The sequence below is a fragment of the Xiphias gladius genome, chromosome 8, assembly GCF_016859285.1.
Source record: "Xiphias gladius isolate SHS-SW01 ecotype Sanya breed wild chromosome 8, ASM1685928v1, whole genome shotgun sequence".
Classification (NCBI taxonomy): Eukaryota; Metazoa; Chordata; class Actinopteri; order Istiophoriformes; family Xiphiidae; genus Xiphias; species Xiphias gladius.
In genome coordinates, this window is record NC_053407.1 from 12,456,291 (window position 1) to 12,528,379 (window position 72,089).

A 72,089-nucleotide genomic window follows, 5' to 3' on the forward strand; every position below is an offset into this window, starting at 1 on the left:
ACATAGAGAAATATGTGGCTGTATGTGTGAGAGAGACCGGAGGAAGAGAGAGGGATGGATTCCTGATTAAAATGCTGTATTATTGGATGATGACACTACCGGGATTTTTTTTTAAATAAGTGGGCAAATGATTCATCATTGATCCCTATTTTATCCTCCAAAACACTACCTTCCGCGAGAAGATAGAGTATCCATTAAAAATCCATTAGATTTTATTTGAAAGCCTTAGAACTGTTAATGCATAAATGGTCCCAGGCTTTGATACAGCCCAGGCGGACTGGGAGGGGCTGGGTAGAGGCTAAGGGAAAGGGTTGGGTGAAGGCTCGGGGACTGCATCACACCCTCCCACCGTGCGTTACCTTATTGTCAAACAAGAGGTGCGTCCAGATCCTCTTTGAATGTGTAGCTGAAACTCCTCAAACATGGAATTCAATCATTCCGACCACTTCTGCTATTTGTACCAACACATTCATCAGACAACACATCTGAAGGACAACCAAATGTCAGCACAACCGAAGTGCACACTTGCCCACTTCGGTCTCCATAGCAACTGCCTCCATCACTCTGCACCATGCTGCGTGTCCATTGCTCTGACCTACACGCCTGCTCAAGCCCCCGCACTATCTTCAAGACCTTGCGCACAGTTCATCAAAACCTCGGCGGGAACAAATCCGATTCCTTCTGTCTGGTGGCTCCCTTATCCAGCTGTTACACATAACAAGAATGCGGGGCAGAGATTGCCGGGTGGCCGTCAGAGTAGTAAATGTCAAGCTGTGAAAGGAAGGCCAAAGAAATGTCAGAATCTGTTTTGCTGCATTTGCAGAGCTGATATTTGGAAGGGCATTGTTCAATTGCTCTGCTTAACAGATCCAGCAGCTGTCAAGCTGATAGTAAAATGTGACATAGCACGGATGTCTAATAAAGGAACATGATTTTACCATCCTGACATACAGTGTTGGATTGACCAAGGGCAAAAAACAGAAAAAGGATATAGCTTCAACAGCAAGATAAGCCTACTTTTTCAGAAACATTAGACCTGAAAGATATTGCATACCAACGACACAAGGAGGCTTTATCCCAGCACAAACATTCCATTAGGCTCGGATGTATGGTAGTGCAAGAATAACAGCCTTTCTAAGAGCATTATCATGTGGCTGTCACTAGATCTCAGCATTTTAACGCTGTTTTCCTGTCACTCTGCTGTTGGAGCTTCTTGTTGTAGAAGAGCAGAGCTGTCATCTCATGTATAAGTGCTAAAAGCACAAAATCTGCTCATTCAGTATATACACACACATTTGTGTTCACTTCCTGCTATTTTACCTTGTGTTCTTTTTATGCGCTTTGATGGAAGCTTGCACACTGGTTTCACCCTTTTTAATGCAGCTGTGTCAATTTCTGCATCTGACTTGATCTGATCTTGACTCAGCGGCTGACGATGCAGCAGCTGGATTATGAGCGCAGCTCACCAGGCAATACCACATTTAAATTCAATAAGGAGGAGATAACTGGGGATGAAGAAAGGGATCAGCCTGGTTGAGGCTGAAAAAAAATGATGTCAGATGATGGAATATGGCCTCCAATGTGTGTGTGTTATAATAACCAAGGGATAACTGGGTGAATGATTTGCTAATATTTAAAAAGCGAATATCCGCTAAAAAGTGAAAAAAAAAGGTAGTGTTAATGTTTAAGTAGTGTTTATAGTGACATTTCATGCTCAACAATTCCCAATGAGAAAGACACGATTGAAGGAGCAAAATCTGCATGTGCACAACAGTGAGTCTTTTCCACATTGTCGTATGGTGATTTTTACTCAAGCTTAAATGTTAGAGGGCACTTTTTTTGTCCTCTCCTCAGTTTTTATTTGAGTGTACCTTGCATCACCGTGGTAACTAGCAGTGTGGAAGGTGTATTTGTGTGTCTGCAGAACAGTAGGCATACTGTGGAAAACAGCTGGGCTGTGCCAATTGCCTGTGCGCCCCCCACTCGTCCCTGTGTACCCTGCCTGTGTGTCTCCTTCCTAAACGCAAAATGCACACATCTCTAACTGATACCACAGCAACCACAGAACAAAATGTCCTTGGCTCTACAGTCATTGAAAAGAGGTTATTAAGTGTGTGAAGAGTTGCAGTAAAAGCAGAATAGTAGAGAAAAAGGCCATCACTGGAGTTACTGTCATAGTTGTAACATAATCAAATTGGATATTAATATTGCTCCTGTACTTCACTTCATGCTGCCTGTAGTATTCACAACTCACCTTTGGTAATTTATATTCGGAATTAAAAATGTAGAAAACCCATCTTCAGATAAAATCAGTTAATGCTGCATAAAGAAAAGCCATGAATTCCGACGTGTGTTTAGAGCAGCGTCTTTGTCAAATGGCAAAGAGCACCCATATTCCCATTTTCAGGCACTTTCCCCATAGCAGTATGTGGTGTGTAAAATGGAAATCTAAGCTGGAGAAAAAAAAAAGTCTGTAATTACAGCCCCCTTATTTCAGTACCTTCTTCCAAATCCTCTAAAAGAAACAGTACCCGACTTTGCTTACGCATATCTGTGATAAGCTCTGCCTGACTGGTGCTGATACATATGTCAACAGCTGTTATGCTCAGGCTTACAGCAAAGATACACATCTGCCAGCAGAGGCTGACCTGTATACTCAGCACAGCAAATTATCCTAATTGGCTTCTTTGAAAAAAAAATAAAAATAAAAAAAAAATAATTAAAATGATTATGATTATGTAATCTCTTTATATTTTAATTAAATAGAAACACACACAGACACACATCTGTGGTTTCCCTGGTAGCTGTGCTACCTCATGTAGGTGGGAAGAAGCATGTTTTAATGAGGCACAAAGACATCTGAAGGTTAAACAGTGTGTTTTATTGGCATCTTAAGACACCAAAACCTAAATGATTGTATTAATTATGTATACACTTGAAAGATTTGTTTTTTTTAGGGATGTCACAGCATCTGTTTTAAATAAGTTAAAACATATTAACATGAACAATTAATTAGGTTCTTGAATTTTGTTTGACGTTTCATAACAGCAGGAAGTGGTATGTGGGTTTACCCTTTTTGACACCGCATTACCAATGATGCTCAGTAATAAATATCTCTGACAAATGTACATAGGGGGTTTTTCAGTCCCACGTACTATTGCAAGTGTATTAATGACACAGAATAGATACACTGGTACTGAAAAATAGAACTTGAACCGGAATAACCACTTTATATATATATACACAAAACTAGTGTGATAGAACAACCATCCCTACTACAGTATGTGGGATGCACCCTGCTATGCCACTTCTGTCTTGGTAATATTTGGCACCACTGCTAGAATCCTGTACCACTAAAGCGGAAGCCCATTTGAACTCCTCCATAACAAAGCCTGTTAATTATCTGTCAGAAGCACGCCACAAACCTAAGTTTACACTATGTACAAGGGTACTTTTTAAGCCTTAATCAAGGCACCAACAGGAATCAGCTTTTTAGGAGATCTCTGCTTGTGAAAGCACGAGACAGGCTCTGTCATGCAGGTGTTCCTTGCTTTGTCTTTCTAATCACTTTCATAGAGCTACCTCTTCAATTTTCAGGCTAGGGCCATACGTTGCGGTTGTTCTAGGTTGGCGCGGAATTTATCAAGAAACCGTGAGGCTAATTCATCATCTACTAGCCGTCCGTCACTGGACAGTGTAACTGTCATCAGTTGCTGGGTGTGCAGGGTCTGGTTGTCCTCGCCCAGTCGCAGCTCAGCCCTGGACGTCCCGATGGCGAGGATACATGCCTGAGGAGGGTTGATCACAGCGCTGAAGCCACTAATACCGAACATCCCTAGGTTAGATATACTGCCACAGGAAGAAATGGAAGGGGGGGGAGACAATACACATTTTACATCATTAGTCAAGCTCAGCAGGGGAGAAAATGCATAAAAATTAACTAAGTGGACATAATGGTGGTTCTAAAACCAGCTCCTTGATGCAAAAAAGAACATTACCACTTAAGAGCGAGTGAATAATGTGTATACATATAATTGGCTTTGAATATCTTATTTTATAAAATAGAACGCTGATCGGTAAAGATTAATACAGCAGCACCAGCCTCCAAATCTCTCCCTAAAAGCTGTTTATGGTGAGTAAGACTGACCTGAGGGCAGTTTGCTGTTTGCCTTAATGAGAATTCTAGCTCAGGGGGAATGGAAAAATGAATAGAGGAAGGGCGTACACACATATCCTCGGGAGGAAAAAGAGGGCTGCATCTCCATAGGAATTCATCGCTCCTGCCTTACACAGAAACCCCATTTATGTCTCAATGACACCATTATTTTCTAATGAGCTGAAAAGCCGCAATTGATGGCACAGTAACTACTGGTCCTTGTCGAAGAGATCACTTTCAGTTCAGGACCACATGAAATGTAGAATATGCATAGTATATTGACTCTTTGTGAAACTGGATTTAAGCCATAATAGTGGAAATTTATCATGGATATCTTTTCACTGAGCTAGAAATGAAATTGTGAGTTTAGGTGTTCGAGATGAAAGGACCCACACATAAAAAAAATCTGTTTATTGAAATGAGAAAATTGACAGAGAACAACATTAAGCTTTATAATGTCATGACTTTCCATACGCCTCTTCTGTACCTAGGAGATGATGTGTGTCTTAGGTTTACCTGAATGAGCCTCCCTGGTATTCCTCAGGCAGGAGTTTCCCATCTCGAGCCTTCTGGGCCAATGCCTGCGAAGACATTACTCATCACTCACGCATGATATCACCAGAGCTCCTGATTTGTACATGTGAAAAAAGGCATATGCACATACAGTACTGGCTAACTGCTGTTCAATACCACACACTGAAGCTTATCAGGGACTGGCATCTTAGGATTTATCCTCTCTGTAGTACGGACGTCTGCAAAAAAATTTTGTGAAAGGCTGTTTTCAAAATGTTCAAGGAAGTGGTTAAATGTCCAGTAGCAACCACTGAGATAAATGGAATGCTTAAAGACTGTGCGATGCTAAAATAAAGTAAGGGAAATGACAGCACCCAAAAGGAAGATGATTGCCCGACGAGGAAAACTAACACATTACTGCAGCTAGGTTCTGTCAATACATGTTCTATCAGAGCATGAATGAGAGTGACACCCTTGGAGAAAACAGAGGATATTTGTCAGATGAGAACAAAGTGTGATGATTGGACGGTTCCTAGTGTATGTGTGCATGCACCTCATTTACTAAGAAAGACTCCAACAGATCAAGTACTATCTTTATAAACTGCTGAAAATAGAGGCTCTGCATTATACTATAGACTTTACTGAAAGAATGAGCGCGCTACTGATGAAAATGTGTCGTTAAACTTATCTATTTCCAAACTATTGCTCTCCATTGGGTTGAAACTGCTTGATGGCCCCAACGTCAGCAGGAACTTTATCCTTAAAGGAAGTGTACTTAAAGTTTAATGCAGGGACGCAACCAAGACAGAACGTTGAGAGTAAGTCGCAGGATCTTTCAGACACAGTGGGATATGGTGGGCACATTTGAGATGAGTGTTCTAAGCATAAAAACAGTCTGATGTTCCACTCCATCATCAATAGCCAGGAAGCGACCTCTCCCCGTTTCATTCAAACCACATGTTGATTTTAATTGGAGACCAATAAGGACTTGCAAATGTAGACTGAACTCAAGAGAGCAGCATAACTAAACTGAAAAGCAGGGGATGGCAAAGTACATTTTGAAAGCTTAAGTGGATTGATATGTCCGTAGTGTTAGTGCCCCTGCCTTATAGCAGCTGTTATGTGTGTGCTCTTGTGATTTACCATTTCATACCACTGATTTGATCTGTAAGTACAAACAGACATTACATTATTTGACTTGAAGTTATCAAAATTGTTTAATAAAGAAATCGGCCATAGAGACTAAAATTGAACAACAACAATAATAACAATAAAAATAACAATAATAATAATATTATTATTGTTTTAAACAAATATAGCAATTCCATCAAATATCTGATATAATAACACAGGGTTAACCAGAGGCCAGATTGATTAATAAAAAAAAAAAAGAGGTATATTACAATATGGTTATCAAATATGCTGTACTGTATTCTACTGCAAAAAATCATATAACACTATAATCGCTCACACTCTATACGCCATTCTGTAACCGTCGCTTTGTGTTATTATAACGCTGCCAATGTAGACTAACTGACACGAGTAGTCTATACAACCACATGTTGAGCTCAACTCTAAAGCATCATATTAACAGCTAGTTTTGCAAACACTTACAGTATAGTATAGCATTGATGTACTAAGATACCTGTCTAGACAAACAGACAACACCTCTCAGGCGGAAGCTATCACATCTATTTCAAGATCTGATTGCATGAATTACACCATTACAGCGTAGTCATAAATGCTAGAACTTGAGTAATGGTATGTTTAAAAACTAATTTCATACCCACTCACCCACCCCCTCAACCCAACCCGCAACAGCTCTCACTGAGAGTCACAGACATAGTATGTGTATTCCTCAAAAACTACCACACATATCCTCACGCCTGCCAAGTCTAAAGTGGTACTGCTGCTACTACATACACTCGTGTGCTCATTCTACTTCAGCCACTTCCAGGATGATTATCATTGCAGCTACAACTGCTACTATCACTGCTACCATTACTACGGCGGAAACTGAAATGTGATGTCAACAACAATGCTTTATGATTTCATGGAAACATTCAAAAGCCTTTCATGCTTTGTTGCTGACAGTTGTTCAATCAAAATGATATCTTTTCAAAGAGATAACATGCATAAATATGGGCCCTGAACATTTTCAGGAATATTAGACCGGGTCACTGCTGGTGAGCTAGATTACGTTTATCACCCTCATTTTCAGAAATGTATCTATTTGATCTGTGTATGTCTCCTTCATAAGAAAGAGAGTTAAACTTGAATCATCAAGAGTGTTTCTCTACATGCGTATCAGACCATAGTCTTGACTCAACTCCGTTATCTATTCTCACGTACAAACCAACAGAAAACGTCCATGTCTTCAACTGATGTTTTTTACTGTACGCCCCCACAACTTGAAGTTATGATCTCCCAAAAGCTAAGAAGCATGAGGAAAATTCCCTTGCAAGAAGGCTTTAGGAGTTTTATAATGCTTCCTTGTATTTTATTCCTCTTAACTCTGCAATTGTTACCTTAGCATTAGCTGAAATCTCCTGGACTCCTTTGTTTGCAGCATCCTTGATGATGGGGGTAATGAGGCCTTTGTCAGTTGCAACTGCAATTGAAATGTGGATTGAATTGAGTGCACGGGGTCCATCACCAGACCAGGTCACATTTACTTCTGGCATCTCCTGAAATAAAAAGTCAGAGGTCAGCCCAGGTTCTGACAGGGAAAAATAGATAAACAAAGACACATGAAAACCCTATCGTTTTGGTTACACGGTATTTCCATGAAGTTCATAAGAGTGGAAAAACAAATCAAAGTCTGATACAATACCAAAAATATGAAATTTCTATAACATAACCTGCAGCGTGTATAGGAATCAATGATAACAATCAAAAAAGCATTATATTACGGTAAATGTGGGAAAATCATTCATCAATCTGGTGGTGAATGTACACACTTGCTATCGACCAGCTAACCCAAAAATACACATTTACTGTTTCTACAGTTAGGTCCATAAGTATCTGGACAGGGACACAATTTTTGTATTTTGCCTCTGTAAACCACCACAATGGATTTTAAACAAAGCCATTAAGATGTCACTGAAGCAGAGACTTTAAGCTTTATTCAAGGGGTTTAACAAAAATATCGCATTAACCGTTTGGGAATAACAGCCATGTTTACACATAGTCCCTAATTTTAAGAGGAATATTCCATTTCTTTGCCTTGAGAAGCTCTTGGTTTGCTTTCACAGTATGTTTTGTCTTTGTCCATCTGTACTGTGAAACACCATCCTATCAGATTTGCAGCATTTTAGCAGATACTATAGCCCTATACACTTCAGAATTCATCCTGCCACTTTTATCAGCAGTCATATCACCAATAAACACCAGTTACCCAGTTCCATTGGCAGCCGTACATGCCCATGCCATAAAACTACCTCCACCATGTTTGACAGACGGTTTGGTCTGGATCATGAGCCATTCCTTTCCTTCTCCATACCCTTCTCGTTCCATCATTCTGGTACAAGTTAATCTTGGTTTAATCTGTATAAAGAATCTTGCGCGAATCTCTGGCATTTCTGCTCTTGAGTGTTACCAGTAGTTTTCACCGCTTTAAATGATACGCCTACCTCCTCAAGAGAGTTCTTGACCTGGCCAGATGTTGTGAAGGGGTTTTTCTTCACCAAGGAAATAATTCTGTGATCATCCACTTTGGTGGTCTTCCAGGCCTTTTGGTTTTGCTGAGCTCGGCAGTGCATTCTTTCTTTTTAAGAATGTACCAAATTGTTAATTTGGCCACTCCTAAAGTTATTTCCATCTGTCTGATTTTTTATCTGATTCATTTGTCAGGAAATACCAAGGGAACAGGCCACGTCTGGCAATGACACGGATCAATTGTCAATTGTCCAATTACTTTTGATCCTCTGAAAATGAGGGACTATGTCTAAAAATGGCTGTAATTCCTAAATGGTTAATGCACTATTTTTGTAAACTTTGTTTATTTTGTTTTTTGCAAAAAATTTCATCTGCCCAAAAAAAGTACAGCGGAACACATGGTACCCTACACCAGTTTGTTAGAAAGGTGACACAAAGTTGGCCTTAGATGCCACTTCCTTATGTACTTAGGTCAACTCAGGAGAAAGTACAGTTGCTTTTGCCAATTTTCTGATGTTACAGTGTTACATAAGTGAATCACATATCTCCGTTTAGAGCAGAAGCCATGCAAGCATTGTGTCTGGAGTATGAGATAGAAAGCCTTGTGGTGATTTAGAATTTTACATTAAATTAACTGGGAAATGTACAGATTTATGTTCCACATTCCTCACATTTACTATAACACACAATCTCAGCTGCTGCTACATACGACAGTGTTTTATATATGTCTTCCTACAGTCTGTATGGTGCAATGCTGAACGCCCATGATGTCTGGTACATGTAAATGCTTAAGGTCGACACATATTCACTGAAGTGATAAAAATGAGTAGGTTGATAGGCAACGTTGTTCTTATTAGATGCTGCTGAGACATTCCTTGCTGGAATAACTAAATTATGTATTTTTATCCTGCATTTCCCTCCTCACATTCCTCAGATCAAACCACTATTTAGTCTCGTCTCATAATGGCAAGACTGCTGCTACCAGTTGATTCACCAGATGAACAAGTTAGCTACAGGGACAACAGTGAGCAATGTTGCCTAGGAAATCATTTACAGTATGAACTCTGTGTGTCCACAGGCTTTCTTAAGCACTGAAAGACAAAAAAGATCAGATGCTTGAAGGCACATAGTAAGCTGAACAGGATATTATAAATATAAACAGAATTAGGGGATGAATAAACAAAAAGCTTAGCTTGAAAATGACCCAGGTTTTACAAACAAATTACAGCATAAGAAGGGATTCGGAACAATACTTACTTTCAGTGTAACAGCAGCTGCCTTGATAATGAAATCATTAACAGACACTTTGATCTGTTCTGAAAAGGAAAAGAAGACACAGTATGTGAGCCTGATTCAAGGTCTGATGAGAATCAACACCAGTAATTTCTGCTTATTAGCATGGGCAGGTAATAAGACCTGGTTTGGTAGGCACTGTCTAGGTAGGGCCAAAGACAGATATGATCAACAAATGAACGTATAGGCATGTATTGTGTACAAGACCTTAGCACAGTGCTGATATAGGCCTCCATTTCACACACTTGTAAATGAATGATACTACATACTGTGTAAGGTGAGAAGAAAGGAAAAAAAGAAAAAGAAAAAAAACATATCTGGTTGACTTGCATTCAGCTCAAAATCAGTCCCTCTCTAGTTGACTAAGTGACTAGCATTTGCTCCGTTCCCCTCTGTGTGTGTGACACCAAACCAGGCGGGTTTGGCCTGGCATCGCTGCCAACTTTTACTAGCCTCCCTTAGTGCTGTACCAGACAGTTATGAATGCCGTGAGCGGGATGATTAACGAGCTAACCGTGAAATCGCGCTGCTCCTGAACAATGAGAGACCGCAAAAACAACCGGAGAGAGAATCCCTCATACACACACAACCTCGCTAATAGGTCTGGAATGGCCGTCCCGTTTCCTCCATCATAGAGACAGGTCCCAGAGAGATTTACTGTTTGTTTGACAGTTAGGCAAAGTTAAGCTAAATAAACAGAATTATGTGATAGTGTGTTGAACTAAGTGTTTAAAAATAGGAGACTGACAAATGCGCTCTTGATATATCAACATGCAAAATGGCCCAAAATAAGCATAGGTAACATTTAAGGAATCCATGAAAAGCAGCCGTTAAAGATAAATATTGGCCTGGCTGAATATTGCAAACTGAAGGGTGACTGTTGTGACACCATCTTAAAAACACACATCCTGATGGGTGTTACACAAGAAATTGCGGTTTGCTCAACAGTTACCAAAAGGAGGATGTGAGGCTAAGAAAGTACAAGAGCTGCTTGCCAAAAAAATGGGGAAAACACTGCTAAGTCCTGCTATTATTCTATTTCTTATTCAAGTTCTACCAGGCTCATGCGATCCATACAGTACCTACCTTATTGACACTTCATAGATAACAGAGCAACAGCACTCCTCTAGCACACTTTCTCCATAATCTTTTGATGCTCTTCTTTATCGTGAATACTGTCATTTCTTTCAAAGGGTGCACCAAAGAGCCAACACTCTAAAGAATCCATTTGAAACACTGAACCAGAGAGAAATGATTACTTTGCTATAATACTTTACTCTCCTGTAAGCACAAAGAAACAAGTATATGAAGGAAACCTCACTGTTGTGAATAATAATAATAATAATAATAAAAAAAGGCTTCCAATCCTAGCAGCTTGTTTGTTGATATAATTTGCTTTCACATCTGGAGGGAGCAATTTCAAACTAGCTGAGGCAGACGTCCTGTTAGTCAAATGTGAGAAATTATAGATTAGAACTACGTGCTATGACTAACCGTGGATGTCTTATTAAGATATGATCAGACTTATGTTGTGATGTATGGTGTGAGGAAAGAGGATATCTGACCAGTGTCAGATAATAACGCAGCATTCAGGCCTCTGGAGGTGTTGGGCTTCATGGGACTGATTTAGCCATTAACCCCCCATTCATATCCACTTCATAACCCATAAAGCAGGTGAATTTCATTAACCGACACCATACAGGGTTATTCTTAGACGCAGGGGATATTATATGTATATGTCTACATCAATTTCTCTGTACGAGAAAAAGAAATGCCAAAAATCTCTGTGGAATGGAGATATGTGTGTTGTTTTGAACAAGAGGAACATGACTATCCTGACTGAGAGGACATGTACCACAAGTTCTTTCAGTGACTGTCGTCTTTGTCAAATGAGCAGTCATGTGAAAACCCTGAAATCCGAATCTTCATGGAAAAGTTTCCTTCCAAATGTCACTGTCAGATGTTGATCAAATGACATGACACTAACATGTGCATGTCAAGAATAATGTAAATGTGTAAACACTCGCCCAAAAGTCTTGTGTTTTTACCTTTGGCCAAGTCTTTGCGGAGCTGCATGACAGCAGCCACGTCACAGTCAACGGAGGCATAAGCATGTGGGATGGTGGTCTTCGATTGCGTTAGTCTTTGAGCAATCACACGGCGGACATTTGAGGCTGGGATCTCTATGAAAGTGCCCTGAGGAGGACAAGTGGAGGGAAGGGGAGGTAATCAATTGAATGACAAGAGAGCATTTTGTTAAAGACAACAGGGAAAGGTGAGGGACAAGGAAAAGAGTGATAGACATATCTCACCTGCTATTAGTCACTCAAAAAATAAATAGGTCTGACAATGTAAAGATGCTATTGATGATGCTAAGTTGTTACAATGAGTTTTTTATTGGTTAGGACCGACTGACCCTGTCTGTTACATCAACAGGTCTTATTTTACATCATACACACCCATGAAGATCAAAACTTAATATGGTGCAAAAGGTAAAACTAAACTACAACAGCAGAAAGGGTTATCAAGAAGATCTTAATCTGGAAACCAAGACGAATCCTGTTTGTTGGTTACGATGCTTGTGGTGTTTCACAAGCATACCAAAAGAAACTGAGCTTTCAGAAGTTATCTAATAACAAGCCCACTCTATGTGCTCAGAGGCAAACAAATACATACTGAGACAGGACTAAAAAAGTCAAGATGCCAACTACAGGTGTGGAATACTCAAGATGATCATTCATTAATCCCTTTAGGGCCCTGACACAAGCCAAAAGTTGGAAGATTGTATTGTGGTTGATGATAGTACTACCGCAAAACAGACGCTCTGCTGTGTAAGTATGTTTGTGTGAGAGAGCGAGAGAGATGGTGTAAGGAGTGCTCACTGCTGCTCCCGGCTTTCCTGGTACAGAGAGAGGAGGTATATTGGGTCTGCTGCCTGGGGGTGGAGGGGTAGCTGCCGGGGTGGGGGCAGGACTCGGGGCAGCGGGAGCAGCCATGGCTGGTGTTGCTTTGGGGGCAGGAGACGTCTTCAAAAGATTTAATGCATCTCTGTTAAACAAACAAAAATGAGTAAAAACAAAATAATAATAATACATGGGGGCCTCATTTTATATAGTAACTTTGATATTTTTATAGAATAAAATTTATACAATCATTCAATATTATTATAAAATCATAATGTTATTATTCTCTGGCGAGACTGACCAGAAACCCAAACATGACTGCTCACTTTCTGATGACATGTCTGCATTGGTGATTGGCCCCAGACTTGGGCAAATATTAGATCTGGACAGGATGAGATGATTGTAACACAATTTCAATAACAAACTTTTACATGGGAACAAATGTTTCCCAGCCTCTTCTGAAATATTTTGCCAGCTGCAAAAATGTTTTTGTGTCAATTTTATTTGGGTCTATCCTTGTTGAATTGCACATGGCTGATTCCCAGTATGCCACTGCTGAAGAGATGAACCATGCCATTTCATGCCGATGGCAAACTTTCTTTTCATTGTGTTTTTCTTTATTTTGGATATTTATTAGTGGCAACCTGATTTTTACTGTGAAAAACTACATCAAACCCTTTCCTTTTGCATGGGAAGTGCTGTCATTTCTTTGTTGTCTTTTGATTATTATAAATGAAATTACAAGCGTATAAAACAACACTGGCATAGCTAATGATGTACAACGGTACATTATTAAACCATATAGTCTCACTTGGCAAGTTTATATGTAGCTGTCTGCCAGTTTTGTCTGGTTTCTATTTGTGTCAGGCTTGTAGAGAGAAAGGTATCTTTTGGCTGTCCTCCAGTGGATGGGTGTTATGAGAATCATTTGCAAGTCACAAGCAAACCCCATCAGGCCAGAAAGGATCAGGTGACAGCTACAGCAAGGGACAAGCTTATTCAAAACCTTGGCTACATTATAATTCCCACTGATATAGTGAACCATGGACATCCTTACTTTTCCTATGACATCTTTTTCCAAAATGAAATAGCACAAACTTTTTGGTGCAGGCACCTCATGCAAAGTTGCATGTCTCTGCTGTGTCATAAAAGGATGTATGCATGATTATGTGCAGTACTGGATTTTTTCACCCATTAATTTTGGTCTTAGCAGCAAAAGTGGTGGGAGGCGCAGGTATCAGTTGTGCGTGCCTGAAGCTCTGTTGTTCCAGTTCAATGCACTGGGGTGTACCTACCCACATGCATCCAGTCTTTTGTCTGGACCAGCTGCCTCTGACCTCACTGCGTAGCCGGGAACTGTCTGGGCCCAAGGGCTATTTTTTCCTTCCTCCCTGAGTTACGTCTTTTTTATTTCCTCTATCACACTAGTTCCTCCTTTTCTCTCACTGACAGGAATTTTTTTTTTGTGGAGGGTCTGAGGCAACTTGGAAGTCCCCCAACTAACCTGAGAGGACCATACTGCCGGTTTAATATTTACAGACCGCCACAAATTAAATAAAAAGAAAATGCAACATAGACGTTGTATATGATTTAAAACTTGAAAAAAAAAGAAAAAAGGACAGCTCAAGCATATGAGATTAAACATTACACATCAGTAAAAACAGTAAAAAGAAAGGGAAAAAAAGTGGAAAATGTGCAAAAATTGTGAGAATGTATAGTAAGATCCCGTATATATATTCACACAATGTTTCTCTCTGAATAAGAGAAAGTAAAGTCAACAGCAGCCTACAGTGGCCACCTGAAGATGACACCATAGATACATTTTGTGTAGCTTGCTGGCATGTGCTTTTCACACTGACCATTTACTCCCCTACTGACAGCCAAGGCAAAGGAGCTTCTGAAAGACTGAGAGAGGGTGACTGGAATTTTAAAAAGGGAACGAGGCAGCGCTCACAATCACATTGGCACCAAATGTGCACAGACACACACTGAATAGGCTTTGTCTTCTTCTGCCACCTTAGACAGGCTAAAATGGGAGAAAGGGTGTTGGTCATGAAGACTGCTGCATTGGATTAATGTAATTTAACAATCTTAAATAAAAATTAATGAAATTTAAACAACCGACATTGAGCCCAGTGCAAAAGAGGACTATGCTGTAGTCTGACTTTAAGTTAAGATGTTGACTTCAGTAATAACACGAGAGAAGCATCACACACACATTAAGTAAAAACAAAACTTATTTGCACAGCAAAAAACAACAACAACAACAACAACAACAACAACAAAAAGGGTTCAAATCATAACTTTCTCCTGAGGAAGTTGGAACAAACAGTGGTAGTTTGCAGTTGAAATGTTAAAGCAAGGAGAAATGGCTTTGAAACACTGGAAGACTTACCAAAATATAGTCACAGTATTGAATGAATTAGGAGAATATGACAATATGGCTGACTTTAACACTTTAACTTTTTTAAGACTCATTGTTTTGAAAACACAGCCTTAGATATAAGTCAGTATCGTTACATTGTGTTTTACCTATATCATAGTGTATCCATGGTCCTAAGGTGGGTTCCTTGTGTTTTTCTGAATAATGTGAAGTAAAGTTTTTAGCTTCAGCTAAAGTGCAGGTCTGGAGTTGTACATGACAGAGAGCCAGGGAACAAGCAAACTTCTCATTGTTAATGAATACCTGTGTTGGTCAAGGTCAAACATGCCATTAAAAAAAACAAAAAACTACCTTTCCCCTTTGGACCAGCCCCCATTGCTTTTTAACCCCTTTTTGTGAGTTTTGCCATACACGGTACTAAACTGCTAAAATTTTATATCCATTTCAATCCAAGTTTAATCTTTTAAATATAAAGTGTTTCCCCTGCATTTACATGGGCTTTAGTCATACAGTCATTGTGCTTATAGGAAAAAACAAACAAAGACTGGTACGGCCCATGGTGAGGTAAAAATCATCGAAACCTATACCCATTACTGTGTTAGTATCGTCTATTGGCTAAAATTGCTATTTATGGCAGTGATGAAAGATGTAATGTGTCTTTGCACCCAATCTGTTTTTAAACCATGGTGTGGATTATGTAACATGCTATGATCTCATCCCTTGGTTGCATGACCTCTGTTATTCATGCCCACTATATAGAGGGGCCTCACTAAGAGCAGAGGGTGGAATGGGAGGCGTACCTTTCCCTGGTTTCAGTCTTATCTGATATGCCAAAGGATAAAGGAAGGGAAATTGGGTCTATTCTTCCCTCTCTTGAGGGAGCTAAGTCAATCCGAAATTATTTGCACAAGGAGATTTGGTTTGCGACAAGAACAGAACTGGTCAGTCTCACAACATACCTAAGCTATAGCCCTTACTGTATACCTCAGTTCAGCCATTTGCTAGAAGGAAAAGACTAAATCACACCAATTTATTTTTTGGCATTCCACTGACTACTGCATTTGTCCTAAATATAAACATTTTCCCCTAAAATTATGCTAAACAGACCACTTTGGAAACAAATCCTCTCATGTCAGCCTCTGGTTGTTTTACATAGGTTTCCTCTGGCTAAATCGATGCTATGAAGCCAAAAACTTTGCCCAATGAATTTCTATGCTTGAGTAAGCAGCCATCAGACGTTGCTCAAGGATCAATGCATCCATGAGAATTACACAGCTTAAAACCCCAGACTTATCATCTAAAGAGCTTTCATAAAAACATTTTGAAGAGTGTTTCTTTTTTGTAATTATACCAGACACTCCCTACATCTTACATCTGTGTTCGTCCATTCCTGAAAATTCTGTTTTCAACACTATGAATTGCACTGTTTCTCCAAACAAAAAAGACACATAAAAAAAAAAGAGAGAATAATACACCATTCCAAGCTACGTAGTGCCTTAAAAGTGAAGCTTTGTAAATTTCTTTTTTTTTCCTGTGGCTTGGCCAGCAAACTGTTTGGAACAGCTCATTGTTGCATGGAGACACATTGTTTTGACTTAAACCTCCTTGCTTGCAGAGTGTCTTATCTCCTGCAGGACATTCCTCTGCCTTCTCTCAGCATGAGCCTTCCTTTCTGAAGACTAATTAGCCAGCTTAGGTGTCAATAAGTGAATAGGTGAGCCGTTAATGAAAGTCTCAACACATGGTTTAAAGAGAATTAATTGATATCCTGTCAAAGCAAATCATTGGCATGTAATTAAAACTGCATTACTTAAACAATCTAAACTTCAAAACACTTACAAACAGTGTTTGCTGTTTGTAAGCTTCACATGATTTCTCTTTAACGTATAAAAGACACACATCCCCAAAAACATATGGTCTGCGTTTCTATGGCCACCAGTGGGTTCAGGAGAACAGGTTGCTATGGCGACAGAAGTTGCTTAATGAGATTCCCCAGCAGGGTGTTAGGTGGGTAACGAGAACATTCAATCAGGCTCCCACTGACAGCAGGTATCCCTTCGAGCTCTGGTGTGTGTATGTGTGTTCACACTTGTCTTTAGTCTGAATTCATCACTTAATAGGATTAAAGCACCTTAAATCTTAACCACCTCTTATTCACACTTTTTCACTTGCCTAGTCTCTCCCACATTTTCATTTTCATTCATGCTGCCTACACCGTGGCTGTGACCCGCTTTGCTCTACCTGACATCTCTTATGACGGCCACAAGGGGACCCTTGCAATCTTTTACTGCTGACCATTCACTTCCAGTTTAGACAAACAACATAGAGTGTTGGTGAAATGTGAGACTAATTTCATTATCTTGAATTCTTTGACCTGGTAAACTGATCATACTCTTATTAAAGCTCAATTTTTTTTTTTTTTTGCAGCAACAGAGAATTTTCTGAATAAAATCTATCATCCCGCAACCTGAGACCACTTCAACCTCAGCGGGAATATGGATAAAAGTTAAAAAACAAAAGAGATGAGGTTAAAAAACAATTTATTGCTAACAATGCTTAATATATCTCATATTTTTCAGTCACCAGTAGCTGTTTAATTAATGTGAAAGTGGAGTGTGTGAGAGGGCCACATTAGAATCCATTTATAGGCTATAGTAATTTCATAGTTCATTGCAATGGTTTTATACATTTTTGTACCTTCCACCCAAAATAAATCAGACTAAAAATAATGTCAAAGACATTTTCACCATGAATGGGCAAAATGTCTTTGCTTGCTCTGTGTTGTTCAGCTTTTTACTACCTCTGACTGCAACTAGGGAAACCTATGTGTTTGCAGGGAGATTATGTATCCAATGATGTCGCATTAGGAAAAGCACAACTTGCATGTAATGTGACTTAACACTAACCCATTCAGTCATACTTACTCCTTGGTGATAAGTCCTCTTGGTCCAGTGGGTGTGGCCAGTTTTGGGTCTACACCATGGGTGTCCAGGATGTGTCTTGCTGCTGGACTCAGACGTAGGCTGAACAAGAAAGAGAGTATGACACAATTAAAAAATAGTTCCAGTTTAAGTTTTAAACGTTATGCTTTTGCTTCAAAGACTTATCTTTTAAGTCACAACCTACTTTTATTTTTTAACTATTAGAAATAACAGCAGATAACAATTAAATGCATTCATAAACATACCAATATAAGTACTGCCATATTTTAACCTGTACAATATGAATGTTTACTTACGTCAACAATCCTGAAATCTACATACTTTCATAAAGTATATAGCAATCTGTCTCTTACTTTTGTTTTCCAGTCTAGAGTGAACAGAGTTAATCTGTCTGTTAGTGGTATTGCGATTGACTGCCTTAATTAGCCCATATTTGCATCTGTTTCAATAATCATGCTTGCTGCACAACACATCCATCTTTTATCTTTCACCCCAATTAAGCTGATGCAGCCAAGGTGCAAATCGGAGTATGTGGACGGGCTCATTGTAAAATGCTTGCATACCAAATAGGCCCTGTTTGTTCTGTGACAGCTCCTTTGCTTTTAACAAGGGTGTTGTGTAAACAGGGGTAGCTACGATCTCACACATTCTGAAATGTGAACAGAGAAAGATCTTTTTCAGCAAGTTAGATGGTAGTGGACACTGTAAGACCTGAAATCCCCATGGCTATACACTAAAGAAAAAGGGATGCTCTTTTGTTCTTTCTTCATGTAATGACGTGTAATGTCCACGTCACTGCCGTGTTATGATATCGATAATAATAATAGACCTTATTTGTCAGATACCTGATCAGAAAATACTGGACCAGAAATTTAAAAGGATTTCTGTGACACATACACTCACTTGTCAATTTATTAAGTACACCTAGATAAAACTAAAGCAGTATAAAACAAAAGCTCTGCAATAAATGCTCGGCAATTTGTCCATCCTATTTGACTTAGGGTTAACAAAATATTAGGAACACCTCTCAGTATAACCCAGTTCAGTTCATCAGCACCACAAATTACAGCCTCCAAAATGACAATTAAAATAAATAAATATATCTTTCAAACAGATTCAATAAAAACTGATTATAATCCTCATTAAGGGAGGATTTATTAAAGGCCTGTTGTATTAAACCGCATTCGTTTGTTTCTAGGTGTACTTAATAAATCGGCAAGTGAGTGTAGATTAATTTAATCACTGAACTGAAGAATCTGTGTTTTTACTGAAGCACATGACTTGGGAATAACTTGGATTTATTTAACCACTGGAATAATATGCAGTTAAGAAAATGATTGAAACAATTTCACGTCACTTTAAGCCATTTTCTCACGCATCCATGGATTTTAAAGGAAACAGAAAATATACAACGGCCGAATAATGACGTTAGGTGACGCATAGTATAATGTTACGTTACCATAACAGCAGTGGTTTATAAATTACTTGTTCTGCCTGTTAATAATACTAATATATCTTGTTGGGGGGAGATAAAAAGTTAAATAAAACGAGGTGTTTTGCTGCTGCTACATCTTAAACAAAGTGCTATGGGATACTTTCGCTTCAAGTGACCATGCATAGCAGTTGTACTGCAGTGATAAGCCTTTCCCAATTTGCAGAGCTTGGGTCCCTGTCTAAAAAAGTCCCATACTTTAGATGATCCTGCGTGAGGTTCTGTAGCTGCAGCTCGCTCCAGGTAATCCATGCTTTGACCGGGCGCAGCCATCTGTGCGACGCGCTGTTGTCTAATCGTTGACGTTGGCTGCACGGATAAGTTGCCCTAACCCTAGACCTACTGTCTTTTAATGTTTCTCTTTCTATGTTTCTCAACAACCGCTCATCCAAATACATTCACAGTGAACACTGCACTTTATCAGTAATACACATGTGAAGTCTAAAGTCGCTTGGATGAGCGGTTGTCGAGAAAATCGAAGGACAGACGGACAGACAGAGATTTCTCCATTTATTAGTAGGATATTACTGAATCTGGTTAAAGGCTGTTTTAACAAAACAGAAGGGTGATGTAAGAACTACATTTAAAAGTAGAACTAGCATGACCTGATGTTAATGTTATGCTAAAACTACATTAGTCTGTAAAACGAATGCCAATGAGCTGACTCATTCCGTTGGTACTGTAACAACAAGCTGACATATGAACAAAATCAAAATTATTTAAGGCCTAAACAGTGTATAAATCAGAATTATGGTGATATGGTTAAATCATGAGTTTATATGTCCAAAGCCACCGCTGACCAGAAGCTGTGACCCACCATTATGGCAACATTTGTGTGTGCACAGACTTCTTTTCACTAGAGGTATTTGCAATTTGCTGTCCATTGATTAATAAAAAAATCAATACAGTCAAGGGGTATTATCTGATCAGTTAAAATGAAACGAGGCAGCACTCACGGTCCTGACGTGGCTGGTTTTGGCGGAGGAGGTGGAGAGGGAGCAGCAGGGGGTACAACTGGGGCAGCTAGAGCTGCAGATGGAGCTGCGGCATCTGGAGGGGGGATCTCAACCTGCTTCCAGTCCTGCCCTTCCTCCACCATGAGGGCAATGAGAGTGCCCAGGGACACGTTGCGACTGCCCTCCTCCATCTGTAAAGAGGGTGAGAGAGGTACTTATGCGGTGAGGGGGGAGCATTAGCAAAAGAGGTTCAGTCACTTCAAGCGCAACTGAGATTCCTTGAATAAAGGTGTAGGTCTCCTGCTGTATAATTCTGAGGCAAAGAATAAAAGAATAAATAAAAGGAAAGTGATAGTGAAGTTAATCAGTTAACCAGTGGCCACTGAACATATAAACCTTTTGACAGCCTTTATTAGGGGGCCTCTTGAAGAATGACACTGCCTTCTCTTTCACATCAATTTCCATCACCCTGTTTTCTCCATCTTTTAACAATGCAAAAAAAAAAGATTATGCTGGAATAGGTTCTTGGAGTGGCAACGGATGTATTTTCATGCTGTTCAAATCCACTGCAAGCCTCTCGCTACTCTCCCCAAGCAGTGCAAGGTATTGTTCCTCAGTCAGTATTGATCAGTCTAAATGAAAGGCCAGGCGCAATACACAGGGCTGGGCTACTGCACTTCATCTCTTTTCTAGAAAGGTATCCACTTAGTTAGCTGTCTCTTAAAGATGTAGCTCAATACAAGTAGAGAAGTAGAGGAACGAAAGGAAGACCATCCAAAAATGGCACAAAGACATCTGATTCTAGCGGTGCTGTTTAATTCATTCAATCATCCAACATCAGCAATGATCAGCCAACAGGTGATAACCTGCAATTCTTAACAACTGCCCAAATGAGAGATATAATGTCACAATAAAATGGTGCAGACTGAAAGCACCACTAGTAAATCAACATATTCCACTCAAACACCCTTCTTCTAGCAGGCCTGCCAAATCAAAAGCAGCACTCATAATCATATTCACCTAAATGGAAAGAACAGCAGTATGTATGTGCAACCTGTGCTCACTGGTAGAAAGATCTGCACTTCCATGCTTATTATGGGGGTTAAGACAGTAAGTAGCACTGCTGTGCAAAGTAGCGTTGCACTGAGGTACTAACATTTAACATTTACCTACAGCCAATTTAATAAATAACAAAATGACAACTTTTGATATGCATCTGAGGATTATACTTCCTTGGTTAAATTGGAATTTACTCTAAAATAATTTCCGTGCAGCATTTGTATTAAACTAAATGATGATAGTGAGCAAAAAGCTAATCTAACCTATTAGTACAATATACCAGGCAACACAACAATATGCTCCAGGTTGTAAAACATATAAATGACATTAATGACAAAACTGTTAGACAAAGTATAAATCTCAATCAACGGGTCTGATGTGTGACTAACAAAGTCCATTTCTATCGTGTTTTTTGATTATCGTTTCCCCCTAAGTTTAATTTCTAGGCCGAACGTGTTTTTTTTGTGCGTGTGTGCGCGCATCTGTGTGTTCAGCCTGTCTGACGCTGTCTTCTTCATGTTTAGTGTCTCTACAGCACCTCTCTTGGCCAATGGGAGCTGACGGATGAGGGTTAAGCGTAAGGGCTACTCAGGGAAATCCAGACTTCTGTTCATTTCCACAGGTTTCCCTCTCTTCAGTCCCACAGGGATTTTTCCACATGGTAGAGACTACAGATGCAAACAGGTTTCCCACAATAAGCATGATATCATGACACAAGACATGACACATATGTTGGTATACAGCCATTAAAATATCCGTGTTTAACTGAGGAGGAAAACCTACCGCTAAAGAGACCAACCGACTAAACAAAGGGAAACATAATATACTAAGTGTATTCATTGCAGTGTTAAGTGCTTACACGTACACAGACAGACATAGACACAGACAGAAACACACACACACCCAAGCATGTGCTCATGTCTCATCATTTAACAGACAGAAAATAGCAAAAGGTCATAAGAGAATGTGTCATAATTCTGCTGCCAGTTTATCACCGCAATACATAAAAAAAAAATCACATATTGTGATATGTAATTTTTTGATGTATTGTGGTGATATCACATTATTCAGAATTTATTATTTATATCCACACAAAAATGCAGTTTCTGTAATTTGCTTGTAAAGTTAGTGAGGAAATACATTAGCAAGTACAGAGACTGGCAGCCTTAATAGAATGGTGAACTTCAAAATTATTAGTTAGCTTGTGAATTCAATGCTGTTTTGCATCTGACTCTCAATGCTGTTTGCAGCTGCAGAGAAAATCGTTTTTAAAAACAAAATATATGCTGCATTTTAAACACAAACACTGCATCAGAAAGTTCAAGAGTGGTTTCATGGCTCACCACTTTAGAGGTAGTCTCTCACACACAAAACACACACAAACACACACCTGCTACCATGGTGCTTGGTTAGAGTTTCATAGTAAAATCATATGCACTGTATAAAGTACACATGGTGATTGGCTGCATTTTCTAAGTACACTGTAGTGTAGCGTGGGGCTCAACACTGCCATCAAATGGTTATGGAACACAGTGAAACCTATGGTAAGTGTAAATGATGCTTACACCTCAGTGTTTGCAATGGTTCAGATATCCTCTGTACTCATGTCTTTGACAGCTACACTATGGAAACTTGGACTGTGCCAAACTTACAGAAAGTAAATTGTACATTCTCCACAATTCACAGAATGCCTTTTTATGCAACAAAGAATACGTACATTTTGTAATTGATTTTACACTGAACTATTCTAAAGGAATGGGTGGCCACTTCTGATTAAGATAATTGGGTAATATGTGACCTCTGATCTTCATGCCTCTTCCCCACAGCCATCTTTTCTCTGATGCTCAATGTAAATAGGCTCAGGACTGCAAAGAAAGAGTCTGCTGGCCTGATCCAGTCCTGGGGCATTTCACTAGCAACTGTGAAAAGTCTAACAGATTCTCAGACAGGACTCTTTCGGAACCTTTCCAGAGCCCATCAGCAAGGCTAATGATATTTCAAAGTCAGACTAGACCTTTTATGAGTTTTAACCTACTTATCAGCAAACTGGTACCATACAGCCATACAAGTCCCCTGGGAGTCTAAACAGCTCCGTCCCAATAAGCTTAGCCTCAACAGTTATCAACATTTCTTTTAACTTCAACAGACTGTTGGATGCTATTGCTATGAAGGTTTTTTATATGTTCTATTCAAACTTTAAAATTTCAGGCCTGTCAGTCAGTTGTTATATGTGACATCAACTCAAGGTCAAACAGTGCACAGTGGAAGAATATATAGTGTGTGAGTAGGTTTATTTGTAACAGGAAGATAGATTTCACCTCAGCTTGCACATAAACAGAGAAAAAAAAAAAAATGAGAGAGTTCTTGTCTAAGGAGTGAGACATAGTTTGTCTCTGAACAAGCATGACAGATATAGCATAAAGTAGACTGCAGCAACACCCTTCGTCTTGGAAACAAGAGTCTGCCATTCCAATGTAATGTAAAAACACAAAGACACAATTCATGCCGGAGCTACAGAACCAACTCATTTTTTTGAGACTCATGTTTGTTTAACTTTCTAACCATATCACTGCGATATTCTGGGTTTAAACTGTAAAGGAACCTTTATCAAAGCTCATTTCCTTTTTTCTATCCCATATTTTCAATCACTCTCCACTTTCTGCTTTTTCTAAAGGCAAGATATCATAAACGTAATGTGTCACCTATACACTTTCCCAAACACACAAGAAAAATATAAAATGTAAAATAATTCACTTAAGTCTTTTTGCTAATAGCCTACAGGTTCTTTACTCTTGTTTTGAAATTTGATTGCTTAGAAATTCTAGAGTAGAAGAAAGAGACAGGCTTTTCACCCATTTTGACCTCAGAAGGTTAGAGAATGATTTATACTAACTATTGATTTAGAGGACACATAGCTTTTGGTGTTGAAATTGATCCCATGGATGACAGCATGTGTAGAGGGGAGGTAAGGAAATGAAAAATGGGAAACTGACAGGTTAGCATCACAAAATGTGTTGGATATCTTCATCAATTGTACCATCTATTCAACAATCTATCAGTCCTATCTGCCATGAAATTCATTATATCAAACCATAATTCATCCAGATTCTTCTACTTATCAAACCATTTTTAAACTGGCATTCTCAATTTCATTCTCAGTAGCAATCATCTTGAAATATAGCTGAACACAGGGAAGTTATGTGCATCTATGTATTTGCAAACAGGCGTGTCATTACTTACAGGCTATAATTGACTGTACCCAGGGCAGATTTTCAGATTGAAGCCCTCAGGTCAGGGTACAGCAACGCAGTAAGAACATGATGAGATACAGTAATCTGTGCTCATGGTGCTGACACTACTACCCCCAACCCCTACATCCCAGTACAAGCAGGAATTTTCCCTCCCATTCTCTCACCCCCAAGAGCCATGGTTGGAAATTGGAAGAGGGCCATATCGGTACTTGACCCCCATAAATAACCCCTGCGGAGCACAGGAAGTTCCACGTCTACTGCAGCCTGCCTGGGCATTTGGCCACAGGCGGGTAATTACGGTAGCCTTTAAATTAGAAACCTACTGGGTCCTTGGCGAGCCACCATTACACCACTAAGGGCTAATGTACTCTGACCCAGACAAAGTGGATGTTACATTGCCCATGTCTCGTAAGGGGAATGTACAAAAGTCTGAAATATTGCCAAAAGCTGCTGTTTTTCTTAATAACTATACGTATACTCTTTATCAGAGAGAGAGAGAGACCGAGCTAGGGGGCTTATCTAATGCAGACCATCTTTCTCTGCCAGTTTCAGCTCTATAGACCTTACCCCCAGTTCTTCGGCGGTTGCTATGGAAACTACCTCATCCCCGCAGTAGCTAAGACAAGGATGGAGTAAGGGAATGTGGAAGAATGGAAGCAAGTGAAGTGTAAGGCAGGAAAAATGAGATATAAGCCTATGGGTTATAATTGACACTCCTCCCTCTGATTATTTATTCATTAATTTAGCTACTTCTATGTGTATGACAGTGCATATTAAAGCACAGTATATTCTTCAAGGACAATGTATCTGGGTGGGCATTTGTTGTGTGTATCTGCTGCTGCAGATTGGTTGTGTATTTGTTTTTTGTTAAGGTTGCATAAAGAGACACATCGCCTAATTAAACCCTGCTCCACGCAGGCTTCAGCAGAATGTGAGGGTGTAAAAAATTACACGGCCAAGGAAGATGTCGTGTTATTATTAGATAAGGCACTCTGGAGCAAGGCTTTGAGTTCTTGTGCATGCATGGGAATGAACATAGCAGCATCTCACCATCATCCTTCAGTTTTTAAAGCTAGGGAAACCAAGAAAGTGAACTTACATCTTGTTTAAATCACCTCCATTTCCTCCCACTTTACATACTGTATTCACATCTTTTGCAGATCAGTCAAAAAACAAAAGAGGATAAAACATCTTCTTCTTTCTGTTCAGGGGAACAAACGTGATGGAGTACTGATTAAAGACAACTGATCGCTCTGTCTCTGGCAGCCTATTAAAAATTCAAACAACAAACAGCACAATGGGGGTATGGAGGGAGAGACATATTTGTCACTGAAGACATCCTGTCAAAGCTGTGCTGTCACTGTATAGGGCAAACAGATTTAACATGCGTAGCAAATTAGCATAGGCAACGAAGGAACCCTGAAAGAATCACACAAATATTAAGGACAATACTCTGTGTGAATATTAATTGAATTTAAAAAAATAACCATAACTACTACAAATTGCTGACTTTACATAGTTTGAAGGCAAAATAGCACAAGAACTGAAAACTGAAGAACACTATCGTCAAAAAAGATAATTTAAAATCCCGGTGCTGACACATTTTACACAATTTAAATTCGCCCTCAACCCTCTACTTTCATAGGTAACACACCAAAACCATACTCAAGGCTTAAGTATGACTGTTGTCATCTGTTCCTGCAGAAGAGGTGTATGTGTGTTTTTGCTCACTCACCAAGATCTTTGCCAAGATGCCGTCATCATTAGATTCCATGGTAACGACAGCCTTGTCAGTCTCAATCTCACAGAGGGCATCGCCTGCTGCCACTGCCTCACCTGAGGAGGTAAAGGAACACACATGAGAACTTTTATTACAACACAAACATTTATTTGGCATTCTAAGCACCTGGTTCGCGAACAATCTTTGCTTTACTAAAAGAGTGTAAGTGTAAATGATTCATTCAGCTGTGATAGGAAAAGCTTGAATCGTAATCATCAGCAGCATGTTCAAAACAACTGCTCTGTCACTGGGGCTTTTCACGAACAGATAACAAATAAGTTGCCATAAAAATGAAAGAAGACCATTGAAGGGAAAAAAGAGTTATGCAAGAAAATATCTACTCTGGCTTTGGTCGACATATCAAATAAAAAGCCTAATTACTGTTCACTGGAAAGATTGTGAGATATGGAAACGCAGTGTGTCTGATAGAAGGCGAGATCTTTGCCTATCCTTAGATATCCCAGTAGATTCCCACTGGTCCACCACATGAGAGTGCTGGAATATATTAGCATCTGCTTAGCAGTGAAAGAGGATGGCAATTAGGACCCACTGCCTCAGTCCTTCCATGCACATATATCCATTTTGAGTTACACTTGTTTGTGCAACAACTAAAATGGGTTTCCGATAGAAAAAACTTACAAGACAAATGGACCTTATAGTCTCCGTGGACAAAAAGACAGGCAGAAAAAAAAACTACAGCTGACCACAGCTCATTTTGTACAGGAAATGCTTGCTAGAATCAATAGTCTAATGTTGAAGTTAAAGAATGTTTTGGTCACATTCTAGCCCCCAGCACGTGTCAATTTCTAGACAGCCAAGACAATGTACAGAATTACTGTATCCTGTGTGTGACATATGCCCATGTGTTAAAACGCAAATAAAGAGGTACGGTGTATGGGATAAAGGTCAAGGGTTATCCAGATCTGACATCTGGTCATGTTTCTATCTTCTGGCAGAAAACGGTGTAAGAGAGGTGCATCACTTAGGAATGTAGCAAAGAGCAGTGCTATGACAAAGGCAAAAAAAAAAAAAAAAAAAAATAAAAATCTAAAACCTCAAATTTGTAAGCTGTGTTTAAAGTAGGGGAGATGTGTGGGAAGGAAAACCGGTGGGTCAAGGGAAGAGTAGATGGGTATGGGTGAGGGGAAGGTTGAAAGAGCAGAGGCAGTATTGACGTTGGAAGCCCCTGAGGGCAAGCAGTAGTGGAGTCAAGATTGGATTTGTATGAGACTTTAACAACGTATGACCCCAGGGGTTAGGTGTGATGTGCAATATTAAAGATTAAACAGGCGACCCTGAGCCTTTTCACCTCTGCTCTACCAGAAGGGCAGTGGGAAAGACAACAAAAATTACACTTAGACTACATGGTTACATGGCCAGTTTTTTTCCTGTACAAATAAATCTTAATATCTTAATCAAGATGCTGATATTGTTTTGATGTTTTGAGGAAAACTCAAAGATGGATAGTTATGTGAAAAAATAGCTTCTTTTACAATTCCACAGAAAGGGTTTTATTTCATGTTAAATTCTATTTCAGGAAGCTAGATAATAAGTGATTTTCTACACTGACAAAAAACACTTCTTCACACAACATTCCACTGTAGAACAGTTAATCATATTACCATCATAGAAAAAAAGTGCTTTTTGTAAGCGCTTTTTTAATCTTATAATGAATTTGGGGGCAGAAAGTATCATCCGGAATGTTTCACTTGCCACTGACAATTTATCTTACTTTCTTTCCCTTTCTCACTTACACACACATGTACAATCTCACCCCAAGTCATAGAGGCACATGGCAACAAAGCAAAGCAGCCAATCAGAATTCAGCGTGTTGCCTCCTGATAAATGAGAGTGTGGGCGCACGGCTGAGCAGAGTTGCTACGCTGTGATGAATAGTGACTGCCATGCTTCCTAGAGCCAATTAGCCACCAGAGGCCCTCAGGTGATCCACTGCTCCGGCCTCTGCCTTACAGAGCAAAGTGATGTCATAGAGTAAATGACTGGTGCTACCGTTGGTCCATCATTGTAAGAAAAAAAAAAAGAAATGAAAAAAAAAAAGAAATGTTGAACTCTTTGATCTGATGAACACAGATTCAGAGCGCGTTACTGTAAGAATTACATATATTTAGGTAGCGTCAACGAGAAGGGAATCATTTCATGTAGAAGTAAAATGAGCCACCTGTCTCTTTGGATAACAAATTATAACACACAGTAGTTTTGACAGGTTAGTTAAAAAAAAGTAAAGCAGAGGAGTGTGGTAAAGAAACTGGCAAATAAAATCTCATGTCATATGTTTCTATTACCTTCCTTCTTCAGCCATTTGACTATGTTTCCCTCCTCCATGGTGGGGGAGAGAGCGGGCATTTGCACTTTGAGTGGGCTGACACCTAGAGGATAGAAAGACAATAACAGATAATTTACACTGAAGCAGCAACAATGTCAGGGGTCATCAGACTTAAACATAAAGCAAATATATTTACATTAAATCATATTCAGAACATTTCTAAAGCCAGGTCTTACAACTTCAACCAGGCTTTGTTAATGTAAAAATAAAGTCACGTAACACGCCCAGAAGTATCAGTGTTTGGCTGCAACTAGGCCTCAGGGGGTTCAACATGTTCAGCTCGGCAGTAGAGCATAGGACGAGACAGTGCCACTATGACAGAGGAACACTGACAGGTCACTTATGTAATTGCGATTCTGGCTGACACGGCATCAGAGGCTGCAGAGGCACTCGTAGTCTTGCAAGCCTTTGAGCTACCATCAAAGATGCCCACTGTCATCAGCTGCAGCCACTCAGAAGGCCAGGGTTCATCTGGCTCACAGCACTGTGTTGGACACTGGGTCTTCAGGCTGCCAGAGCAAATCACAAATCCAAGCTGCAGTGGCATCATTGTTTTACTGAAGCTGGCCTGCAAGTGCTTTAGAGCAGTCCGGGTAACTGCTCAAACATAACCTAACTCAAAAGGAAAACCCCTTTGTTTAGTGTATTCTATATGCTCTGTGACCTGCCCAGATGTAACATTTATGATTTATAGAAAGAGAAAGTTATCTAGATACAATAGATAATAGACAGAAAAAGTAAATGTACTTGAGATATGAAGCAGCTTGTACAGGAAGCATTTAATTAAATATTCAGCACAGAAACACAATAAAAATAACTGGCAGAAATACAAAAGCAATTTTGAGCTATTTTTTATGTGTCTCTCAGTTTTACAGTGCAAATTGTTATTAATCCAATACCATAAATCAAGAATCAAAAATCCTGGCATGTGGTCTTGTCAACCCAGCACTTTTTCTTGATTACTAAATGTACTGCAACAATACATGCACATATAACTAATGTTTTTTTTTAAAATCCTGCCAATTATGTGTAATCAAATAAAGTAAAATAAATTCACTCCAAAAATACAAATGGCAAATTCAGTCAATAGTGTATCAAAGTACATTAGGTGAGGTATTAGAGCTCTCGTAGGATCCAACTTTCCATAAAAATGTATGTGGTCTATAGACATGTTATGTGATGCTGCCATCTGCTGGATATTTGGCAATGTCACAAAACTTGAGTGTGTATAGAGAAGGCCAGTATATTCCTATAGTTACTTCACTTTTTACATTTTTCTCCATTACATGAAAATTAGGAATGCCAATGACAGTAATATCGGTTTAAATACTGTTAAATAAACATAACTAGTTAGTGTGCTGAAATTTTGTGCTGTCAGACTTTTTTTTTTTTTTTTGTGGAACTGTCTATCACTTCCCAAACCTGATTGTGGCCATTTACCGACATCATTTACACACTTTATGTAATGAAATACAGCTTGGTGTAAGACCACAGAAGACGGCAGGTGAAATGACTAAATGATCCATCTTGAACCTCTTCAATATTATCCATCTTAATTAAGTTGTTATTGTCAGCATAGTCTCATCAATAATGTAGGCATGATAGATGCTTTTCTCAGCGGACATTTTTGCTCAACAAATAATTTAATTAACAATGGTTCCATTCCAATAAGCCATGTCAGTGAGCCAGCATGCACGATACCAGAGCCCCAAAACTGGTTCACCTAAATGGAATGCAGCCATCATTAACATTATTAATTCCAGTGCGCTGTTCCTGCTTTGGCAAGTCAAAATCTTTGCCGGGGAAAGGGTCTATTATTGCTGTCTGACCACTGGATCCAGTCAGCCTTTTTTCATGGAAGAAATTTTGACATGTCACAATAAGAAAAGTGCAGGTTTAAGTTCTAAAATTAATAATGGCTGAAATCTATTTAGCTGTTTTGGTTTCACTGCTCTGGTACTGTGCATGCTGGATCACTCTTTACCTGTCAGTCTTACTGGGACACTTGAAAAGAACTGAGCCATTGTTAATTTTATTAGAAATACCTGCACTTTTCCTCCAATGACAAATCAGAATGTCTTCTCTGGAAACGGCCTTTTAGTTTATATATATATTTTTAAATACATTTTTTTTTACTGTCCCAAAAAACAACCTCTGATTTAGATACATTATTCCAACTTGTAACTTGTTAATACTATATACGTTTTAAAGTTGAAACTACGGAAAACCGTTGGACCCACTGTTGCAAGTGTGAGAAACGAAGGGTGGCATCAAATCATCTTAAACCACCAGACTGACAGATTCACAGATTGCTAAATAACACTGGCTGCAGCCTGGATTGATACGGCTCTCTGTCTCTATGAGCAGTTTTAGAAGCTTTTACTAATAGCTACCTTGTGGCAGAAGTCACCTACAGTCTACTATCACAGCTGAAAGATTTGGACCGAACCCAGCGCAAACAATTTCACGCTGCGGTTCGGTAACAATTTACGTCCATTTCAAGTTGCTTCCGAAGAGGTTCAAGTAAGTTCCCCCTGTCCTAATGCCCAAACTCCCTAAAACCCGAGAAAAACTGTTCAAGCTGGAATGCCACATGCCAGTCTTCCGATTTAGCAACACTGATATTAGTTATCGTATTATGAAAAACGACAGGAAAGTAACCGAATTACACGATTAACCAAAATTGAAAATGATGATAGCAAATGTCAGCATAAAAAAGGACAACACCTTAGACAGTCAACACTCACCGAGAAACCAGGGTGACTGAAAGAAGCATCTGACTTGCTCCTGCCATGGGTTTGTGGCCCACAAACATTTATTAAAATGAGATAATCTGAGACCAAATAAAATTCCTTGACGACCCAGACGCAAGGAGGCCGCCATGTTGTCGTCCTCACCATCGGTGAGCAGTGTCTCTACGAATGCCTGACGGTAAAAAAACGGGGAGGGAGCATGGGCTGAGGATTGTGTAATTAAAAAAATAGGATTAATCCTGTGAGAATCATCAACTCCAGAGAACGTTTACAAATAAACAGGGAATTGTGGTTTTTTTTTTAGTTTGCACAGGAAAGGTACTCTTAATTTATTTTGATATAAACGAGTAGGCCAAAAAAGAAGTAACTCTTTTGGGTCCTTCGATGACATTTACGCCGTTCCTCTGTTGAGTTCAGGTTCAAATTCAAATGCTCGAAATGTCCAGCGCTGAGCGACCTATTGCCCCCTGCTGGTACAATGTCATAGGCTCCGGTAGAAAATAGATAGGTGTTTAAAACTTGAAAATTAAAATACATTTCTGAACATTGCATGTGGAAAAGCGACTAATGCTCATAACTAACATATTATTAATCACTGTAGCCAATTTCTTACTACTTAATGTACTTTAATGTACTCATTTAGTGTGCATTATACATATTGTTAAATGTCCAAATCATGTCAGGAATCTGTTTCATATATATTTTTATATTATAATAGAATTTATTTGTTTAAACTCTGGGTGGTTCATCAGAATTAGAAATATAGAGATTAAACTCAGTAATTTATACAATCAGTATTCACTGTATAAATTTCATATTTCTTCTCAATATATTCCAAAGTGTTGGATGCTTATGTCCTTCTGTTTGAACAACCAAGCTCTTTTTAGATCCTCTGTCACAAGACGTAACTTGAGCTTAACTTAATTTAACTTAATTTGTTGTTGTTGTTGTTGTCGCTGCTGTGTCACTGCTGGAATGAAAATGAAAATGAAAATGAAAAATTTTACATATATGTCTCTGATTTAATTTAGTAAATCAAATCAGTTTCTCTTTGATGCCATGTATGACCATGTAAAATTCTACCTTAAGGGAAATGAGAACACACAAGAAATAAAACAACAAATCTGCATGTGTGTGTGTGTGGTTGGGGAAAGGTTATGTCTTCTCTCAAGAACAATGAAATAATGGAAATATTCTACAACACACTTTGTATTATGTAATGATATCCTGTATATTTATATCCAATCCATCTTAATCTACCTTATGAATCTGTCTTATGAAAACATGTATGAAAAACAATAAATAAATATGATTTTGATTTTGATTTTTTTTATTGTTGGTCAGATGGGAAATTATTGCATGTAACATATTACATGTAATTACACATGTAGCTAATTACAGCTTCATGTCTCCAAAGACACTTTTCACACACATTATCTTTATTTTCTTTCTCACCTGTGGGAAGAATAAGATTCACATCAAGATGTGAAAGTATTTCGTTGTGACATGAATTTAATTCTATTATTTTTTGTTTTTATTACTTATAATGTGATGTTTGTCATTTTCACTTAGTCAAATGTGGGTTTGTCAGACGTGAAAAAAAAATGTCTCTGCATATGTTTAAACTTGACATTTGTATCAAAAAAGCATGTGTGACAACATGAAAATCTACACGGATTTTTTTCTTTTTCTTTCTTTTTTTCTTTTTTTTTGGTTTGTTTTTGCATTATGTGCCAACAAGGCTATTATTGGGCGAGTTAATGGTCAAAAGTACACGGGAAAACAAATGTCAATGGAAAGTACAAAAATATTAGCAGGAAATACGTTTCATAACATTAACCTTGCATTATCATGAAAACTTCCTCAAGTTTTGGTCTCATCAAAAATGCAGAAAAGAAAGACCTGACTTCAGGGTTTTTTTTTATTTAATGTAAATGAAGAATGAGTTGATTGATTCTTAACTGTTGATTCATCACCAGTGCAACTAAACTTTGGGAATTTTAGTTTTAGATGTTAGTTTTATCTTTATACTTTCACTTACATGTTACTTTTTCTTTGACAAGATTATAAAGTAGTGTGTTGTTTCTAACTGGGCAGAGAGCTGCAGCACAGTACCCTCCCAAAAAAGCAAAGCTGCATCACTGACGCAGTTCCAATCTGTCCAGCTCACAGTTTAGGCTGAATGCCTCACAGGTCCACCTGAGTGTGAAGAGAAAATGATAAGGGGCGCTGATAAGCCAGGCCTGTGAGTGAACACAATAGCCCCACTGAGCAGGCATGGAACACATACAAAATCCCAGCTGAATGTCTTTATGTCCACGCTTAGGCTATCTTTCATCACTTCCCTGATCTTCCTCTGGCATCTATCTGATTGAATTAATGTTTTCCCTTTTAAATAATAAGATAGCCCTTCCGTGGCTCATTCAAATCTGAAAATCCTTTTCTGACAATAAGAGATAAAGGCACTTGTGGACTGATATTGCATATTGTTTTTAGCAAAACAAAGGCTGCCGTTATTTCGTCTGCACAGCCGATTAACATGCGGTGCAGGAGGCCAATAGATAATTCTAGCTGTACATATATTTTGTTGTCATCTTCCTGGACCGTTGTCCGTACAATTCACATTATAATGCAGTCTTTGTGCAATCAAACCACTTGCCACTAAAGTGACACACATGGATTAAATATCTCGTGGGTGTTTTTCTTCCTTCCCAGATCTATTACAACAGGTCTGGCTGCATGTTTGCCTACGTGCCATCAGTGCCTGCTGCCAGTGCCCTCCAACAAATTGTTGTACATACTTGTTACGCTGGTTTAACAGTGCGTTTACCAAATTATCCTGTCTTAGTTACAGATAATACTTGACAACCATTTAAGTCATAGGCCTCAGAGAATCACACACAAAACTTGTGACATACAGAGTGATGCATATTAAAGGCTCACGGTTTGAATCAAATGTCAGCTGCTGACACGGATACTCGCACGGTGTGGGTATGTAAAGCTGGCGTTTGCATTCACAGGGCAATGGTCTGTTAGGAAAATCAATCTCCTGTCTCTTTGTGCTGCAGAGGTTAGATCAGTCTAGACAATTTGCCTAACTGTTCACTTATCTTCAGTCAGTCACATCAAACATTATCCCTTATCACAGCTCACAGCAGCATCCACATCATTCAAAAATGAAACTGAGGACAGATCTCAGAGGTTCATACCTTTCTGTGCCTCTGATCAGTCATTGGAGACTACCATTAATTGCCATGTCCGCCTCTTTGTGCTATATTAATGTTCATGTTAATGTTCAATACACGGTGTCTTAATGCTATGGTAATGAAATACAATGAAGCATATGAGGTAAAGGTTAAATAATACACAAAGCCTATTCATAATGCTTTCCCTCATTTGTTTGTGGCTGTTTAACAGTTGCTCTCTGCCTCACAGAAACAGCATCAAACACAATCTCCTTCTCCCTGTCATTATTTAAGCATTTAAAACACAAACAACTTCTAATCATGCTTCTTATTTTAATGAAACATTAATCACAATTCTGTTTAATATTGTATATATTCCAGATTAAAGCATATATGGATCATGACAAGTGCTACACTAAAGAAACTACAAAGTGAGATCGCGCCATGTGAATAATGTAACAAGACAGAATCTAAACAATGGGATATGATTGATATGCACTTTAATTTGAATTGCAATTCTTGCTTGTTTCATGTAATGTAACAATATGGCAATCAGTAGCTTTTATCTCAATCCAATCAGGAGCAGTCACTGACTATATTGTTTCTGCACACAAATTTCTTTATTTCATCCAATCATCAACGGAAAACAAAATGATGTGCAAACTTCTCTAATCAGAGATGGTTTCCTGCCACCAGGAAGAAATTATCTGTTAATCTTTTAGAAATTCCCTTAGGTCTGATACTACAAGATTCATGTCTAGTTTTAAACAATGTGTGTGAGAGTGGAAAAAGTTTGAACCCATCAGGAAAGATAATAACAGACCGTGGTGTCAATCCAGGCCATGCTATGTAAAGAAGGGTTACAAAAGTGAGATAAATCAGCATGAAGATTAGACCCAGATTTGCTTGTGAACACAGGTCAAAGAAAGGAGCCTTTTATTGACACTGCTTTAATCTTGTTGGCCATCGAAGCCCAGTCATTCATCTGCTGCCTGCAGGAACCTGCTTGGCAGCTATGGCACGCACTGGCCAACAATTAACTGTCTGGCATTTCACTCTGTCATGATAAATCAGAAATGACCTGCACTATCTCTAAGAGCATGGGGCAACTGATTTAGGGGGAACAAGTTTTACAGCTGCAGATCTACAGTAAGTCACACTCAGTCAATTAGGTCAAGTCTGGGAGAGAATAGTGACAATTTCGGGCGTAGATTAAAGCAAAAAGCTGATTGATCTAAGTGATCAGAGTAACATCTCGTGGGCATCTCAGGAATTGTCCTTTTCTTGATTACACCATGACACCCAAATTGTAGTAAATGTGATTCTGAAGAAATGGCTTTCATATAATAAAAACAATCACAAGCTTTATTTGTATGAAACATAGACAAACATTTACACACTTTACAGTTTAGTGAATGCAAACTATGAAATGAACCAAATAGGACAAACCATGATGTTACTTTGCTGTAAATATTTATTCTTTATCTATTCTTTTTTATTTATCCTTGTATGTCATTGGTGCATTGTACTTGTGACATGTTATTTTTGTTATTATTTATTTTTGTTTTTAATGCTGTGATGAAGTATGCTTCCCAAAGGACACTTCACTGAATCAATGTCAAAACGCTGAGCATACATCTGTTTGCCAACTGTGTTTGAATGCTACATCAACATGTGCTCTTTTGGGACTTGAACAGTGTAAAGTATCTGAAAGAAAACGAAGATTCATCATGTTTTATGTCAGTTTTGATATCGTTTTCTTCAGTGAAATCTTTTTTAAACGTGTCTTTGTGAAGTTTGCCTTCTGGCATGTTGGTATAAGAAGCAAAGTGTTTTTTTTTTGTTTTTTTTTAATAAGGCACAATAAAGAACATCTCAGTGCAGTGTCACAACATTGGATTTAAAGAAAGAAATAATGAGGCAAACATACCATTATAAACAATGTGTAAACAGTTCAAACATATCTTTATCAAAAACACTCAGTTGCAACTATAATAAAACATCACATTTGCATATAACATCAAATAAAACATAAATTAATGAAATAGTCACTTCTCTGACTCCCTCCATCCTCTTGCGTTCCTTCCAAACTTGTAAACCAGTCTGCGTCCGTCTACTCGTTCCAGGATTTCCCTTTTGTAGTAATATCTGTAACAAAGCACAGATGCACTGACTAGTAAATGAAATTCAAAATTGAATTCATTACAGATCATCTAAAGTGTGTTTAAATTTTCAGATGCTTTAGGTTCTTATTTGTTAAATTAAATTTCAACTGCATTTAGTTTGAACTGTCAGTGTGCATTTACATACATAGCCCACTGACAATTCAACTGCTTGCTGGGTTTAAACTAAACAATAAAATATTACATTTTTTCAGTGATACACTCTGATACAACTGATGTCAATTCGTACAATTCAAGTGACACATAAACTCCTTTCACTGTAGTGCTTATACTTAAACTGACACTTGAAACCCTTTCAGTGAATTAATTTCAATGGTAATTTCAGATGGTTAAACTGAAAGTGGAACTTTCCGTTTAATGATTATCATTTAAAGAGGTTTTAACCGAAAATTTTCTTTAGAAAATTTCGGTTTTTCATATTGCTTTTTTAAAGCAAGTGAAACTGATTATAGTTACTGTGTTTATCATATTTCTGTAATCCTAGGATGTGTAGAAGAAAATATGAGGAGAAAGGCATCAAAAATTTTAAAATAATTATAATTTTAAAATGTCATCATTTTTTTCTTGTTTGATTATTAATGATCCCTGTAAATTTTTCATCAAATAGATGATAAATAGGTGTCTCAAAAACCAATAGCTGATAAATGAAAAAAAATAAATAAATAACAGGCAACCTCAGTTTCTCTGTTGTTTAAATCATGGTCTTCTCTCTAATAATGTTTTAAATTTCCTGTAAAGATAAGGTAATGTATCCAGACCTATGGAATGTGCACATTTTTTTAAGTAAATCAAAGTAATTCAAACCAAAGGAATAGTTTTGCAACAAAGTTAGTTTGGTTGTTATTCCTCTGCTTTTGTTATTCATAAGAGAGAGCACCAATCTGTCTGGTGATGCCATCAAGCTGCAAATCCCATCGCTGCACAACAGTAAATAGAAAATCAGCTTTGTGGTCACAGTGACAATACCTCTGGGCACATGTTGTAGTTCCCAGTTGTTTGCACTACAATGAAATTAAGCTCATTAGATTAGCTCATTTGAATGTAAAGCTGTAACCATCGCGGCAGCCAGGAAGATTTTCTGAGGAGAGGGCCATTTCAGTGAAAAAAAAAAAAAAAAAAAGTCCATTCTAGGTAATCAGTGATAGGGAATGGCAAGTACTGTATGTGTTTTAAAGGGTTGAGTTCTCTGGCTGTAGATGTGTGGCTCTTAATGATGTCACTAACAAGGGCCTTTTAAGTAAACTGGACTAGCAGCAATGCATTGTGAAATATCTTCCTCACCACAGATTCTACAAGCTATTGCTCAACTAAAGAAAACTCCTGTGTAATTTTAAGATGCTGACTGTACTGAAAGGGCAGGGCGTTTTTTTTTTGTTTTTTTTTAAGTTTCACTCCCCTTCAAGGGAAATTTACACAAAGAAAAGGCTAAGTCACAGCCTACAGTGTGTGATTACATTCAGTGACGACAGTCTCTAGTGAAAACTTTTACCGACAGCGCCTCGCTTAAGTAGTGTAAAGCATATGTGCATGAGTGTGTGTTTACGGTATGCAGACATGATGTTCTGTATTTTTGTAACTCCATGTATGCGGGATGCTTAGGCGTACCTCATTGCCCGACTTAGTTTCTCGTAGGTCATGCTGCTGTTATTCTTCTTCTTGCCCCACAACTGTGCCACTGCCTCTGACTTAAGGAAGCGGAAAACCCCCTCTGTCCGATCCTCCCACTTGATCAGCCCTGGGTTTCGCTCTGGGTTCAGTAAAATGTCCCTGATGAACTCCCACAAGTGGGTCCCCCTCGGGTCTGTTTGGGGCAGGGGTTGAATGGTAGTATTAAACATATATGTTCAGAAAAAGAAAAGATAATAAAATGTGAGTATGTATTCATCTTACTTACTGTGTTTTTTGACCTGATGAGGACGACTGTAAGATCTTTTTATGTCTGAGAAACAGAAGGGAGATTACTGTTGAGTGCTTTTGTTGAATCCTTTGATCTAGCTGATTTGAAGCTGACTTGAACTGTGAACAGCTTGATTGCATAGTTGTCTTGAGTTTAGATAATAGTCATTTATGTTGGATATATTATGAATTCCTCACCAGGACTAGAAGGGGTGGGAGAGGCAACAGGTGCGAGGGGGTGAATTGCGGGATCATAGATTTCTAAGTTAACAGTGGAAAGAAAGAGTTTATTTGTTATATGATCTATTTTGAACATAGCATTAGTAGTAGTAATGATGCAGATATTTATAATACCTCCAGGTGGATAGCTGACATCTGGAAATGGACAGGAGAAATCTACTGTAAAAGAAAAAAAGCAAGCGGAAGTCGAATGAATATTTATATTTTAATTTAATTCAATTTTATTTAATTTGCTTATAGCTTGTTTGAGAGACTCTTACACTCCGGTTTGAGCTCCAGTTGCCCTATTTCCACATGGTACTGTCCTGTACAGAGATGAGAAGGAAAAAGGATTGTGAATTACTAGCACAAATTGGGAAATTAAATTAATCAGTGTTGTGTAATATTAGAAGATTGATTATTCACTTCCACATTCATGGTGAGTCATCAAAAATCTATAAACTGAGTCACTGCATAAACCACTGAAAGCCTCTTTAGGGCCCTAAAATATATGTTATACTGTGAGGCAGTCTCAGATTTCATGCAGATATAGCAGGACATCTGTTGTGTTGCTTTATGGCATATTCAGACACTGCTTTAAAGCTCAAAACAGGAGGAACGTGCTGCATTTCCAGTGCCAAAACCTTCACTATTTTCATAATTGGGAAAGAAGAGAATGAAAAATGACTTCTTGCATTATCTGTTTTTGTTGTTCTTCACGATAAAACATCTAGAGAAACAGAAGTAGCAACAAACATGTTTCAATACGAAGCAACATTAGGAATCAAATCTAAATTTTAAAGTTGCCACAGTCTTACCCATCACAACAGTCTCAAGTTTTAGTGGTAATTATACCCAACATTAAAAACTGCGTATAAATGTAACATCTTGTTTCAAGATACTGAGCTGGTTTCTTACAGCCATCAATAACAATAGCATTATTGTGCTCCTTTTTGGTTTACCTTGAATTTTTCCTTAACTTGGAGGTTAAACCTGTTGTATGTGCTGTTGTTTTGAAATGTCATTAAGTTATATTATATATATTTATCCCTATAAGTTCCTCTAAGACACATCTACACATAGTAGTTATAGTTAAAAGACCAAGGGCGAAGCCTCAGGTCGATGAACCCCAGTTTGTTTGCAATAGCCTCCAAACTCTAATTAAAATGTACCAGTTCTCAGCTTGTTTCTCAGCTTCACAACCCCTCTGTGCTTTGTTAGAAGACACACTCTAGCAAGAGCAAACAACAAATCCATCATCTCCCTCACTTTAAGCAGTCCTTCACCCCTTTACGGCACCATGCAGTGCGACCCCTGAACAGCTCTGTGATCCCTTCTCAGCATCACTTCATCAAGACTGCTCCAGACCCAACATGAATCACCCAGCTCCTCTTTTATTGGGACTAATCAACCCCCCCCCCACACACACACAGACACACAAACCCCTCAGACTTTCAGACACACCGCTCCACTTGAGCTCTGTGATGCTGTGGAAGAGAATGGGTCCCATGCTGCCAGCAGCACGAATGAAATCCTGGTAGCTCAGGCTGCAGAGCTGATGGCCGTCCATATCAAAGTTTTGGAAGGGAATGTTGGCAGCATCGATCTGGTGCATGTCCATGACTTGCTGCAGCCACTCCCACACCTGGTATTTACTCCAGAACTGAGGCTGGGAGTCATGAGGCCACAGGCGACTTGTGTAGCCAGACATCACCATCGGCACTGGGGACAGACATCAGTGATTAGCATTGTATGAAAACATTCTAAATACTGCATTTGTCTTCATCAGTTAATTATTTTGTTTTAATGTAAATATGCATCTGATGACAGAAACATGAATTCCACCACCAAAGGTATTTGTCAATAATTACTGTAATCTGCAGAGCAGTTTACTAAAAGAGCTGCTGAGCTACTTCTCACTCAGGAAACCCTAATTCATGCCTTGCGTTTCTGAGCTCTAGGCTCACCAGGTGAGCAACACATCAGTCGCTAATTGTTGGAGGATTTTTGTTTTGCATTGCAGTTTCATAACCAGTGAGAAAGCTGGATTGTTGAATAGAGAGCAATCTGAATCCTTCAGCAGAACAAATTAGCATATTTTCTTGAGGCGTTTTAGGATATTATTCAGACAATTTAATTAACTGATTCCCATCAGTGAAGATTGCACACATACTGCCAGGAAGGCATACAGTAGGATTCATCATGAGTGTGTTAGCGTAGGCCATAAGCCTCACCATCAGGGTAGGAGTTAGTTGGGCCCCAGGTAGTGGTCAGCTGGCTGTCCAGGGTGGTGGTTGGAGTTCCGCTCATATTGCAGCTTCTACACTCTGATGTACCATGGCCCAGGGGCTGAGGCAAGAGGGGAGTAATTTATTGTTTGGACAGGTTAAAATGAAACAATAAGGGGGGCATCCAATGACACAACAAACAACTACACTTGAAACATTCTAATAGTACATTGCGATTTTACTTCAAATAAGATCAAAATACTCATAACACATACGATATGTTAATGCATGTTCGTTTAAGTCAACTGAATGTTTGCATACATTAAAGCTATTATCCTTAAGATTTGCAGACCCAGTTTGAATTACATTCACTGATTCTCTCTCTATATAGCAGTCTTGAATACTAGTGGCGGCGTCAGTCATTCCCATGCTGGATTCAGATTGCTACCCACATATAACGGATTCACAGGATAACAATGCATGCATGTATCTCCAGTGCAATTTTATGTCATTCATAGCAAACTCACTTTTTACTGTTCCTTCTCATTACACTGTATCATAGCCATATCAAGTTACTGCTAATGAAAACAAAATATCATAGTGTCACTGCTTCAACAGTTGGCTTTTATTGAGAAGCAGCCACATAAAATGCAATGTGTCTGTCATCGCAGTGCGATCTAAACGTGATCATAAAGTAGCTGCTCAATGAGTGTTTTCCGTATTATTACACCTTTCTTGCTGTTACCATTGGTAACCACAGGTGTGGCCCAATTGTCGGGGCCCAAAAATTGTCAAGATTACAATGCTAATCCGCGTGAATAAGTTGATTAATTCAATTTAATACATTTATCGAGCCATGCTTAATAAACCATCTAAGGGCGGTAAAAAGTAGCAGCATAGAGAAGTTGTGGATGAATGGATCAGTTGGGCTTTATATTTTAAGGGAGGTTTATTTGTTTTAACAAAGTGTAAAACTTCCATTTCCATCCGTTCATCAGTTTTGTAATCATATTTGTTCTGGGCTGCTTGTAAGCTCTTCAGTTCACTAAATGCTCAAAATGCATTACGTAACAGAAACTTACAGTACATATTTCTGATGTCATTATATTTTCTACACTTAATGATTTTACATACCTACAGCTGCTTATTTCTTTGTGAGTTGATTTAGTATTTAGCTTATACTGCACTCCCTCTCATGCTTCACCTTTGCAGTTACTACTGAGGGGTTTGCAGCGCTGTATATGTATACAGATGGGTGACAAATTAAAGGAAATCCTGAATAAATGAGTGTAATCATAACAAATGCAGATGCTTCCATACAGGGAACAAGGACTCACTGAATGCTTTAAGGAGTATGAAAAGTAGTGATACTGTATGTTATCTTTGTGTGGAGCTGGGGCCTAGTGTTTGTATAGTAGTACTTCTACGTGTCCTAAGTGAACACTTTCGACAGAGTTGGCTTGAAAGCCTCAGCGCTTAAACAAGGCTACATCAACCCACTGGCAATGGCCTTCACAGACTTCAGATCTAAAACCCCGCTTAACACCTATGGGAGACTTTGTAATGATGTGTCAGACAGCGCTCTCCACCACCATCATCAAAACTACGAATGAGGGAATATCTTTGGGTTACTGCTCATTCCTCCAGTAGAGTTTAGAGACTTGGAGAATCAATGCCAATGGGGCTAAGAAGCTGTTTTGGAGGCTTAAGGTGGAACAACACCTTACTAAGACACTTTATGTTGGTTTTTCCATTAATTTGTCACCACTCTGTAGAAAATGAAGGCATGTTTCAGACTCAGCCACAAATATATTTGCATCCCATGTAAATAAAGCCTGTCAGAATTTCAGCAGCTCCTCTGTTTTGCCCAACAGGAGGTGGAGAAGTGTTGCACACACACAATAGCTAGTCATTTCTGATAGTTTACACTGCCAGTATCTGGTTTCATGTTTTTTTTTCTTAAGTTACCTGGAATTTGGATTCTGAATGGTTGAGACATGAGTCATTAAATGCCAGAGTTATTAAGTTTAGTTTAGTTTTTAAGACTGCTGCCAAAATAAATAACTGTTTTCCATTCTACAATCTACATTGTAATTTTTGCTTCCATATATTCCGTTATTATGTTGTTTACACAATCCATGCCCCTTTTGAACAGGAACATTTCCCAAAATTTAAGCAAAACATTTTGGCTTTAAGAGGTGAACTTAATTTTTTTTGAAACCGGATATTAATTCTCTGTCTAAGATGAGAAATGGGAAAAAAGGGTTTGTGACAGTTAAGTGACTGTTGTAAATGTTAATGAATTATCATATAATAAACAAACTGTCAAAGGTCAACATGATGAGTGACATCTCTTTCAGATGGCCTCACAATGAAACTAATTTGTTACACAGTGACCCATGCTTCACCTGTTCCCTGGAAGATCACGATCACACATTTATGATAGGTTATAAACAAAATTACGCAAAGCCTCGTCCCATATTTCAACAGTAAATACTCTGCTACCAGCCGAACACATCCATGACATACTGACAGGCGACTGAATCTCCTTAAAAGTCTGGCAAACCCGTTTTACAAAAACCCAAAGTCAAGATCCTTGAACAAGATTTTCCCTGGAGATAGGTGACACATGCTGACATGCCGAAGTAGAGCAATTGCTCATCTGCCAAGTCTACTCAAATGCCTTATGGTGTGTGTTTACCCTGGACACTGTCTACCTCTGTCAAACAGGTATATTATCAACAAGGCAACAAGTAGTTTCTATCAATACAACAATCATGTACAAGAAAGGCAAAGACATAGCAACAGTTATTGATCAATATCCTGTTAGATGAGACATGGTGAAAAATCCCTCTACTGTAAATGCTTTTATCATGATTTTAGAATAACTTGTGAAGAAGCTCACAGAAGCATTTTGTCAACTCTCAAGAAGACTGTTGGTTTCATCTCTCTCATACTGGCCTTTTGATAGCACTGAACCTAACTTGGTTGGTAGTTCTGATTTAATACCCTCGATTTTTGCTTTGCTTTTTAAATGAACCTTTTTACTGTAAATATTGCTTTTGAAACGAACCTATAATTAAAACTGCGGTTGATGCCATGGCATTAAATATGCAACCTTTCTGTAACACCAACAGAGTGAGGAGGTCCAGTGTTGGTAATGTGAAAGAGTGCTGAAATATCACATTTACAGCATTATTATGCATGGCATTAAACAAAACTTTATTTTTATGTATCTGATATTCTCAGTAAATACGTGCAAATTTTTGAAAATTTCCAATGCTGTTCAGTATGATTGTACACACTTTTACTCTATTAGCTATGGCATCACTCAAGATTTACATGTAAGAGAACTGGAGATACAAAGCCACTGGGAAAGAAAAATAAGACATCTATTTCCAAAATTTTTTATGACAAAAAAACACGTTTCTTCCATATTTTTCCAGAATATCCACATTCTGTCGGGGCACCATGAACAGAACATACCAAAATTGCATTAATATACACTGGCCCTATTAGACCAGCCTTCAGTTTGACTATAACGTGTTTAGTTATTTTGAACTGCACCAGTTTGGAAGCCTACCAGAGCAGTAGAACGGGGTCCGACCAGGCCTGGTAAAGGTCTCACGTCGATCCACTTCCAACACAGCTGAATATAGATCAATACAGTTTCTGTTGATTCCAATACTCTACAGGACTAGTGTTTACAGCCAGGCGAGATGAGTCCTTTTGCTTCCCAAATCTTTGAATTGACAGATGAAAGTATGCAGACACACTAGGTGTTGCTCCACCACAATGGGTTTTTTATCCTCCTAACTTCCTTATCCTGCTCCAATTGGCTACCTGTCCGGGCTCATACCAGGTAAGTATTTGCATAATGCACACCCACACAACAACAACCCCCACCTCCCACACATAAAGAGACATAAATCTACACACACACACACACACACACACACACACACACACACACACACACACCTGACATAACTTTTATATTCCCTATTGGTACTGTTCCCTCTCACTTACTCTCTTAAACACTCAAACACACAAACACACACTCACTCAAGCAGAAGAGCACACTTGTGAGGAGGCATGGATCCAAACACATTCGAAAGCGAACAGAGGGAGCCTTAAATTGCTTAAAGTCATTGTTCTTATGATTGCTTAAAGAGAGAATTTGCTCCTTTTCCTTTTTGAAAGTTACTGGAACTGGCATAAAAACACAAAAAAACCACACACACACAAAAAAAACAAAATTAGTGGCTGTGTGGCTGAAGAGACTGTAAGAAAATGCCTTCGTGTGGTTACACATTTACAAATGTCTCTAATTTTCAGCTGTCTTTTAACACAGTGGCCTCTTTGAGCTGTGAATCTGGAAATTAAATTGATTATCTGGGTCTTTCTGGTCGCTGAGCACTATTTAGGACAAGCTCATTTTCACATAGAGCTACGGATGACCTCACTTCATCGCAATCACATCAAAGCTATCTTTTTAAAATAGCTTAAAATAGCTCAAATAGCTTCCACTGACATGCGGGGATCCACAGGTGTCTGAGTGGAGACTGACAGTTAATAATTAGCTTTTGTATGCGTCCTACAATTCCCAGTGAGCATCACACGACGGCAGCAGAGAATCAAAAACAGCTTTGTTATGTTTGAATTTTTTGCCAGTGTTGAACTGTTTTCCTGTCAGGTATCATATATTTTTCCCTTTGTGACATTCACAAAATGTGCTACTTTTGAAGAGGACATCAAATGATACTGTAAATGACATGTTGCATTGAGCTAAGTCAGTGTATATACTGTTATCCAAAAGATAAAATCATGTTACTGATCAAATCGGCTGCTGTGCACTGGCAAGGCTGTGCTAATAAAGAAAGGCCGTGAATGTGAAAGTGATTGCTTTTTTCAAATTCTTCAAAACATGTTTGTCCTGTTTAGTGGTATTTTACAGTTGACATCAGTCAAATGCAGAGCGTCTGTTTCCAAATCAAACCCGGACAGATTAAACACTATCCAAGCAGAAGGAAATGTGTCAAAAAAGCATTTTTACTGAACTTTGCCACCCTTTATATCTGCTGTTGCCCTACACTGACAACGATGAGAGGGAGTTCAAACCTTCTATTTTTGCTTCACGCCAATTAGAGTTTGGGCAAAATGTAACATCTTTGATCTGAGATCTAAATCTGATCTGTCGCATTGTACTACTACAATACCTCTTGGGACCAGAGGCACTAAGAGTATCATGTTGATAATTGAAGTGACTTTGAGCAGGGTTGAACTGTATAATAGGCTGAAGCAGGGAGAGGTCTGTGAGGAAAGTATGCCGGGTTTCAGAGCCTCTTCAGCAGAGTTGTGTGGAGGGAAACGAGAGATGATGCTGAACAGATAAACTCAATTAATTTGTTCTCATATAATATGAATATATATCATATGTATGTATGTAATCATATAAAACCAGTTCCAAGTCTTAATATTTAATCATCTCAAGAAAGCTAGAATAAAACATACAGTGCATTACTAAAAAGCATATCTTATTATCCCAATAGGCTGACATTAATGGTATTTCCTCATTCCATAGAGCCCTGTGATAAACATACTGGCTTCTGTAGTCTCCACAGTTCACACTGAGCTCACTGTGGAAACTCACACTCTCTCTCTGAGTGTGTGTGACTTGGACTCCTGCCCACAGCTCAGCCTCAAAGGTAATGAGGGAATTCAGTGTTAGCATGATTATCTCTCTCTGAGAGTTCCTCTCATATCCCCATGCACGCCAGATCACTACAGTCCTAATGGTAAAAACCACGACTCCTGATCTCCCTGCAACTCTCCGACACCATCCTGCCTGCATGGGTTACGGATAAATCGCTTTTAGCCCTCTCCGCAGCCCGTCTGTTACCTATTTGTAACACAGATGCTATTTTCTGGATTTTTTTGCAGCAGTTTCCCAGTCTCTTTCTAAAGGGTAAACCGCCTCCAGGATGTAATTTGGGAACTAAGCTGCATTTGGTGACGTCCCACTGTGAATGCCTGACCAGATTTTATCGCAGTAAGATTTATAAGCACATCAGCAGTGAACTAAAGTCCCACACTTCTCATCATGGCCAACAGTTTGGCCTGCTTCTCAACTTCTTCTTCTTCATCTTTTCTTGTTCTTTCTTCATCGTACCTTTCTTTTTGCTACGTCACAGGGAGAGCCTAGTATGTGGCATCTCATTTCATGGATCTTCGTTCTGCTTTTTCAGGGTGGATATGGGTTGACATATGCAGAAGTTCATTGGGGGAATAGCAAAAGGGAGAGAGAGAGTGGGAGAGATCAAAGTCTGTCATATCAACTCCGCTCTGTGTGAGTCAGCGTACAAAAATCGTGAGAGGCAGTGAAGACAACCTCCCAGACACAAGAAAATGTCATCAAATGCCGTCATTATAGACAGTGTTATCTATTTTTAAATAGAGAGTCAAGTAGAGGCTTATGTCACCCTCCAATAATAGTACACTACTGATCCATTTATAAAGAAGCTTAAACTTTCTTAGTGGTACTGTGACATATTAATATTTTACTTGAGGATGCAGTCAAAAGTTTCCCTTTGAAAGGAAAGGCTGTCAAAGCTGTCAGTCAGAAGAAACAGACAAGACAGGAGGAGGGTACAGTTTGCATGCTCTAATGAACAGGAACTTATTAGCGGGAGTATGTCTATTACTGTCCCACTTGCCTCCCCTCTTTCATTAGCTGCTTATCACGCCCGTTAGTGTCATCTTCAATACTTCACATTTTGATTAGCATATGATCCACAGGGAAAGAAGGAAAAATGATTTTATTAGTGTGAATTACTGCTACAAATGACAATTTCACTGCCTAAATTGTAATTTTACGTTTCCTCCCTGTCAAAGAACAATGGCTGTGTAGTTGCTGTAATAAGAAGTGCAACAGAAAAATGAATTATTCATAATCCTCTTCCTCTCTTGTTCTTTTGAACTCCACTATTTCTGTTTGCTTGGGATCTGGCTGGTATTCCGCACGGAGAACACAAGTTCTGTATGTCGCACCAGTGATATGTTCAGGTGCAGGAGTGCTAGAGCGTGGCGTAAATGATTTAAAAATACCTTTCCAGCTGTACAGTGTCCAGGAGCTTGAGTGCACTTGACAAGGTAGAGTGTAGATTCCGCCTCGGCCCATAGGTGACACTGTTGTCTCATATACTGCTAGGCATCTCTGAAAGCGAGGACGTGTGAGGAGTGAACAACACAGATGTGATGTGAGAATGTGTAGGCAGTGAAACATGCTTCCTGACGGTTATTGACTAAGATACCTATGGATGGTGCTACTCATATGGGATACAGTAAGCCACATGCATTATCAGCTCTTCCACGGGGCTGTAAGAAGGATGCATGCGAGAGAAAGAGAGAGTGGAGAAGGAGCGGCAGAGCTGACTCCAAGTAACGCAGGACCAGTTTGTTGGCATAGCTGTATTGTACTATGGGTTGGCAACAGCAAAAGGCAGCCCATTGTGTTTCAGTTACCACATCACAGAGATGGACCACAAACACAGTTCTTCCTGGACATCAATGACTGCTTGTCTGTCAGTGTCCTAAGTACTACATGTACAATACTTTATATGAATGAAATGCTAAGAATGTATTCTTGTTATTGGGGAATAACTAATGACTGCACCACTAAGTAGTAATGAACAACACTTAAAGCTGTTACAATCAATATTTTTATAAAATAACAATGGATCAAACTTTTGCGCATAGTGACAAACTCAATAATTCACACACAACTTTGCATTTCCCCTCAGTTCTATTAAAAAAAACCCCATGACTATCCAACTAATTTTTTTGCCATTTGCAGATGCAACAGCTGCTTTTCAGCAGAAAAGCTCTAAAAACCCATTGTACTGTATGCTATCTGTCTAACACTAAACAGAAGAAACAGTTAGCCACTTGCTGGCGAACACAGTGGAGCACTTAGCTACTAAAGAGGCAGATATTTCACTCAAGAGTTGGTAGAGAGCAAATAGTGCAAAAAGGAGAGAGAATATTGAACTATTTTTCAGGTGGCCAAATACTTAATTCGAATGAATGTTAATGGTAATATGTGTCTGCTGGATGTGTTTATACTATAAGCTGCATTCAAGGGGGCAAAAAAAATTGTAAATAACTTGGTTTTAATATGTGAAAACATGCTTATTCGCTATCTTGCTGAGAATTAGCTGAGAAGATTGATATACCTGTACCTGTCTGTTGAATACGAAGATACAGTCAGTAGGCTATTAGCTTAGCTTAGCATATAGACTGGAAACTAGAGCTGGCCTCACTCTATTAGTTAACAAAATCAGCCTATCAGGACTCTGACAGTCGCTGTTTAACATGTTATATAGCTTTTGTTTAATCAGTAGCAAAACCCATGTTTTGGTTTTGTGGGGGCTTGTGTTAAAACCTCAGTATGATCCAATAGAAATCATTGCAAAGGGCAGAACTAAAATTTGAACTCCATGAGAACTAGTTGAGTGGCCGCGTACAGAAATACACATACCAGGCCACTAGCATTGAGACCTACACCAGAAGAAAAGCAATGGAAAAAATGCAAAATTAAAATAAAAGTGTCTTTTTAAATAGGTGAACTTGCTTCAATCTCTCTGAGGAAAAGTGCATCCCAGAAATCTTTCTTTTATAACAAGAACTTACTGAGCACAGTGGACAAAGTGCTACCATACTGCATGCTTTTATACAGTAACTATTTTAGATAGTGGATGATAACTACTTGCTCTCATCCTGCATTAGCATTTCATTGTTGGGTCTGTCATCGCTGAAGTGGGTTATCTGAAAGTTAAAAATAATAATGATTCCATTTATGTACGTGACTTTCTGGAGGTCACTGAGTATTCATTGTTGATACAAATGTACTAGACCATTAATGTTTCGACCTTATACAGAAAAAGCTGTAAAAATGTGAAAATCAGTGAATGTTGTCATCATTTGAACTGCTAATACTGCATCAGTCAACATGCATGGTAATGGTGTTTATTATTCATACATATTTATCATTTTGTTCACTTAAAAAAAAAGAAGATTTTAAATAATCAACATGAGAGAGATTTTATTGACAATGATTTTGATATTTGCTGGGATGATTGATTAATCGATTAACTGACTACTAGTTGATTGATAACAGCGACAGGCAACAGGCAGTGGAATGGAAATAAAGTACATGAGCTTGTGCAATTAGTCAGATGTTGGCAAGAGTCATGGGTATAGTAGTTGCCATGGAAACACAAAGTATGCATGTAATCTTTGTCCACCCCTCATAAAGGAGCACCCCTACTTTGTACAGGTCGTTGGCAATCAAGAACTGAAATGTGATGAATGGCGAAATATGGAAAGATCAGTTATAGGACCAGAATAACGTGTGACTTACCAGTTCTGAAGGTTGAGCCATACTGTCGGCTAACCACCTGTGCCAGGCCAGCAGGGGGCTGATATTCTGATCTTAGTGAATTAGCTGTAGTGCTATTCAGAGCTGTCAACCTTTTCCTGAGATTACTAGATACCCCTTACTGCGTGCATATGATTATGATATATGATAATTCAGTGAAACCACATGTTGCAGGGCAGATTAATAATTTTGACCCTTCCCTGCAGAGTTAAAGCTGCCATCATACTTCACCATAATGAAAGATAATATTTTTCAGTTTCAAACACTTTGAAAGTACTTTACGGGTAACAGAAATCAGAACACAGTAGGCTTCCCTTATAATGACGTACATATTTGTAGTTTGTCATATCTTATTGGCGAAGAAAGTGGGGAGCATGATTTTTGGTCTCTACATGAGTGGTACTGGTGTTTATCATATAGTGGGAAAACGTTTTACACAGTTGCCTTTTGCGCACTCCTCTCCCATCTGGGGACCGGAAAGCTTAATGCTACAGTTTAAAGGATACGCTCAGTGCTTTTTTTTTTTTCTGTCTACAATGAAATACTCATACTCAATAGTCTGAGTTAGCCAAATCAATTATCTTACTATTACTATCCCTCTGCTGCAGTTCAGCAAGAAAACACTGTCCAGGCACACAAAAAGATAATAACTATGGAAAATAGGCTAACCAATTTGATTTGAACCGCTAAAGCCTCATATTAGCTTGAGTTGAACTCTTTGATTTAATTTTTTTTTTTGATTCTAGGAAGGGATCTCTTCAACTACAACAACTCTTAAATTTAGGGAAAGACTGTGGTAATGATTAGAAGTCGCCTGCATGAATGTCTGATGCTCTACATGCGTATCCACCCAGACCGTCACACCCCCACATTTTGCCTGGTGTAGTTATACAGGTCGCGGTGTGAGTAGGGACCTATATAGCCTGTTAATAAGAGCTTGTTTGTACTCTGTATACTCTCTAGATACACATTTGCTAACCGAAACAGGCTATATGTTAACTCTAAGATATTTCTTTCAACTGTTCTGTTAAAAGGTCCACTGGCACTGAACAGTGGCACTGGTTGCAAATATGGACATAATTTCTGGAGATTTAATTTAGACAGAACCAAAAAAAAAACAAACAAACCCCAAAATATAGAACCATGTGTGAGTTTTGTGTTGATCTTTGTTACAGTACTATAGGTCATTGTATTTTATTAAGAATCAATTAACAGTTGGGAAGGATGGCTGCTGACAGCGACGAGTGTGGGTTTTGGAGACAAACAACAAATTCATAAACGAGTCCACAGCTTGTTTTCCATTCATTATTACTTAATGATGCGTTTCCAGACTCTGCTGCTTCATGATGTTCCACAGCTAACTTTTGGCCTCAAAAGCAAAGGAAGAAAGATCATTTTCATACAGGAACGGACCCATCAGTAATGGGAAACACTCAAAAGACTAAGGAGCTATGCAGTGCACAGTGACCACCCCATCCGGCCACCAGCTCATCAGCATACCCTTTTTGCTGACGTATTTCCCTACACTAACAGCCAGCGATTGATGGCGGAGTGAGGGGGAGACAGAAAGTGACGAAAGGAGGGATAAAGGGACATTTCCAGGCAGTTTGAATAACACATCTGGAATCTAAAAGCGACTAATGTCTAAGCACTCCAGCCTGCCACCCATGTCTTTCCTTCTCGTTTTGTCTCACTCTCCCTCTCTGACTCTCTCTGTCTCCATTAAGAGTTAATAGGTTCTCAGCAGGGAATTTTAAACTGTAATTTGAAAGCTCTTCTGAACAACTTTGACAGTCTAAAAGTGGTACACTATGCCACCTGCAGAGCAAACAAACAAGGGGAAAGAAGGAGGATGTGAGAAACTGTACAGAAAGAAATGAGCGAGTGAGGGGAGGAGAACAACAATTAGCATTCCTGGGGCTGCATGTGTAACTAATTATGTGTGAGCATTATGACAGGGAGGCGGTTGAGTGCAGTGATGGGATCCCTGCTGCTTAATGAGCATGTCACAAGCTTTTGTCTGAGCTGACGGAAAGGGACAGTGCTCGATGACCACTGGCTATCCTGCGGATGTTGCGTGCGTTGCATGTGTTTTTGTCCGTTATGTCCCTTTGCGTGTCTGCATGCCATAGAGACTGATTTTCAAGGGGGAGTGGTATGCGACTGCAAACTCCAAACACATTCTGATGGAACGGGGAACATTTAAAAAATTCAACATAATGTTTGAGTGTTACATAGTTACACATCTATTGTTGCCTTATTACCTGCCGCAACAGCGTGACTGGTATTGTTTTCAACTTGTGAGTGTGTTTGTGTGTGTGTGTGTGTGTGTGTGTGTGTGTGTGTGTGTGTGTGTGTGTCTGTGTGTATGTGTCTTCATGGCAAAATGTGGTCCTGGAGACACATACTGTAGCGGGAACTACCACAGAAGTGGTTTTGAGGTCTTTGGCAGGTGTTTATATGTCTTTGGACAGATTTTGTCCCCACAATAGCATCGCAATCGTGAAAGATACTGTCACAAAACTTTAGAGGAGTGTAGTTGAGATCAAAAGGAAGACCGAGTGTGAAGATGGGTATGGTCTGACCCGTTAGCACTGAGCACTCATGCAATAATGTTTTAATGACTACTGAGTACTCATGGGTCTGATTATCAACATGTTGATGGGTGTCATGGCTGGTGTGATGCCATCGCAACATGGTCTCTAGTACGTTCATACTATTAATTAATTACCCATACCAACCCAAAACCTTAGTCTTACAGATTAATGTGGCTTTGTATAAATCAGTTCTTCTCTTCATATATCAAAGAATCTCTTGATATATAAGAGATATAATCAGCACTCTATGAGTCACTCTGTGACATTTGTTAAAAAAAAAGAAAAAGAAAAAAAAAGCATGAAAGCTTCCTTAAGAGTGGAGTGAACAAATTATGTGAGGGAGTGGGCATATTGCTGAGCCTGTGAGAAAGATGAGGTAACGAGCCGTGTATGGATCTAAATCTTGATTTTGAAATCGACAGAGAATTTCAGAGTTCCAGTCTTTACCTTCATAAATAATGATTGTTAATCAGTGCTGTTCAAAAAGTCCCCCTTGCTGGCTCTGTCTTGTGTTAATCAATAATGGTTGCAGCGTTTGCATGCAAAATATCACTATACAAGAAGGCAGCAGTCATTTGGTTTTTGAGATCGCCTACAAGGGATTTAGTGGTCGAAACTCATAAAACAATACAGGAGAGGTAAAATTTGTAAACTGGGAAATTTTAGCCATGCTCAAGGCATGGCTCTAGGGATGGCAATGTCCATTAACTGGTCAATGCACAACTTTTGTCCAGACTGAAACATCTAAACAACTATTGATGTCATGAAATATTTCACAGACATTCAAGTTCCCCCCCGAAACCTACTGACTTTGGTGATCCCCTGACTTTTCCTCTAGCGCCAGCAGCAGGTCAAGGTTTTCATGGTGGAATATCTCAACATTTACTGAATCGACTGGGAAAAAAAGGTTTTTAGGCAGTCACTGTTCCCAGGCTATGGATCCTATAACGTTCCCTGTAGCGCCACCATGAGGTTGAAATTTGTGGTTTTGACGTCAGCATGTTACCATATACTCATGTATGCTAACGCGTACACATATATCCAGCAGCATATATGAACTTATTTTATTGAATCCATGCCGTAACCAAATCAAGATTTTAAAAACATATATTTTTCTACATGCTATGTTATTATTCATAAGACAACATATTGAATGATGTACTGTGCAGGTACTTGTTTACAAGATTCGTGCAAATCATTACAATTTCAAATGCCATTCCTGAAGTCTGAAGTGCTGCTAATCTACATTCCAAAGTTTTTCAAGTCCTCATATAGGTTAAAACATACAATGTAGAGAAAGACTCCTCAAATACAATTAAGTCGCCATAATCACTTTCTCGAGGCGACAGCGAGAAGAGAAAGATTAATGGTGTGGAAGAGCTGTGAGGGAGGGTACGTATTCTTCACCATCTTGCCCCTCTCGCTCACTTCCTTTCAGCCCCCATCCTTTTTGAACAGCTGAAAAGTCTGAGATACATTATTGGAGCTAATCAGAGTCGAATGAGGAAAGCGCTGAGGTGAGACAGCAGAAATTACCTCCCTCCTTGCCCTGCCTGTTCTCTGTGCCCTCTTTCACCGAGCCTCTGTCCACATGTTCTCTGATAGAGGTGGCGGGATAAAGGTGGAGGGAGATGATGCTGGGGGGGGATGCAGCTGAGGTGTAGTCACAGAGCTGCGACTATTGCACTCCGAAGTGAAGAAGGTGATGAAATGATCCTCTAATACAATGAAGTGAGAATGAAAAGAAATGAAGGTTACAGTAGAGGGTGATTAAGACTTAATGTAATTTAATTTTTCTTCTTTATTGTCCAGATGGTGGTAGTTCTTGGCAAACCCAACACACCAGTGACTTTACAGAATTTACTTTAATGAATGATCTACGACAACATCCCCTCACACAATGATAACACATGAGATACTAGACTTTATGGTGGCTTCAATCCTCAATTAGGCTTATGTTTGGTTATGTGGGTGTCATGTCTGTCCGTGCAACACTGAGAATGGATCAGAGCTGGTTCTCGTTTTGGGGTGGAGGTCCAAAGGTAGTAGATATGACAGGTTGAAAATAATTGCGCCTGTGCCCCAGCAGATTCCTTAAATCAATGTTTGGCACCAGGTAGAGTCAGCAATCTCATACATGCTTACAGTAAAAACATTGCAATATTTTCTCTCAATCGTATCCATCATATCAGCAGTTACAGAAAATCTTTACTTCCTCATTCCCTTCTCTAAGATGTGTTTCCTCATTCCCTTGAGTTGTGTGTTGCTGCCTTTCCTCTCGGCAGAGGCTTTCTGATGCTCAGGGAATACTAAGCACCGGAGCAGTAAAACTGGGTAAAGGGCTAAATTTAAGGTCTGGACGCCGATCACAGAGAGATTAAATTAAGGAAGTTTGTGGGAGTTCGCTAATGTGAAGTTTTTATACTGACAGAAGGGATTCAAGGGGCTGTCTCAACCCAAGAAAAATGAAGCGACTTCAAATGATTGTTTGCCATGTTTGTGAATCATTAGTAGTTTATTGACCGGCCGTCATATAACGGCTACATGTGTTTGTTTAACACAAGTGAGAGTAGATAGAGACGTTGACACACCCACCCACAGATTCATGTTCACACAAACACAGGCAAGGCCCTGCTACATGTGCACCAGTATACTATCACCTCTTCAGCATCTGTCACCTCAGAGGATGATCACTAGGTTTTACCAAGCAGTGACAGCCCCTCTGCCCGTTCTCATCGTCCCTGCTGGCAGAGCACTTCTCCCCCTGTCCCCTTGCATTATCTATTTACAGATGGTGCTCCTACCCTACAGATAGACAAGAGGGCTTAAAAGGTTCATTAGGATTTATTTTTGTTCATTTTGTGGTCTGCCTATGGAGTGTTATGGTGGCTGTGCAGCACGACTGACCCTGCGGTTCAAACACTCTAACAGCCCATAAACATAGATAAGGCCTGCAGATGACAACCTGCCATTGCCCAGGCTCCGTCATCTGCAGCTTACCAAGCCCTTTAAATAGGTGTCTGGGGTGTCATCGTCTCTGAGGGCTGCCTTATGGCGAGGTGTATAATAAAACCAAGACCATAAACCTGAGCGTAAGTGGCACAGCCTTGCCTGTGGCTCATGCTGCAACTTTTGAGCAGCAGCAGCAGAATGAGGGCTGTGTTAGTTGTATGAGAGAGGGACGGAGAGGGGGAAGAGCGAGGACGGATGGGAGAGAAGTAATGAAAGAGAGGCTTTATGACATTAAGAGATGAAGGCAGTAAATCAGCATTAATGTCTGACTGATGGATTCCCCTCACATTCTTCATGCCTGCTAGCATTTCTCATCATTGCGAGGTCGTCCACCTGTAGCTGTTGCATACCGTGGGACGGTAGATTATTACTGTATCTTATCATATGTGCATTATGTGAATTTGAAAGATTTTTAAAAATGTGAAAAATTTAATTCAACATAGCTGAAAGATTCTGTACACCTAAAACTGAAAATTCTGTGTCATAAATCTCAACCCACTGAGCTTTTTTCTCTCTGAGGTTTACTTAGAATCAGCAATTTACAGGCTGGCCAGTAATGATGTTTTCTCTGTTCACGGTATTGAGGAGAGGCGGTCTGTCCTTCGCAAAAACGCTTGTTTTCCAGCAGCTATAACTACATATAGCAACACGATCCAGGTAGAAGAATGGCCAGGAGCCATCTGCCAAAACCTCAACATCATGAACAGCTGCTGTGCTTTTATGCATATGTTTGCTTTTTTATTTTTATTTTTTTACATTATGTTGTTGATGTCTTGACCCTCAGATCCAGATGGAAGCATTCAAGTAGCGGGGAAAATAATAAATAAGGGAAGAAGCTATTCACAGTCCTCCCACTGATTTATGAATGCAAGTGCTGTAAGAGGAGTGGTGTAGGAATTTAACGACCCATGTGTATCCGCGCAGGATGAATGACTGATGGGGTTATTTTTCCCTTCAAATCTCCTTTCTTCATAATGTTTAATAGTGATGGCAAGGGGGGGGGGGTAAGAAAATGATGCACTGCATTGCACGACTAGTGGCAGATCATGTTTTCTTTCAGCTGCAGTATTGTAGCCTATTTTTAACGATCACATGGATGGCTGTATTTGTGGCTCTTTCACCATATTTGCGTAATGACCAACTTCCTGTAAAGGGTCCCTGTGAGAGCCATTATCCCTGATCCAGTTGTCGGCGACAGGGGAAGGGGATGGAGAGGACGGATGTAAGATGACAGGCACTGTGCTTTCTGATGTCCCCTTCATATCTCCAGGGGGAAGACTCACAGCCCCTACTCTTACAATGAATCCACAGAATAACAAAAGTAATCAGGCCTCTTCAGCATCAAACTCAGGGATTGTGCTTTCTTTTCTGGGAAGCCATATATTTACTTATTGATGTGCTCCTTGAAGAGTAGCCCACCAGTTGCTTACAAGATAACATCCAGGTCAGTGGGGCTTGGAGGAGAGCCTTCCCCACGCCACATGCTCAGTGACATTTGGATATGATGTTTCTGTTGTGAAGAGGCTAAAGCTGTTACTTGACCCAGGGGCTGTGTGCAAGGCACAATGCTTTGTTTTGGCTTTGAATGCATCAGCAGGCTTTGTTTGGTAAAGAAAATGTCCCCTTTGTTGAAATCAAACAGCACATGTCAACAACACACACAAGCAAATATGAGCTGGATAAATGATTGAAATGTCTTATTTCTAATGTTGTCTGATAACCAACAACAACAACAAAAAAAAAACAGAGTTTGAAATTGCAAAGCATTCCAGTATTCCAGTGATTTTATTCATAAGGAAAATCATAATGAAAATTTCTCATTTCATAAGGGTAAGAAATCAAATGATTATCACAATAACACATATTCAAATCAAAAAATGCCATTCTTCATCGTTCTGATTTCTAAATTGGTTCATATACTGGTGGTAAGAAAAATGGTGTCTTCCTTGATAGCCGATAGCAGATATAGCAATGTTTGCAAAAAATAGCGTTGAAAGGAAATTGAAAAATAAAAAATAACTGAAAACAACAAAAACAAAACACGCAAAGTTAAATCTTAAGCATGGATATACAGAAGTTATGTGTTGTTTGTATGTGTATAAATTTATTTATTTATTTATGTTGAGGTGAAAGGAGACATTTTCGCATTTAACCCCCCCCAAAAACAACCCTGTAACCTACAAATTATGTACATATATCACTGATCTGCAGTAGAGATTTTCAGTACATTCACTGAAACATTTAATTGCCAAAAGGAAGTAATGTGATAGTCATAAAGTAGAGTGAGTAGGTGTTTTGCCTGAGAGTGCAGTTATATTTTTTTTAATCCCATGTGATATTGGAAGTCATTATGGATAATTTTGGTATCCATGATATGTCGCTAAACTTGCCCAAGTAGTTTAAGATGTGTTAAATTAAACATACCTTAATACTGCCTTAGTTAAAGTGCAGATTTTTGAAGCATTAAATGTCGTCGGGGCACATTTTACACTTATACTTTCAATAAGACCATTCTGCTTGATAGAAGCTGATAAAAATGTAATCTGGAAGGCATTATTTTTCCCCAAAATGCATTTTGCACGATGAATGTAAATTTCTATGAGAAAGGCCTTGAGGAATTATGCCACACTTGAGAGAGCAGTCGGAGATGTTTGTGTACAAATTAGCTAAAATATTTTGTTCTGACTGGCTGGAATTTAGTGCATTCTGCTCAGAAGTTGTTGCTGTGTCTCTTGTTTTCTTACACCGGGCTGCACAGCTAAGCCGTGCCTGCTGACTCTGTACTTTGTCAAAGTGGTTCTGTATTTAATGCCATTCTCCATAGTCAGGTAATCTGCCACTCTGTTCTGTCTCTTTAGGGCCACATAGCACTGCATTTTGCTTTGTGCTGTTCACTTTGTGTTTAAATGAGCGTTGAAGTTTCGTTGAAGTGCTGTAATTTGGTTCTCATCGGTTTCAGGGTCCTACTGAGACAAAAAAATTGAACTGGCGTCAGGAATAGTTAAGAGAGGAGTACAGCTTTTCTCTGCTCATGTCTTGGCTTTGTACAGTTTTGTCGTGACAGGAATGAGATTTTTTTTTGTTTTTGTTTTGAGATGTAGCCATTTTTGTCATATTTGTTTGAATCCAGGTAAGTAATGGGCATGTGCTATGCACTTGCAGAATGCCTTTGCAGAAGTTTACAAAACTCAATTTAAACTTTGTATTTTTCTCAACGGTAAAACATTTAAACTCTCACTACCATAAAGAGGAATTGGTTTCAGAGCGAAACCGGAGAACACAGCTTTTCTTTAGCTGTAATTTAATGGTTGCAAGGACTATTGTTTTAACACAATATGCATCTTTCTTGTCTTGTTGGGACATTTATTTGATGATGATGCACATGGCATTGAAAATCAAATTGAAAATCAAAATGTTATTCTCTTCACCCAATAAATACAGTTAAAAAAAAACTCGTGTGCCCCATTTTCCTTCTCATATCGACATCCTTCTCTGAGATCACCAGTCCACAGGCTGAAGTACAAGTTATAGTGCTTTGTGATCAAGGCATGCTAATTTCAGGATTGGTATAATTTCATATTACCACTGATTCAAACTGCCATTTGATTATAAAATGCAAATAATGACCTGCATGCCTTCCTTCTATGTTCATTCACTGCCGGATGCAGCTCTCAGAGCTCAGTACAATACATTATGTTAAGGCATAGATGGTCGTAGTTTTGACAGTTATCTAATTTGAGTTTCTGCGACTTAAAGTATGTAATGTTTTCCCGAGATCTCTGATCCCATTTTTTTTAGTCTTTTTTTTTCTGTTTACTGCAAAACTCTTGCTTTCATTTCTCTCCAGACTAATGCCAGACCTCATGCAGTTATTGTATAGATTTTTGGTGTGTGCCTCTGTATGTGTGGACTGGGTAAATGTATAGCTCTTAATCAGCCTAGTCGTGTTTTAACTCTTACTAAAGTCCTTGACTGTAAGCAGTGGTCTGGCTCTAAAGAGGAAAAGTATTGTTATAGTAAGAGGTTACCTCGTTTGGGAAAAGAAAAAAACAATATATATTTTAGGAGAGCAGTTATAAGATATACATTATGAATAATGTGGAATTCAGTGGTGAGAGGGAAATAACTCAGAGTTTCAGAGATGGTGTCCATAAATTACTGAGTTCTGAAGCTAAGCATTATGGGGCACTGTTTGTGCACTGATCTGAAAATGTTTAATAACATGGTCTTATTTTGTCTCCATGCCAAATAGCGAGCCATTATCTTGGACTGTCTTAAGAATCTGGAAAAAAAACAACAATTACTTTGAATCACAACAAAACATACACAATGTGACAAGGTAGTGGCAAGGATCTTCAGCCTGAATCTTTCTCTGTATGCCCTGTTTCTGCTTACAGCGTGGTAGTCATTAGGCAACGGGTGCAGGTTGTTGATAATTTGCTGGGTTTGGCTCAGCTGACTATACAGCAACACTTATCTTATCTGATTGCCATGGAGATGGTTCTATCAAAGGCACCAATCGGGGGAGCTTTGCCCTGCAGAAATCAAATAAGATATGTATGCTTAGTACCATCTCTGCAGATTAGGCTGCTGAATAAAGAGAGAACTATGAAGGAGATAGAACAGGTGTGAGATAAAAGGCACCCTGGAGGAATATCTCCTGCAGGCCTTGACAACTTGCATGCACAAACACTCTATACACAAACAACACGCACGCACGCACACACGCACACACATGCACACGCGATGCACACACGATATATACGCTATTATTCTCTCTACAACACCTGCATGCACTCAACACATGCTTTAGGACAGTGACTCACACCACGTTCTGGTTCCAAAAAAGGACAAAAAAAAAAAAAAAAATCATGCCAGCTCTATGACTGTAACATGCAAGATGTTAGAGGTAAAAGAGATGGGAGAGGGTGGCAGCAAGGAAAATGGCCTTCATTAAAAATTAGCATCTGAACCCTTGTTTATGACCTTGAAAGTGACATTGCTGCTTCACCTCACTTGATTCCCTTCACGCGCACAAGCGTTCAGTGCTGTAAAATCTCAATTCATCCAGCCATATACAACAGACGTCTTGTAAACCATTCCAAGGGTACATTTATATGAAACATTAAACACAGCTTGGTTAGCTTTTAGCCTCTATTTACCTGCACTCCATTGTGACCCTAATTACATTAGGTAAACTGCTGATTCAAACAACAGACTTTTAACAGACTATTGACCGTAGTGGTATAAACCCCTTTTGAACTAGGAGGGAATCTGGAAATAACAACAATTACTCAAGACTCTCTTATGTAACATAATTAAAACATGCCACATGTCTGTTCCTTTTGTCTCAGTAATGATGATCATTGTCTGTTTGAGCGGATAATTTTCATTTAATAATAATGAATGTAGGGAAGTATGTTTCTCATCCACTGCGTGTAACTGTCAGTAATCTAAGATGAATACGCTGGACTGGTAATGTATTCTTATCCCGCAGCTCATGACACATATGTCAGCCATGAAAGCTGTAACTATATTATAGTCAGTTGTTAACAACTTTCTACTCCTATAGCTATCTGACAGCGAGCTTCTACCACAGGTAAAACATGTTAGGGCCAACTTAGGGGTGCAGTAGTGATGTGCAGTGCAGAAAAGGCTCATACAGGAAAAGGGTCACGCGAGTCCAAAATTATGTATCAACTTTTGTCTCTCTCTTATTGTGCCACTGAAGACTGTGTGATGAATTGCGTTTTATTCTCACTGAGAATTCCTATTGTCTTCTAATATGGACGATTCTGCATGGGTCGTACAGGACAGCTCAAGTTCTGTCAAGCTGTCCTTTATTTCACACATCAGTGGCCTCTTCACCTTCAGTATAGGCAAGATGTGAATGCTTTTTGGATGGTTGATATATTATAATACTCACAGAATATTAGAAAGTCGCAGTGAACAATTGGCTGAAAATGAAATATGATTTACCTAGTATGATTTATAGAACGGAGAATAGTATGTCATATCATTCTCTCAAAAAATGCATCTGTGTCGATTTTTATAGGAAATATGCATTAGGCATTAAGAAAAGTGATTGTAACACATTATCTTTGTGATGGGCTCTGAGGGATAACTATGAATAAATCACATTTTATTGAATATGCCAGACATTATTTGAGGCTATGCTGTTGCTCGTTATGATGTTGCTCGTTATAGAAATTAAATTACTTGTTGATACTTCCTCCACCTGGTTTCCTCATACATGCACCTGCCCTTGACCAGTGAAGTTGCCACTCAGAATCCATCTTGTGTCAGGAATGCAGTTTTTCAGTTCCCAAATCACTGGTGCAACACCTCTGTATGGCAACAACACACCATTAGTGGTCTCCAGTCAACATGTGCACTTTCACAAGGCCAGCAAGGAACTCCACAGGGAGTTATCCACTCTCGATGTGTGTATGTGCTTTTATCATTCCCCTGCAAATCCCCTGAGAAAAGCATTCACTCTATCTAAGAACACAACACTAAGGGCTGGTCACACCTCATTAATCAACCAGGAATCCTTGTTTTTTGCAGCCGTACACTTGTACCCTTTGTAACAACCTCCACAAATCTATCAACGCATAAGGAAGACACAATGACTGGTCTGTCTGGTGTGTGTATATACACACACGTGTGTACGAGTAAGCTGAGACAGGCATGATTTGACCACAGCTTCCACATTTCTGTCCTTCCCCTTGTTCTCCTTGTGACTACTGTCCACGTCAGCCCAGATTTATAATTGGGTACATCCCCATCACGCACATACACAACCCAGCCTTCAACTATCATCCATTCTCTCTCTTCAAGGCTACATACAACCTTTCTGTGTGTGTGTGAGTCTTTTGAACCTACTAAGAGGAAAGTTAATGTCCCATTATGCTCACCAGTACAACCACCTATTAACTATAACACATGATAGAGTGAACTCTGACCATCCCTTGACTGAGACCTCGATTCAAGGCTACTCCTGTGTTCATGTTTGGTTTTGAACGAAGCTGTTCATACAACCATCTTTTATCCCGGCCTCTCTGCAGCAGCCACACAGTCCTCTACTCTTGCCACTGCCATAACCACAAGGCTGTAAACAACAGGAGCTGTCTAAAGAGGAGAATGAAAGCTGAGTGTGAGTATTCGCCTTTAGGTGAGGTGGCACTTCATACAGTCCAGCGTGGGAGTGTGTGTGTGTGCTTTCCTGTGCATTCCTCCCTGTGTGTTTGTGCTCGTGTGACTGAATTATTAATACTTGACAAATGACAGCCATTTTGAACAGGACCCTCCACTCGACATCAATTAAATATATACAATGCACATGTATGAGCAAATGTATTTCTACCACTGCCAAATGAGCTGCAAGCCACTTTTAGCTTGGGAGAGGGAGGCAGAGATTGTGGCTGATGGCAGGGGTGAAATTTATAGCGCCAGACAGTCACTTGGTACGCAGGAAAAAGGCAGGCAAGCCTGTTTTCATGTAATTGTTCCATCATCATCTTCTCTGAGATATGCTTTTGTTTGTATGTTTTTTTTTTTTTCAGGTGTGTTTCTGTGTGTATCTTTGTGTGCTTGTGAGGGACAAAGCGAGAGCAAAAGTGGCAGAGAAGGGGGAATACAGGGTGAAAATGGAATATAAAGAACATAAGAGTGCAAAATTGTGTTTGTAAGAGAGGAAAGAAGTGGCAAGGACAAGTAAAGATGGAATATAAAGTATATGACAGCACTTTGTTTGGTTGTGTGGATGTAGGCGTCTGCATGTGTCCATGTGTTCATGTGTCCACATTCACCTGGAAGGGAGAAAACTGAGAATGTGATCAAAGGCAAACAACTTTATTGGCGGTCTCCATAATTCAGCAGCTATACCAGGGGTCATAGTCTTTCCTTTGAGGTTGATCTGCAGAGATGAATCTTTAATGCAGTCCTGCCTGGGAATAATGGATGGCTCAGGCCAGCTACTACCCAGCCCAGCTGCAGGAGCTGGGAGCGGGGAGGAATGAATGGGGATGAGGAGGTAGTATATGGAGGACATGTATGGAGGAGATTGGAATGAGCAAAGCGAAGGTTGTGGAGAAGAGAAAGCGTGAGAGTGAGGATTACTGTTTGGGTTTTCAAATATGTCAGCTCTTGTGCGTATCTTAACTGCCTGAACGGATTCGTGTGACATGTTGCACTGTATGCTTTATCACAATGCTTGGCTGTTCATATATAGGCTGTATTTGCCTGGATGACAGTCTTTTCACAGCTGCATAGGTTCAAGGTGCCCCTTAGGATAGGGGAATGATTGAGCTGCACCACCCTTCCCACTGTGACCCACTAAGCCTCTCTGCCCCTCGTGGTCCCCTGGCAGTCCCGCGCCCGTCCACCTGCTCTCCCTACACCTGGACTGGAATGGCTGGCTCACTCTCAAACTATTTCTGTCCACCTGGAGTACGGGAAGTCTTCAGGACCTCCATGGGGAAAATGAACAAAGCTGTGGCACAGCAGGTAAAGCGGAACCATGGGTGTTGTGGCTCAGCACAGCAGATAATACCAGAATAAAGCGAGTGCGTAAATGTTAGTGATAGTCTCTCAACTAAGCTGTGTCTTACAGCTTCCTCTCAGAAAAGAATCCTTTTTACACTTCTGTTTCCTGAGTAGCATTAGGCAGGTTGATCTCTACTAGATATAGCCTCCATATTGCTTCCTCAAACATGAACATTGTCAGTATCACCATGTAGCAAGTGTAAAAATGAGCCCAAACAACCATCAACTATTGAAATAGGACAAGGTTATGTTTATGTTGTGTTACCCATAGGTTATCTTCCTATATATATGCTTCTCTGTACCCATAAACAGGCCATCTCTAAGTTTAAGGACCCCAGGTTTATATCCCTGACAATCCAGACGAGCTTTACTCCTTCTGATTTTTAGAGTGCTGTCAAAGTGGTGTCACGCACTTCACTAACATGCTAACATATTGCATAGCTATGCCTGAGGGGACAACGGAAAAAACTATTGCTGTGGAATAGCTAGAGTTTGCATTTTTACTCTCAGTGAACTAGTTTGTAGGTATATTGCATTGAATCATATCCACACAGTCCAGCTTATTTACTAAAAGTAATGTATTAAAAGGGGAACGTTATATTATTAGGGAGAGAGAGAGAGAGAGAGAGAGAGACAAAGAGTCACACAGTGTTGTGAAACTGGGTCACCCGCTGCCGTAATGTGGAGCCGACTCGTCTGAGCCGAAATGAGGTATAAAATACAAACAAATGAGCTTGAGATGCAATAAACTGAGCATCACACATTGCACATTACACACACATACACCCACAAGCACACACTTCACATTTCAGCTTGCACAAGATTACATCTCAGCATCTTAGTCAATCAAACCTCCCATTCCCTCCCTCAACTCGATCTCTAACCCAGCACAGGGCGGAGGCGGGGGTGAGGGTGTGGAGAGTGTGGTGGGAGGAGAAGTAACAGGTTTTTTGGGGTGGTGACAGAGAAAGAGAAGGAAAAGGAGGGAGAAGCAGGGAAAAAAGGAGTTGTCCATAACCTGACAAAGGAAAGAGAGAGAGAAAGAGAGAGAGTAAGAGAGAGACCCTTGCCCCTTGTCGTAGCTCAACATACAGTATATTCGACGCTCAGTGGGTGTGAAAGCGGGGAGCCGCATGGCAGCAGAGTGCTCAGAATGGTGGGGGAGAGTTCATTATGGAATGACATTGACTCAGGCTGATTTCCTGAGACGAATCAGATTGCAAAATGAGACATATGCATTTTTTTTCCCTCTCTATTACCATTCCCTGGCGTGGGATGAAATATTACCTCGTCCTTTATGGCAGCCCCTTAAATTGCATGTGTGGCACACAGAAAGAGCCTAGCAAATGTGCCATTACCACGTTTTAATCTGAACCATTTTTTCGGATGTCCGCCTGCCTGCTCTTACCTGCGAAGAGGACAATTCGTTGATTTGAGGTATCAAAATAGGGAACAGCAAGACAATCCTATCCTAGTGTCTTAAGTTCCACTCTCACTGCAATTTAAGGACATTCGTCAACTGGGAGAGAGCATGTCTCTCATCAAAAAAAGCAGCAAATCTGGGAGATGAGCTGTCAATGAGCACGCAGTGACATGATGATCTTCACTCTGCAAAGCTTGGGTCACAGTGTCCCAGTGTTGATGATTAAGATGTAGATGATTGTTGATCATATATCTGCTGAGATCACATTGAGGAATGAAATCTGTAGTTAATCTGGATCTGGAATTTCTTTTGATTTGCTATTTATATGTCCACCCGCACTGAGCTCTACGACGCAATCGGACAAAAAATGCTGTTACATGCAGAGTGTATAATGGCATAATTCAGTTTGCGCAATAAAAGTGGAATTTCTGTGATACAGAAAATGTTCAAACATCATAGGTGAAGGTAAAATTTCATAAAATGAGCATGAGTTTCTGAAATGCAGAATATATGTTGGGCACTGGCCATCATATCATGTTTACTTCTTCGTTATGGCAAAAGAACAGTCCCATTCATCATCCCGAACACAACTCCTGTAATTTTCACTGTGCAATGTCAGACTCCTGACTTTTTTCCTCTGGTTTTCTTCATGTAATCATCTTATAATAATCTTATAATTCTCTTACCTAGTGAGTATGTATTCCTTTAAGACTACCCCTCCAAAGAATTACAACAATATCTTTTGTTTCAGTAAGTGTCGTGAAAGGACCAAGCTTAACGACCAACATGGTTTGTTTACGACCCATAGGATCATACCATCGATGAGCGTACCAGCGGCAGGCGTACGTGACCTTGTCATCATAGTAACAATAATAAACATAAGGTTAGGGTTGTGGAACTGTCACAGTGTGGTTAGGTTTAGGCACAAAAACAGCTTGGTTAGGTTTAGGACGAGATCATGGTTCGGGTTTAAATAAGTACTTAATTAAGGCTAAAAGACCGTCGTCATCATTGTCACAGTAATAAACACGTGGTTAAGGTTGTGACACGGTCATGGACAAAAGAAACAACATCGTCTCGGTTTAAATTGGGAAATGTGGGAGTGTAAGTTCTGTGTTTTGTTGATCCATCCACCCCAACCTCCCCCAAACAGAGACATTGTTGTTCTTTATACTATATCAGCTGACTTCCTCCTTTGCTCCCGTCATAATAACTATGGCTGCTAGAGGTCGCCTAACAACATAAGGTAACGTAATAAGCTCCTTGCACCGGGGGTCATGGGGTTGTTTTTTTTTCAGGGAAACACTCTCAAAATGACACGGTTACGTTCATGCGACAAAATCTTCTAGGGGTAAGGTGTAGCTCTTATAATGTGACAAAGGATGAAACAAACAATAACGAAGCATGGCTGTGGTCATTTCCTAATCTTAGCCATGGTGATAGAGGTCCACTACTCTTAAAGAATTAGTCATTTCAACCCAAACCTAACAAAGTTTTGAAGGATACAGCCAAACGATGTCATCCCGGCTATTGTGGTGTTAGATAAGAAAACGCTTCTCTCTGGACAAAACAACATCTTTTGTCATTTAATTTGGACGACTTGTTGCTTCTTTTATACTGTTTTTTTTAACTTGATATTGTAAAACATTTAGAAATGCACAAAAACTAATTCTAAAATGACAATATCCACATGGTGACAAATAATGACTGTGACTGGGGATGTCAATACCTATGCATCTTTTCTTTAATCTTTCTCGGCCACCGCCGTCCCTCCACATTGATCATCTCATCTCAGAACTAATTTTTCTACTACCTTGAAAAGGGATTCTCACAAAACATGCAGAAGCTCTTCAAAGGACTACCTGACTTCAAAATACATATTACCTTAGCAGTTCTGTAGGATCAAGTCTGTTACCCATTGTTTTTTTCCGAAATACAGTCAGACAAGACAGATAATTTCCAGGCAGTCTAAATTTATTGCATTCTTATTATCTCAACGTTGGTGCTACTACCACATCTCTGGTTGCCCTCCTGATGCATCTCTCAGGGATTTTGTTGGGGCCTAATTAGCCATGTTGATGGATTGTACGGACCATGTGCCATGCTCTTTACGCAGGGTGGTGGGCTGTGGGCTGTGAGAGTCTCTGGAGTTTATGTTAACACAGTAGTTCCCTTTCAGAGATTGCTAGCCATTAGCAGGCCTCACACCCACCCAACACATGGGATTATGGGAATAAAGGAATGAGACTGGGTGACCTTGGCCTCACACAGCCACTGCAGCATCAGAGCATCACATCGGGGTTGTGTGTTTGTCTGCAGCACTGTGTGGTTTGTGTGTGTGCGTGTGTGTGTGTGTCTGTGTATGTTCGTGCAAGCGTGTGTTTATGTTGTGAATGGCTGTGCTGTTCTCTCAGCTCTAAGAAAAAAATGAAGGCCAAAGGGTTCACACATAAACACTTACTTCAAGGGCAGCCCTTACAGCACGGACCACCTATTCTCTGAGACCTGTGTGATGTCTTTGGCAACGAGTCTAACAGAAGAACAACTGAGATCTGAAAATTGTATGAAAGCTCACCTCACTGCACACCGAGACACTGACATTCCCCACAGAATGAGTTGAAATTTCAAGGGAGATAATGGGGAATGAGGGATTCAAACTCAGACTACGAGGCAGGAAGTCATATTCCCTCTCTTGCTCCGTCTCTATCAACCTATCAATTAACATCGAGACGATCCCCTGGAGACCGACAGCCCAGCAGGAGCTTCATAGCATTCAACGCCTCACTGTAGTGTTACCTTGTGAAAACACTCCAAGCTGACAATGGGTTGTGTGCTGGAAAAAAGGCAAAAAGACTGAAATGAATGCCCTTTTTTTTCCACTTACATATCTTACCTGCTCCTGCATAATGTGACCTAGCAGCAGCTGATTTCTGTCACAACTGACCCGTTGCACTGAGCCACTACACTGCTGCCACCGACTCTATTTAAGGTGAATGCTCTACGTCCAAATACAACATATAAATAACTGTTTAACCCACCCTTAGTTCCTCTCTGCCGATGATTACAACATTTACAAACCATTTGGTTCTTTCCCTTTGCTACTGTCTCAGTCCATCCCCCCGCCACTGCAATTCAATTTCTATCCCTCTGTCAGTCTTATTCCGTGTTTTTTGTAGCATTTCCTAGACTACACTACACTAACACAACACAAACACGTGCACAAGTGCACATCAAGGGCTTGCCCAAACACACACGCTGACATGCAAATGTCACGTTGTTTGGTGCAGATGGTGGTTGCACCGGTAACCAGTAGAGGGAAACAAAGCGCTGTGATTTCGCCGAGTGCAGCTGCTGTCATGGTGGCCCTCATCTGCTGTTAGCAGGCATGCAACAAGCATACCACTCAACTTCCCTCATCATCCTCCACCCACAGAGGTATGTTTTGGGAGCTTGTTAATGATTTCAAGAAAAATGAGCTACAACCAACACACAGTGCCTTTATAATTAAAAGAATAGTTTGATATGCTCAACATGTTTGTTTTTGCAAAGAAATGCGTAATGATAGAGACAATAATGCTCCATATAAGGATAAAAGGGTGTTAAACAGTTATGTCAGACAAGATTAAAGGGGTATAACTCAGTGAAGGTGTATTATGCTGCCCAGCAGTTTAAAACTACAGATTACGTTGAGGGGGGAGCCTGCACTCCAAATCATTCACTCCTGCCCACTAAGCAGTATGGAGGTACAGGTGATCAGTCTCCAGTCCAAAAGCTTATTCTGCAATGCATTTAAAATTAATCAGACCAGAATATGTGAGATGGAGAGAGCAATTTATTATAGTTATCTGCACAATACCAGAAAAAGATTTTTACTTTTATCCCCATGATTTTCATCCCCAATTTCTTTTTTCTTATTCACCGCTATAGGTACTTTGCTAGTTAACTGAAAAGGAACATTGCATGTTAAAGTGTCTTGACCCGTAACCTTGTGATTTGGGGCAGCATTAGCAGAAATAGAAGCTCGGTTCATGCCCCCCCCCCGCACATCATAGGAATACATTATTCATACAATCAACTTGCTAATCATCTTTTACGGAACATCATCTAGAGAATGGCTATTTTTACTTTGCTCATTTTGATGCCTTGTTTGCATTCACTTCCCGCTGAGCAGAGAGTGACAATAATAGTAATTAGGTAGATGCACAGAAATTAATAGTAGATATGAACATCAAGAGAGAGAACAAAATAAGAGCAACAGATCATGATAGAATGCAATACAGAGCAACAATACTCACATCCTAAAAAATACCAGAGTACCATGAGTTGAACACTGAAAGCGTACTGAAAGTTATGCCTATCACAAAGCTGTTAGATGTTCATTTTATTGTGTTCACCCTATGTATACAGACACATTTATTAATTTGATGTTCATCCTATCTGGCTCAAAAGTGAGGAGCAGAATGTAAAATACCATTTAGACCCAAAATTTCAGAGAGGGCCCCATTTCTTTGCATCTAAAACCCCAGAAAGGGAAGTGAAGAGTTTCAGGAGGTGGACTAATATGTTACGACAGGTGCCAATGTCCATCATATCACTGTGTTGATATGCATGCTGCCGCTGGAAGCCAGCATGTCAGGCCCAGCTTCCACTAAAGCCCCTCTACAGCTGACCAATCACTCAGCGTTGACAGGTTAAAAAGGCTCTTTCAGCAGGATAAACAGTACGGCTCGGTTACGCAGACATACAGTAGGCTGTTAAAACTTGCAACGCTCTTCTGATAATGGCAACATCAAAGCTGTGTTCAGTGTCACAAGATTCAAGACAGCTGTGCAATGATCAAGGTGGATTTCGTTGGACTATGCTCCTAACAGAATCTACAGAAACACACATCATATAGTCTTTACAATTTGACAAGACATACTGTAGCTCCCGATGAGACCATGGAACAAAAGCAGTGTACTCGTTGGCAAAGTAAGAGAAGTCGAACATGCAATGTTACTGACAAACCTTTTCTTAGTCCTGATTATCTTTTATCATTTATTTCGGAATTGATATTTCTTCATTCTATTTGTTTCTCTAGGGTTGGTGCAGGAAGGTGGAATACTCATTAAATCTCATTGATGGGGGAAGATGCAAGGTTCATGCTATTTTGCATTTCGTACTTGTTTGATGTTTTCATTTCTACTCGCTCACGGTGTTTTTTTTTTCACTTTCTGATTTCATTATTCGTTATATTTCTTCAGCAGGCCAAAGATTCATACGAAGGCTTAAAACAGGCTCTGTGCGGGACAGATAGCAGAAGGAATTAACAGCCATTTCACGCTAGCACCTCGGTGGCCGAGCAGGGCACTGGGAGAGGGAAGCAAGTTGGGTGCAGCCAGGGCACCGATGGCCCCCGAGACACTCTGTAATTGTACTGCTCTGAAGAGCAGGTAGGTGTGCAAATTACCAAATGTGCCGTGTAAGCCTCATTTCAGCCAGCTCAATCACTGTCAAGCATTTCCAAGTTTTGAGCAATTTCATTTGTGGTTCATTTCTGGATTTCCCAGTGTCATGAATGGAGCAGAATTTCTCTCTCTGTTGAGTTTTAAATACAACAGAGATGAAATAGAAGATGTGGCCCAGCTCTCTTCACAGTGAACATTTCATTTTGAAAATACAGTTAAATAACTTCATCAATTATATTAATAGACTTTCTTTGATCAAAGGAGATTTCTAAATTTAATTCCTCTAAATATAGATATTGCATTTACATGATTGCCTGGCAAAATTATTTTTCATTAATTATACCTGAGTTTACTACACACAAAAGCCTGGGTTTATACTTACTCAATTAAATATGTCTGATGGACCATTATGACCTTTCTCTAAGTCTACT

The 72,089-nt window shown here is 39.5% G+C and overlaps 2 protein-coding genes across 3 annotated transcripts; both read right to left on the minus strand.

Annotated features, from left to right (window-relative positions):
- Positions 1-2,860: 2,860 nt before the first annotated feature.
- On the minus strand, positions 2,861-31,612 carry pdhx (pyruvate dehydrogenase complex component X). Its single transcript, XM_040133908.1, has 11 exons — positions 31,477-31,612; positions 28,689-28,772; positions 26,341-26,441; positions 20,296-20,486; positions 17,830-17,928; positions 12,502-12,667; positions 11,668-11,815; positions 9,584-9,642; positions 7,198-7,356; positions 4,673-4,737; positions 2,861-3,849 (listed from the first exon to the last, which is right to left on the minus strand). Exons 1-11 carry the CDS (start codon positions 31,610-31,612, stop codon positions 3,594-3,596), a joined length of 1,464 nt encoding a protein of 487 aa, XP_039989842.1. The 3' UTR covers positions 2,861-3,593.
- A 4,503-nt stretch (positions 31,613-36,115) lies between these two features.
- Positions 36,116-44,940, minus strand: ehf (ets homologous factor). 2 transcript variants are annotated; one of them, XM_040133442.1, is made up of 9 exons: positions 44,777-44,940; positions 41,200-41,314; positions 40,430-40,687; positions 39,247-39,291; positions 39,101-39,145; positions 38,945-39,007; positions 38,745-38,789; positions 38,456-38,651; positions 36,116-36,815 (listed from the first exon to the last, which is right to left on the minus strand). In XM_040133442.1, exons 2-9 carry the CDS (start codon positions 41,273-41,275, stop codon positions 36,716-36,718), a joined length of 828 nt encoding a protein of 275 aa, XP_039989376.1. In that variant the 5' UTR covers positions 41,276-41,314; positions 44,777-44,940; the 3' UTR covers positions 36,116-36,715. The 2 variants fall into 2 exon arrangements, with proteins under 2 accessions (XP_039989376.1, XP_039989375.1); XM_040133441.1 differs by having other exon boundaries at positions 40,409-40,687.
- Positions 44,941-72,089: the final 27,149 nt, after the last annotated feature.

What these genes read in the sequence shown, in the direction of transcription:
- ehf (XM_040133441.1), bottom strand. Translation starts at nt 41,275, where the DNA reads ATGAGCGGAACTCCAACCACCACCCTGGACAGCCAGCTGACCACTACC. An exon ending in TGTGTCTGAAAGTCTGAGGG is followed by an intron (nt 39,292 to 40,408) that starts GTTTGTGTGTCT and finishes ATCTCTGTACAG; the next exon opens with GACAGTACCATGTGGAAATA. An exon ending in TCATCAGGTCAAAAAACACA is followed by an intron (nt 38,652 to 38,744) that starts GTAAGTAAGATG and finishes TGCCCCAAACAG; the next exon opens with ACCCGAGGGGGACCCACTTG.
- pdhx (XM_040133908.1), bottom strand. Translation starts at nt 31,612, where the DNA reads ATGGCGGCCTCCTTGCGTCTGGGTCGTCAAGGAATTTTATTTGGTCTC. An exon ending in AGAGGACTTATCACCAAGGA is followed by an intron (nt 12,668 to 17,829) that starts GTAAGTATGACT and finishes TTTGTTTAACAG; the next exon opens with AGATGCATTAAATCTTTTGA. An exon ending in CCGCAAAGACTTGGCCAAAG is followed by an intron (nt 9,643 to 11,667) that starts GTAAAAACACAA and finishes TTTCCTTTTCAG; the next exon opens with AACAGATCAAAGTGTCTGTT.